Below are 68,048 nucleotides of genomic sequence, written 5' to 3'. Positions count from 1 at the left end.
GTGTCAAAAGTGACAGTAGATTGGTATTTTGGCCCGAGGATTGCTGTGCAAAAATTTCACAGTGAAAAAAGCAAAAAATGGAAGCAAAAACATCACGAAAGAGTGAATAAATAAATAAATAAAGAATCCATCCCTTCAATATCTTTTTTTTTCACACATCATGCCTCAAACACGAATGAGAAGGCGCAGGGTTGCCTGAGCACCTTGCGTGGACCTATAAACGTCTTCTCACGCTGACAAGATCGCTAGAGAGTGCCTTTTGGCATTATAGCATTTGTTTCGATCGGACTCGCGGCGTCGGATATTTCACTTGAATCGTGATGCTGGCCAAATACTTTTTATCCAAATTCTTGGAGCGTGAAAATGTATTATGTTTCGTCGATCTAGAGAAAAAAGAGGACACCGAACGAAAACACTGCCTATAGCAACCTTGGCCTTGGTGCGGTGGCAATTGTCCAGATTGTCAACAAACGATTTTCATCAACGCCTAGAACTTGGTTGATTATTTTCGAGGCGTGACTTTGCGCGTTCCCGAATCCCAAATCGAAGGTCCATCAATCCAAAATGTTATCGCAGTATGTTGAAGAACTGGAGCAGGTAAATGGCTTTCCAGCGGGACGCTGCTTTGGTGGTATCCTGTTGCTTACTCCCATTCCGTGCCACCCATAGGATCCGTTCGAGGTGGAAGAATTCATCGAGCGACTATGCTGGCGAACGAACAACGAAATTGGTTCCGATCAGTTCGATCCCGATCTGCTGTACGAGACGTTCGTTGAAACCATAAAGGACATGAAGATTCTGCAGGAACGGCAGCAACGAAAGTGTGACAAACTGGAAGAGGCACTGAAGGAGGAGCAAGCGATCTTTGTGAAGGCGATTGACAAGTTCGTCGCGAAGCACCAGGTATCGGTGGACTACTTCCATCAGCTGGACGAAAAGATCAACTCGGTCGCCGGCAAGGTGATCCATCTAGGCGAGCAGCTTGAGAACGTCAACATTCCGCGGAGTCGCGCGGTCGAGGCACAGCTACTGCTAAACCACATGACGGAGTTCCTGACGCCGGGCCCGATCGTGAACGACATTTACAGCGATAAGACGAAACTGTACGAGGCGGCCGATATCATACAGAAGTTGTTTCAAATCTCGCAGGATCTACCGGCGCAGAGGTTTGCGAACGCGAAGAAAAAGATCGAAGCCAAGTATGACGACATCGAGATGCGGCTTATCGAGGAGTTTGCGACGGCCCAGAAGATGGAGAACATTGAGCGGATGAAGGAGCTGTCGGATATACTGTCGCAGTTCAAGGGCTACACGCAGGTGATCGATGTGTACATTGAGCAAAGCCAGGCCACCACGTACGGTGGGCGCGACGTGTTCGAGGGCATCGTGCCGCTCTGCCACAAGCACTACAAAATCATCCAGCAGGTGTTTAGCGCTCCGGACAAAGTGATTAGCAAGTTCATTCTCAACATCTACCAGCTGAAGATCAACCAGTTCGTGCAGACGAAACTGGACGACCGAAAAGACGAGCATAAATATCTGAAAACGCTATCGGAGCTGTATTCCCGTACGCTCAAGCTTAGCGCGGAGTTGCAGGAGTTTTTCAAGGGGTCCGACGATGATCTGCTGCAAAAATTGACGGCCAACATCTTTGATCGCCATCTGGCCACCTACATCGAAGTGGAATGCCGTACGCTCGATGGTCGGTGTCAGGCGGAGCTGAAAAGATTTTACGAAAACAAAAACCACCAAAAGAAGCAGATCGAACGATTCCAGGAACTGCGACGTGATATGCAGGCCCTGATAGGGGCCCGCGCTAACATAAACATTGCCCAGATCGAAGACTACGGGGGTGAAACGTTTCTCTCGGAGGAGCTGGCGATCAATTTGCTGCAACAGTCGACACTAGCGTTCGAACGCTGCTGCCTGCTGTCGAAGGAACCAGAACTTCCCCGTCACATTCTTAAATTGGCGGACATTTTGCTGCGCAATCTGCTCCACGAGCATTGTGATTATGCGCTCGATCTCGGTCTGCAGGCCATACCGATCGCGGAATGCAAAAGCGTGCCCCAGATATACTTCATGGATGTGGCCCAAAAGTGCAACGCCATCGTGCACCTGCTGGAGAAGACGTACAGTGCGAGCGTGACCCCGAACGTGGTCGGTACACCACAATACGGTGACTGCATTCAGAAAAAGCGCTCCTATCTCGAAACGGTGGAGAATAAGATCGAAACGGGACTGGAGCGCACGCTTAATGCCATCTTCGGGTGGGTCAAGAATTACCTGCAGAGCGAGCAGCGAAAGTCTGACTTTAAACCGGACACGGATGTAGACACCGTGGCATCGAACGCATGCCTCTCGGTAGTCCAGTATCTTAACCCACTGATAGGGCTGTTCCAGAAGACGGTGGATGGTGAAAATCTTGTGGCCGTCCTGACGGAGTTTGGCATCCGCTACCATCGTGTAGTGTTTGAGCATCTCCAACAATTTCAGTACAACACGGCGGGCGCTATGTGTGCGATATGCGACGTTAACGAGTACCGGAAGAGTGCACGAGTTCTGCAGAGTCCGCTCGTGACTCAGCTTTTTGATGTTCTGCATGCGCTCTGCAACTTGCTGCTTGTGAAGCACGAAAATTTGCAGGAAGTCTGCGGTGGCGACACACTCAACTATCTGGACAAATCGGTCGTCATGAACTTTATACAGCTGCGAAGCGATTACAAAACGATCAAAATATCAAACTCACTCAAAGGAATATCCGACCAGAGGATGGTTTAGAAAGGGGAGGAACATCTGCTGTCCGTGTTAGTCGGGAATGAACATAGATAACATAATAAACCTACTCTACTGATCAATAATGTATGCGTAACTTTATTCAGCCGGGAAGAGCTATGTCGGTATTATAGTAAAGTTCTGCCTCTGTTGCTTATGCAACGATCGTCTGGGTCACCCAGTCCACGTACTGGTCGACTTTCGTGTAGACACCCGGCCACCCCGCTTGCCCACAGGGGGTCGGTCCGAACGAAACCAGTCCAATCAGGTACCAGTACTGAATCGCACCGGACGTTTGAATGGCCGTCAATGGGCCACCGGAATCACCCTGGCAGGAATCTTTTCCCTGCTCGCCACCGGCGCACAGCTGCGTCGATCGCAACGTGACTCGCTCCCTCTGATACACTTGATTGCACGCATCCAGCGTCACACCATCGACGGCAACTTTTTGCTTGACCGTGCTAAACCGAGCCGTGGCCGTACGTCCCCATCCCGCCACCTGCATCCGGAATCCAACGTAATTTTTCGTTCGCAGGTCGCTGGCTACCGGAAGACAGATCGGTTTGACGAAGTCGGAAAACGCCACCACGGTCTGCAGCCGCAATAAGGCAATATCGTTGAACTGTTCCACGGAGGTCGGCACGTACTCCGGATGGGGGATTTTCGCTACAATCGCAATGTCCTGGGGTGGAGGCGAACAGTCGACATCGTCACCCAAACCTTCGCAATCCTGAACGGTGGCAGTGTCCCACTCCCCCAACCGCACCTCGGCCCTGCGGTGAACGAGGGCGATATAATTGAAGAAATAAACATACAAGCCGAAAGAGTTAGATGAGAGTATGCTTACAGATTCCAGGTAACCGGTATATCTTTGCCGTTGACGCAGTGAGAAGCAGTCAGCACGTAGCGATCGTTGATCAACACCCCGCCACAGTGAAAACCGGCAACGTTGTTTGCTGTTGTACAAAGAGAAGGCGCGGACCATTAAGCCCAAAAGACCATAAAAACCGTGTATCCGGTGTCAAACGCATAAATCTGTGAGAGAGCGTAACCGACGCGTGTGTGGGTGCGTAGTTACAAATTTCACACATCATCGCCATTTGCCAAACAGTTCGGTTCTCCAGTCATACGTACGTTTTTCATACTTGAGCAGTGCGAGCCACGGAAACTCGTCGATTTTTGTGTTAACCCCACCGTAGATACGGTCGCTGGTCTGGATGCCGCACTGGCCCGGGGCCGGAAGTAGCTCCGCACCAACACGGATCGGAGCCTGCACCCCGTCCGAACAGCAGACGAGCGGATGATTTTTGGCCGCCGACCAACCGCACTGCGTTCGCTGCAGATAGACCCGATCGGCATCGAGCAGTGGTTTTTTCTGGATCAGTGTGTACAGAGTGTTGCAATCGCGCAGCAATATACACTGGCCTATCCCACTGTCCGGCATGTTGCATTGTTCTGCGAAAAGAGTAACAGAATTGTTTGACTGAGCCACTTCGCCGTAAAACACACTCCACGCACTCCGCCGAATGCGTAGCCCTCGCCTATCGACCGAGGTCAGCTGCGTGCCCGGCCAACCGATCGTTGATAACCGGGGTGGGATCACTTACGGGCTGAGACCGTGTTTAGTATCACCAGCAATAGGCACGACAAAAACAAGTTCCTAGGTCCCACGCTCATCGCTGTTACGTCTTGTCTGTTCGAAGCTCTTCGAGTAACTAGCGCCGCGAAATCGTGACGATCAGAATAGAGAAGATCACCGATTCGCGCTCGTGGTGGTCGGAAAGGCGAAAGGGGCGAACCAAGTGTTGTTAGCCCACCTATTCGCACTTCAATCGCCTCAAACGCGCGGCCAAGTAGCTGAGCTTTCGGGAAGGGTACATGAGCGATCGGGAATCCCGCCAGCGCGGTGATCTTTTATTGTCCGCTCGGTCGCTCGCCGGATTAATTACTGTGCCGCGATCTGGAACTTTGTCTTTTTTCTGACCCACCCAAATCGCCTTTGCTTAGCGGCGCCGAGCAGGACAGAGCAACTTGATTGCATATGCGGTCCCCCGCGACGCCTCTGCCCCACACTTGCAGTTTGCCGAGTTTGTTTGTTTGCTCGCTTCATACCGGTTTTCTTTCGTAACTGGTTTCTGCACTATCTCGGTTCGTCCCCATGCGAAGGTTAAGGTTCGGTCCCGAAAATGTACGATCTTCACGCACAGATGTTCGATATCGCGACCACACAAGAAATATTTCACTGCTACGTAGCGATGAAATGTTTCTTGTTTCATGTTCAAATGCAACGTACGCAGATCACGTGATCACGCGATCAGCCAATTGAAATATTCTTCCCAACCACATGCATTTCAAATCGGAATCTTCAAATCGTCATATTTTCCAATCATCAAGAAGGTTTGGTTTTTCAAGAAGAGAACACTATCATCAACGGGCAGACAAAGGCGCTACAATTGGTGACTGATGATGAAAATGATTCCAAATCAAAGTACAGCTTCAAATGCTTCCACCATCATCTATTGGTCCGTCTAAGCAGTGCCAAACTGTGAACATAGGCGAACGAACGAAACAAAAGAAAATGAAGTGTGGAGTGGTCGCTGTGGCAAGTGTACCGACTGAATTAGTTCCCCTTCGTTTGGAACGAAAACGAATGTGTGTAGGAAAAGGCAAGTGGAGCCAGGCGCGGGGTTGACCTTAGAATTGTCTCAAATCGTGTTAGAAATGGTGAGGTTACATGGCAAAAAATAGCCACAGCCTCAGGAAGAAAGAAAAAGACAGAGAGAGAGAGAGCGAGAGAAGGAAAAACAGACACAAAGTACAAGCAGTCACACGATTCAGTCATGGATTGTGTTTTTAATTTCACTAGAGTGTTCGATCCCACCAGTGCATGTGTGTTGCCCTCCCCGAGCTAAGGCTAATGAGACGCATCGGAATCTACGCGGCCTACAACACAACGTTGGCCAATATCCACTCGATGTACGACGAAATGCGCGTGTAGACACCGGGAAAGTTTGACACCCCGCAAGAACGCGGTCCGAACGAGACCAGCCCCAGGAGGACGAAGCGATCGCGCGTGGACACGGCTTCGTTCATCAGTGGCCCGCCGGAATCGCCCTGACAGGCGTCTCGGTTCTCCTGTCCCTGCACGCACATCTGGTTGCCGGATACGATGATCGGATTACGCGAGTTGACGCTGTAGCGGGCGTATGCCCCGGCACACCTCGTAGTATCTACGATCGGCAATCGGAGCCACTGTAGGGTCGGGCTCGGTACGTTACTGCCTGCGGAAGACAAAAAAGTAACCGCTCAATTCGCTGTACCATTCGGTTGCCCTGGTTGCGGAAGTCACACGGCGCTTACGATTGTTGGTGGATCCCCAGCCGGCTATGATGCCCATCTGGCCGGTCAGATTCAGCGCGTACGGTGCGTACTGGTCCATGGGCAGACACAGCGGGCTGATGATGTTGTATGTTTCGGTCGTCTCCCGTAGTTTGATCAGCGCGATATCGTTGGCGTATTTCGGGGTATCGTAGTTACCGTGCGGCAGGATCCGCTCGATGGCAAAGTCCTGGTAACGAGCGCTGCACCGTGGATCCGTCACTGCATTGCACTCCAGATCGCCCAACCGAACGCTGACGCTGAGGTAGAAGAAATAGATGAATCAATTACAACCCTATGACGCATCCAAGCTGGCGGAAAGCCTACATTTCGAGCTCGTCGATCAGATTCGTCACGCAGTGGGCCACCGTAATGACGTGCCGATTGGTGATCAGTGATCCTGCGCAGCGATATGTCACACGTCCGGAGGCTACGAAAACGGAAGAGTTCGTGACGTTACAGTTAATATAAAGTTTCCGTTGACGGTATAAGAATGTACTTACTTCGATTGCGGTACGCTAACCGTGCCATCCACGGAAACTGACCCGGAACTTCGGTTTCACCACCGATGATCCTCGTGTTAACTGAAAGCCCACAGAGTGGTGTATTGACCATCGGTGCATCGGGCAATACCGTGGGCAACACCGTGGCCACCGAGTCCGTGGTCGTAGCCGGTAGATTTGTGGTAGGAATGGCCGGCACCGTAGTGGTGATACCCGCCGCCAACCGCACGCTGCCCGACCCAACGGCTACCGGTCGTCCTGTGGTAGTCCGCATGATGGGCGCTATGTAAACCTTCGTCGGGCGTTCGGCATCATGGCCCGGGTAGATCTCCGGTGGACAGTTTTTCATCGTTTTCGGATCTTCAAAGTGAGCGATTGTGTTCTGTACGCCCGACACACCGGTCTGTTTGCCACGGTGGGTTGCAGACTGGCCCCGTTTCCGGGACATCGGTACATACTTTGGCCGCTCGGTCGGATGGTCCTTCGACCAGCGCTCGTGCTTTCGGTTCGTGTAGCCTTCATCCCAGCCGATCGCCTGCGAAGAGTCGTACGAGTAGTTGCCGTCCCCGTCGTCGTTATCCTCGCTTTCCCCGCCGTAATCTACATCATGTAGCCAGCTGTCATCGAGCGGACAGCAAACGTTGGGTTCGTTGTCGGTGCCGTACCCGCAGGCGAGTTGCTTCAGCTTCGAGTTGAAGTTCCCGTAGCTCGACTTGGGGCTCCGTAGCATTTCCAGTATTTTGGTACAGTAGCGCAGTTTCTGGCAGCGGCAGTTGATGCCACTGCGCCGCGAAACGGCCGGTTCCGGTCGGTGGTGGTCGACGCGTTGATCGAAGCGAAACACCTGCGGTCCCGAATGGTCGTAGTAGTCATACTGGTTGCCCCAGGGGTTGGCGATCGCTGTAAGGTGCGGGGAAAAATCATAACCGGATCACGGTTGGTAGACTTTGGTTATCAACACTGCACAGCTGCTTAATGAAGAGCTTTTCGTATCTCCCATTGACTGTACAGATGGCTCTTTCCGTTTCACCCTCCACCCAGTGCCAACAGGCCGACATAGGCCAACGGTTGTGGTTCGGTTATGCGGTGCAGCGGATGTTGTGTTCGCCAAACGGTCAAGGCTGTCAGACGTTACGTGCCTGAAGGGCACGCGTTTGAGCCTAGAGACCGCTGTTATGCATGATTTCGGCCGAATGCACCGCTTGGTATAATGATGTAAACAGTCATTTTCCCATTGCCAAACGGAAGGACCACGGACGGGGTTAAAATCGGAAGCATCTCAAACCGAGCGTTGAACGCTAATTTATTCTCAGTTTTTGCTAATTTCACCAAGATTTGTTCGGTGCCCGATGGGCCCAACGAACTTGACATCGCGGAGCAATGAATTGCCAGAACTCGTGACGTGAAGGTCAATGCTGTCGCTTTGCTGATCGCTGACTAGCGATAGTCCAATGAAGAAATGGTCAAATTTACACTCTACAAGGCTGATCGCTGATCGAGAGAAAAACGGCTTCACACTGGAACGAGTTTGTCACCCTTCCAACAAAAAAACAGACCAACAGAACGAGTTCGAAACTGATCTACGCTAATCGTCGCTGGAATACGGTAGGCCAAAAATGGCACAAGACAGCAGAAATCAAATTTAGCCGGGCAGGGTTACCAAAAAGGAACCGTTCGAAGAGAAAAAGTCCATTACTTTGAATCTAGCGAATGGATTTCCGGTCGTCATGTCCCTACGGGGGCCGACTATTGGTTTAAGAATATTCACGAAATTTAACCTTAAAATTATTCAACAACTGCGCACACGCTGGCTCTAGCGCAGTGTTTGTATCGTTTTTATGCAATAATCTTTAACCTCATGATATACTAACTTGACCTTGACCTTAATCTTCAAACACATTTTGATACACTGCCTTCACGGTAGAAATTAAGTTGAATCAGTCGCGCATGAAAAAATACTACCTCGAATCAGCGTTATTACCAACAAAGAGATTGTATTCGAATTAATTAATTCATTTGTTTTTTGCTTTGCACACAGTTCCTATAATTGCGGAAATGACTAACATTTCTGTGGTCACTCTCTTCGGGAAGCTCTTGACCCCAGAGCTCAGAGTCGAACGAATGATTCACTACCCGATTAATTTTTTGATTAACTTTGAAACTTCGCAGCATTCGCATTCTTTACGGTACGCAACATTCGAAACTTCGCATTCTTTACGGTACGTCCAAATAGATTCCACCGGCTTTCCGCTCCGATAATCCGCCTTTAGGCATTGACCCGGAATAAAAAGGTTCGTCACTTATTAGAAGCTTCGGTGCAAGTCTTTCGTTGTCACATTCCCATTGATAATGCTTTCATAATAACAAACAATCACTGGCAGTGGGATTGGGTTTTTGGGGTCGGTGATGGTGCAGACGGTTGCACACTCGGCCGGCCGTGGCAACATTACGGCACGCAGCATTGGCCACACGCGCACTGAAGCGGGCCCGGCCGCCCGCCCCGTAGTGCAACCCATCGTCGTGAGCATCACGGATTTCACTTTCGTTTTCGATTCCACGACGCCGATGCCGGCCCGTTCCGGCGCCGATCCGATGCGCACGTGGTCGGCGCCGGATTATTTGGACCACTCGCAGCCAGCCAACACTCACCTTCGGTTAGAATCGATGTTACGGCGAACACGAAAACGGTCAAACCAGACAGACATATCCGGCACATGATCGAGCGCGCGCTATCAAAGGCGCCTGCTCTCACTGGAATTAAAACTGGAGCACTTGAAGGTTAACCCCGGTGGGCCTTCGCTGATCGATGAAAATTGCTGTACCGCACTTTCAAACCTCGCCAGTTCTGGCAGGGATTGACCTTGACTTGCTTCCCACTGCCGCAGTTCGGCTACCGGAGGTGCTTCGGGTAGCCTCCCTTGTTGACACTGCACTTTCTGCCCTTGAGGGTTGTTTTCTTTTATTACCACATGTGCACCGGTCGATTTCGCGAACGTGGAAAATGTTTCACCGATCATGTACCGCCACAATTGTGAACGCCACAAACTACATCGTTGGCAACACCTGAAGTTCACGGTCACATGTCGCTCGCTGTTCACTCTAGCTCTCGGTTTTTGATCTGCTAACGATGAGATTGGCGTCTCGCGCTGTTTCACCTATCTGTCGGTCCTGCACAACTAATGGTTTCTGCTAACGACATTCACTCCAGTGTTTCGTTGTTCGATCGCGATCCCCCCAGACACCGGATACGAGATCGCTGATTCTTAACGGTTGCAGAACATGGACCAGCGTGGGTTTGAAATTGAATCACGCGCCACCCGACCGATCGCGCGCTTTATATAGTGGAACTCAACGATCGCCGATCGCCACTGGTGAGTGACCCCGAAGCGTTTCGGCTGTCTGGCTCGGGTGGGAACGGTGGCGATTTTGTGGTTCGCCCCACGCGAAGAAAGAGACTCACCGGTCCACTCAGCAACATGCCGCACGGCGGTGCTAGAACCTTGAAGGAAAACCCATTCCGCAGTCGGGCCACACGACGGTGTGATTTGTGCGTAAAATTGTCCGCCGCGAACGAATCAAACAGAAAATGAGTTTATTCAACTGTGCCGTGGTCGTGTGAGTCAGCTGCAGGAAGAAACGGTCGTTTGTCAATGGACGGATCTCAACCGCGGTTCCGGGGGAATCCCCGACCGCTAGAAGCCGGTCGATCTCGCGGGTGTAACCTACTTCCTGGCATCCTCGGACCGATCGCATCGGGCAGGATTGCTTTATGAAGCGGCGACACCCAACGAAGTTTTCCCTGAGTCATCTGCGAAAGAATGCAGAACCGGTCGGTTTGGGGTTGATCGCGCATCGTTAACATAAATTACTATGCTACGATGAGTTACGTGCTTTGTTTGTATGGCGCGGCGAACAGATTAAACGCACGAGATCGTTCACATTAAGTAGGCAAAAAACCCGACGAAATGATGCACTAACAGTGCTACGAGTTGTGCGCTAAACGAGAACGTGTCCTTGGACCGGCGGCACAACCTTAATGGAAATGTGCTGCATACGGCACACCGACTCAGCAACGGTTTGTGGCGCCAAAACAACCAAGTGGGGCGGAAAAAGCACTATACCGCAGCGTGCAGCTACATTCTCGAACGCATGTTGGCTGCAGGAAGCAGCGTGGCTTTGCAACAGACAATCTGCGAGACAGTAGCCGACCCAGAGGTTCGCCGTTCCGAATCGAGTTGGCGTACGCTTTTGTGTACGTATTGCAGACGCGTAAGGTCAACGGACAATTGTACTCTTAGGCTATTTTACCCAATCATTAGTTCGACCTTCTTAAATTGGTCCTGAATTCACAGGTGAATTGAAATTTGCTGAATTACTTCTTACTGTTGGGCAGTGTCTAAACGATGAAGCCTACATAAAATGTGCCTTGAACAAATAATATGCCAACGATTTTTGCCTTGAAATTTCCCATTACGAAATGATGTTTGGCGTCGAATCAGCCAAACGATGATAGTTCGCGTGATGGTCGCGCCCCATTAGCATGGTGATGAGTGTCGATCGGCATAAACCAGCGGGCAGAACTGGATGGCATTCGCTAAACCAATCTTCTTAACAAATTAACGTGCTTTATGAATGTATTATTCAATTGTTTGCCGTTATGATCCATCAGGTCGAGTCGAACGCCACCGCATGCACGCTGCATTCTCATTCTCATCATTGTCCGACCTCCTCGCGAGGCCAAAGGCACAGACGAAGGCAGCAGATAAAGTGACCGCGAAGACGACCCCGTTTGGTGCCCACCCCGTTTGGATACAGTTTATTCGTCTCGCCTTCTTTTTGCGCGCGATGTGTGGAGCGAGCAAAGCAAAGCCTTCACCGCGGTGCGCCGCTCGCCATGATCGATGATTGCCTAAATTAGACTCTCCTCTCTGCTGGATGTTTTTCACGGTCAAGGTAGGCGATCTTTTGATCGGATTTCGGTTGCCAGCGTTCTACCGTCGATGGATCATCAAGATCCGATGATGATCGCGCTCAAGATGGAGTTTGATTATCTCGATCCGCTGTAGGGTAGGGTAGGGTTGCTACTGTTGGTATATCGTTACGTCGGTGTCGGTGGGTTTCGAGGACCTTCTGTGCTACCGTACAAACCATGGCCAAGCGGACGTAATGGGCAGACGGTGCACTTGATGAGAGCTCTTCATTGTGCCACTCTCTCGCGGTCTTACTTTCTCTGTCTACTTCGCTTTTGATCTTTGCAAAAGCACTGCAATGATGCCTATTACCTTGTGGCCTCTTACTTGACTTTCTCTGGGCGTTGTGAAGTCAATTAGTTCTTGGCCGCGGATTCTTACGTTTCGTGGTGTTTTGTCTATCATTAACCTTATTGAGTTCATTACACAGTGCACCGCCACCGCCAGAGTTCCTTACCTGGCAACGCTTTTTCGAGTACATTCATTTAAAGGTTTTCTATTTTAAGCACTAATCACAATCACAAAGAAGTATTGCGTATTTAGAACAACGGAAAGGAAGTGCAAACGATGCGTTTCAGATTTATTGTTTGATTAGCGTAATTTATTCATATCATTGTATATATTACTCACATTCTCAACAAATGGACCACTGCCGCGTGAGACGCGCCGATGTACTTTTGATAAACGCTTGTTTGTAGTTTTTGTTTGGAAACAACATTAGGCCTACGGTTACCGGGGTTGAACACCTCAATGCAAGACACCTCACAATGTGTGATGCGTCAGCTGCCTCCACAGAAGGTTCCCTACCCCAGATGCAGTAGCATTCGCATATGGCATTGATTGGATTTTCTGGCCATCGCCACTAGCCTATAAATACCTGTATAAATACAAGATTCCTTCCTCCTTACTACTACGAGTCTTCTTGCTTTGATTTGCAACATACATGTAGTGACATGGTTTAATGATTTAAATAGTGGAAAACGTGATTCTTACGCGAGATATAGAGGAAATTCTATACAACACTCGTTTGGTACCGCTTCACCGCTAAAATGGCTGATTAATAACGAGCAAATGTCAATAAATATCTGTTCTCCGATGCCTTGTGATCCTAGGCCCAATTGGCATCCTTAACTCTACCGTCGGATACACCCGGGAATGATTGGAATGTGGTGTTTCTGTAACGATCCGTTCGATTCAGGCTTTCATCTAATCTTCGTCAGCTACAAGCAGCGGCACGGGAACGGTCGCCTCGAGGACAATTGTGGTTGTTTCCGTCAAATCATTTTCCATCAATTCCCTGGGCGTCGCTTCATCGGTCACTCCGTTGCTGGATCCGTCCAGCAGCTCGGCTCGTATTCGTGCAGCGATCGGGCCATCGATCTGCTCGAGGCGATCCATCAATTTGATTTTAAATTCTTCCGGCCACTTGATGGACCATTCGTTGAACAATTTTACCTGTGAGGTAAAGTACCGTTAGCTAAGCATTCGCATACTTTGCGCCGTTCGTGAACTTACCCTACACTGGAACAAACTCATCGGTTTGTCCTGCCCGGGGTTCAACTGTACCATTGCTCCGATGATGCCGTTTACGTGCGATGCTCCACTATGTTGACGCGACAAGTAGGACACCATGAAAGGAACGAAGTCTTCACGCTGGAAGTCGCTCCACTCTTCAAACCACTGCAAGAGATAGCGCAGTTCGCCATCCACCGTAAGATTGTATGCTCCGTTAGATGCCATCTCGAACGGATGCTGCACCACAAATGCACCGTCGATGACGTGCGTGGTTATGCTCTGGGTGAGCCGCCGATTTAAGCGCAGCGGATGCGAAGCAGATTTGCTCAATGAGCAACGAAACCTTAGCTTCTATGGCGCACCAGCAACCGCAAGACCGCAGAAACAGCGGCAGCGACAGAACACAACGGCACTTTGGCCGCTCTCACGAGGACCGGACCCTGAACTGGTGGGTCTCTAGTCTTAGCGGGCCCGTGGGTTATGTGCAACTGGAACTGTGCTATGCTGCGTCGGTGGTTGAGCTTTTTGATTCCAGTTTTTCTCTCGCCACCTCTCGTCTATTGTATCCGCTTTCCTCGGCGGTCTATTTTCACCTTTTTTTTATCTCGATTCCTGATCTGTGCACACTCGACTCCGTGCTCTCCACAGTCAACCGGACCACTCTCTGTACCTCGGCCCACCTTTTGTTATTTCTTGCTATTTGTTTCGCTTCTTTCGCTGGCACTGTGATCGTTCGGGACCAGCAATAATTGTGGAGAACGGAACGGACAGGTCACGAAACAGTGGCCGCGGCGCACAACGAAAGGCCTTTGCACGGCTTTGCTCTTGCAGCACTTCTGTTGCCCTAACAGTCATACGCAACCGCAAGATTAACACTTTTGTTTGGAGTGATAGTGTCTCAAAGCGCCACCTTGTCTCTTCGACACTCTACGATATTTTCCGGCTAGCTGCGGATAACAACAAAGGTATCTAATGCCATTCCAAGTTCAGGTTTCGGCTTCGGTTCTCAATCCCTCCCATTATGCCAGTTTGCTCTCTCGTTTCCGTTCGCGTTGTAGCTGCTCTCTCTGTTTTACTGTCTGTTTATCTTTCGCCTCACTCTATCGCACGCCGTCTCACGTTCTCAGGCGTTTAGCAGAATGAAACGCGCTAGCTCAAGGGACGTGAAATATTTCATGTCACCTGCTCGCCGATCCAGCTGATGAACAGCTGATGAAACATTACCCTTTTATTCGTTAGTTCCATTAAAAGACGTTTTTTATCTTGTTAAGATTCTTACAAAAAAGAATAAACCGAAACCGAGCCGGAGCGGTTCTGAGGTCCATTTTAAATATAACAAGTAAAGGAACATTGATTGTAAGATTGTCGGATAAACGATGCATGAAAAACTAGAACATAATTTGGTTTTAAATTTTTCGCTTTACTTTTTTCTTCATTTCTTGCGCCGTCACTTGGTTTAGCTTGCGTTATAACATGTACTTGCGCACCGTAAGTTGTAGATCGCCGATGCACCCTTCTGCCCTATTAAGTCACTGGAAAAATTGATCGTAATTCGTGCTGTGTAAAGAACTTTGTAGATATTTCTTGCATGTTTGTATGGAACACAGTAAGTTTTTTTTGCAGTAGATCACGGTTTTTCTTCCTATACATCTAAGATACTGCTGCGGGCATCAATCGTCTCCCTCTAATGGCTGTGTGGGAAAACCAAATTGATCGACGTTTTGGTATTAAGTTGATATTGTTCTGTTTAAGTTCGCCGCTAATGCCTCATACATCTATTTTTCATCCGCCGAGAGTTCGTTGTGGGGATCGGAAATAGAGTAAGTACTAACCACAACGCACATTGTATTGGAATGAAAATAATAAACAATCTACGGATAAATGCTACATTGGCTGCTCGTGAAATCACTGATTCTCGATACGTGTAAAGTAAAACTGCTGATAATGCATAGCCAAGAAAGCGTGCATTACTAACATAACTGGAATGTTGCCGAATCACGCCAGCGCACGGTCAGTGACAGTGACCAGTTGCGCCGAGTTAAAACTTTATTTCCCTACAGAGCACGCTGAGGTAGGAGAAAATTAATCTTTAAAGTTGCAAAGATTTGTTTTTGCCGCAGGTTACACACCGTCATCCTCTTCGCTAACGAGATTTAGTATGACCTGCATATAGGTGCGTCGATCTTCGAGGAGACACTTGGCGGCATGGTGTCTTTTTAGGCGCTGGATGAGTACTGAGTTTTTCGCGTCAACTTCGTACGTTACTCTAGTTACGTCTTTCGCCGGTAAAAAACGATCACTTTCGTTTGTAGCAAAATAGCAGGAGGGCTTGTTATGTAATAGTTTGACGTGGTCGTGTAGCGTTTCGCTATGGAATGTATAGCAGTTTTTGTTCTTGTTTTTCTTGCTCGATTCGAACGTCCTGGTTTCCTCGATTCGAATGTTTTAGAAGGCTAAACCAGCATCGCGGTACGTCTGGAAGATCTTCTCGATCGAGTTGACGTAAGCAGCGGAACGAAGATCTAGCCCCAGGTTGTACTTCATAGCTGTCTTCATGATGGCACGAGCTGAACGCTCCATCGTATAATCGAGGCCGGAATGCACGATGTCCTTTTCCGAGGCGCCTGAGATACGCTTCTGGAAGGCTTCCGATGGCGTCACCGGTATCTTGCCGCCGACATTACCGAAACGTCTTTCGAGTGAAGCTTGAACAGATTCTGCGAAAACAAAGTTTAAAATATACAAATTAGAACGATTCCGGAACACGATCGCAACCGATTAAACACCAGACGGAATGATACGGTTGTCAGTGTAATTTAATGATTTTCAAATGATGATAGGTGCAACTTAGATGAGTGTAGAACAAAAAAACGTTCATGACCCGTTGTAACAGCCCCTGTTTTGCAGATCATGCAGTCAATTTTTGTACACGTGATTTCGTGAGCTCATATTTTTCACATTCTGCCATTAACCAGCCGCCTTCTTCGAGGAACGATTCCTTCTTCTATTGCTTAAAGGTAATTATGATATAATGTTTAGTACAACTCCTTGTATAATGAAATATTAAATCCACACGTGGCGCTGTTTAACATAAAACAACTAAATGTGGAATACGGAGACAGCCAAACTGCTTAAATGATTCAACAAGTCATGTAAAGAAAAAATATTAGGTTTTTTCAACAACAAATGATTCATAACGTCGTTATGTTACGAGCAATACGAGCATATGTACTCAAACAATGGCTTTCGGTTTCAGTGTCACATGCTGTAAGACGACATCCAAAGACTTGTGCTAAGCGAAACACGTTCAAAAACTCGTTGCATAAATTGCAACCAATGGCTATGTTGCGATGTTTCAAGATAGAAAATAGAGAAGTTAAGCCCATAAGTGAAGTATCTATTGTAGTAGAAATTATTACAAAAAAGAAGAAACAGATTCAGTAGCGCGCAAGTACACGTCCGAGAAAGCAAGAAAGAACGGGAAAGAGGAAAAATAACGAATAAATGTAAATTTATGAATCGAACCAATTAGCACAAGAAGTTGGAGCACCGAAACAGAAATAAAAACGAAACTTGCGGTGACGAGAGTCAGTGGGTTTGCAAAACAGTTGAAGTAGAAGCCGGGAAAACTGGGATACTTTACTGTCATCGCTGCTTAAGTGCTTATCGAGCGATTCCTGCACGGATGCTGTAAATTGATGCGAGTTGACACACGAGAAGGCGAAAAATGAGAAAAAGAGAAAAGAATAGAATAGAAAATATGGTAAACCACGAACGTTTGTGTAAAAATTGTACGTTTGAATGCATTTAATTTGCAACGAGGCACATTTGCTACATCTGAAACTAACGCTGGTTCGAGAGTCACGCGGGTATTAGACGCATAGAATTTTTGTTTGCGTTCAATATTTGCATACAGGGATACAGAAGTATTTATTAATTATTTCAAATGCCCGTTCTTAAATTAATTGGAAAAACAAACAACGTTGCGGCTGGCAAACGCTTCTCGTCTTAACGTATGTTCATGGCACTTTGGGAACGACGTAGGGAAAACAAAAATGTGAAGGGGATAAACACACAGGAAACGCGAGGAGCGCTTGGATCTTGGCGCTGGCGGCCACAGTTTTAGAAAGCCAACCCAGCGTCAGCGTACGTCTGGAAGATCTTTTCGATCGAGTTGATGTAGGCGGCCGAGCGTAGGTCCATTCCGAGATTGTAGCGCATGGCGGTGACCATGATGGCGCGAGCCGAGCGTTCCATCGTGTAGTCGAGACCGGAGTGAACGATGTCCTTTTCCGAGGCACCGGAGATACGCTTCTTGAACGCATCGGAAGCTTCGATCGGAATTTTGCCCCCGACCGTGCCGAAGCGGCTCTCAAGAGATCGCTGGACGGACTCTGGAGTGTGTGTTTGGGTGGGTTGCGTTTTTTGCGTGTATCAGATCAGATACAGGAGCAAGGATCATTGTCGATCGTAAACGGAAGAGAAAAAGAGATAAAAAACGAAACGAAAAAAACCATCGTTATCTAATCTGCAACGGTGGTTTTATTATTTGGTTCATACAAAACCATAAGTTTACTAAAAACAGTAAATTAGTCCAAATCAAAATACGCGCACACACTCTTTCTATGATAAGTTTGATAGTTAAAATCAAAATCAAAAACAAGAACTCCATGCATCATACACAATTCTATCGCGTGAAACGACAACGCTTGCAAGCATCGTTGAGAAGAGAATGGAACCTCTTCAACTGTCGGTGAGTACACACTCTCGAGATTATGGGTTAATCTGTTATTCGCTCCTCAAGGGAAGACAACGGCAGGCAAAATGTACACTATCACGTTAGAGGATCACATAAGTACGAAACGGTCTAGCAAGAAAGCAAAACAGACGCTCAGTGGAAGTCATCGTCAGAAGGCAGAGAAGGAAGTATGGACGGGATGGACCAAAGTGCAGTGGTGTAGGCTTATGTTAAAGTACTGGCGACAACTGATTCGATAAATTTTGGACCAATTTGGAGAAACAAGAAAAAAACACATAAACAAACATTCCGAAATTTTGCCATCGAGGTCAGATTACGAAAATTTCATTTGCATCACAGTGATTCAACCGGAATGAGCACAAAGAGAGACCACCATTGCATTGGATACTTTACTCTCGTCGTCAAAGACGAATCGCTCCAACGATTGCTGGATGGAAGCTGGCCGAAGGATCAAGCAATAAAGTATAGAAAGAAAGAAAAAAGAAAAGAAAAATCATAGTACAGAAAAAGAAATCTAAAGACAGAAAAGATCACGGTGGGAACCACGGACGGAGACGTAGTGCGCACTAAAGGAATCACAATTTTGGAATGGATTGCATGTTGATTGCCACCCTTTACCGTTGAAGCAGTGGCAAAATACGTGGCTTTAAGTGGGTCTACTTTGTGCGTCTACATCTGCTGTGCCCAACATGTTGGTTGGCCGTTGGGGCGCGCGCGCCCGTGCAGATCGTTACGAGGCAATTTACGAGTTACGAGATAGTCCATCGGATTTTTTCCAACTTCCGGATGGTGGTGGTGATAATAGTGCAGAAATGTTATGTTATGATTCGCGGTCGTTCCGAAGCCAATCGAATTAGGGTAAGCGAGCAACGAGATGGATAATTTGTTTGCTAAAAGCATTATTGGCAAGACCGATTTTTGTGTTTGTTCGGTGCAAAGATGAGGCAGCCAGCTGGCTTTCGCCACCGTCAAGTGAGCGCCGCTAAAGGTAGTGCAGTAATTTGTTGTAAAGAAAGAAGCTAAGCACCGGCTTGTGTTCACCGCAAAAGCACAAAACTGTGGGACTTACCAAGAAGATGGTAGTTCGATTCCCGCTCGTACTTGAACGTCAAACGACCGTACGAGACGTGGTTAAGGTTCTTGAGCCATTCGAAGAACGAAACCGTCACACCACCGGCGTTGATGTACAGATCCGGAATCACCAGAATGTTACGATCGATCAGAATCCTATCAGCGGCCGGCGTAGTTGGTCCGTTGGCAGCTTCGGCAATGATCTGTCGGTTTTGATTGGTTGTTAATTATACACAATGAAACGAAACGAATCGCAAACTCGCGTCTTTGGTGATTCTCTACCCACCTTGGCGTTGATGCGGGCAGCATTGTCGGCGTTGATAACTTTCTCGATGGCGGCCGGGATGAAGATGTCGCACGGTTCGAACATCAAGTTCTCGCCTTCGTACGGCTTGGCACCCGGGAAGCCAACGATCGTGCCCTTCTCGTTCTTGTAGTCCTCCAGCGCCTAGAAGAAAGTTGATATGTTAATCACCACCAAGCCCGAATAAGAGTCAACCACGGAGGTTGCCAACGCTCACCTTCGGATCAATGCCCTGCGGATTGTAGATCGAACCGTCGTGTTCAATCACTCCAATGCAGGTGGCTCCGGCACGGGTAAGGTAACGGCACGAGTGCAGACCGACATTACCGAAGCCCTGCACGATGAACGATTTGCCGCCCCAGCCAGGTGTCGTTCCGATCTGAGCCATGAAGTTGGCCTCCTTGATGAAGTTGTCCAATCCGTGGAAGACACCGCGACCGGTGGCAGACACACGGCCATGAATACCGCCCTGGTTGATTGGCTTGCCAGTGACGCATGCATGCGCATTGATATCGAGGTGACCGATCGTCTTGGCGTAGGTGTCAGCGATCCAGGACATTTCGCGCTCACCGGTACCCATGTCCGGGGCCGGCACGTCAATACCCGGGCCAATGAAGCCCTTCTTCGACAGCTCCAGCGCGAAGCGGCGCGTAATTTTCTCCAGCTCATGCTCAGAATACTGACGCGGGTCGATCTTGACACCAGCCTTAGCGCCTCCGAACGGAACATCGACACACGCGCACTTGAACGTCATGAGAGCGGACAGTGCTTTCACCTCATCGCGCGACACATCCAGCGAGAAACGGATACCTACAGGAAAACGACAAGAAAGATGGCACGATGAGCTGATAAGTCCGAGAAGCACGCGCACCGTCCCGTCTGTCAATAAACCGTCGATTCCAAGGTCAACACGTTATGACACCCTTGATAAGATATTCAAAAAATAACCCTACATTCGGCTGCTTTCGATGGCATTTAAACTTTTCCCGGCCGAGCTAACCCGGTCAGTTATCTCGCTATTCCCTGCTGTCGATTTGGTCAACACTTGCCGGGTTGCCGAGCTCAAGGTTTCCGCATCTGACAATCATTGACGCGTTGGAGCGCCCCGAAAACGTTGTCGAATTTGGAGGTCTAGAGGTGGGTCGTAAAACGACTTCCTATCAAAACCTAATGCAAGCCGCTCGACTGTGGATCGATTCGATGGCTTAGCAACAACAACCACCTCAAACCCGTCTCATGCACGACTAGTTTTTTTGTGGAACCGATGTGTGGAAGAAGACCTGTTCGCAACCTCCGCTCCTTAGCGACGTTCTAAATCCGACTCATAGAGGATTAGTCACTGCCACGCGCGAGAGAACGCGCTCTACGAGAAATTAATGCACGCCTGCGGTAATGTGAACACGATCGTGTTCTGTGGTGCTTCAGTTTGTTTTGATCGCGAGCGGAAAGCAACCGCACAGTCTATGCTATCTATGCTGCTGTCTAGATCAGAAAAGGGTCATGCTCGAGCTAGCGTCACGATGCGTCGCAATTAACCGGTGTGGACTGGGGCTATGCGTGCTAAATATAACCAAACGCATAACGCTGTCTCGCATACGTTAAAAGTTCGCAAAATAAAATACACAGAAACACCGTCGTCTTCGTGTTAAAAAACACACGCAAAGTGAAGATGGTCCTCGAAACGGAACTGCTGGTGCTACACTTTGTAGATTCGGGAGACCTTTAAAAGACGTTACATAACAATTCAAACGACGGACGATCCATGTTTACCACAGTTCCACACGGAAGGCTACCTGAATCCCAACACCGCCTGCAACGAATCCGCATATCTTCTTCGCAACTATTCAAACTATTTGCCAAGTCAATCGGTGTGTTGTGTCTAATAGCTTTGGTTGATTGTGCTTTAAAACGGTGCATTTCCCGCAGCAGCTTACGTTACAATGTGTCGACGGATCATCTCTAATCGATTTCGTTAACGCGTGTCTCCTGCATTGGGTTCGCAGTCTGTTGCCAGCCAAGAGCTTCGATACAGAACTTGTTTACTTGAACGCTGGGCTGTTCACATGCAGGATCCGCTTATTTATTCACCAATTTCCATCCTCCAAGATCGTATTACGATCGACCAAGTGGTGCCTGTGGTGTGCATTACTAATTAGTGTGCTAATTTAGGTATGGTAAATGTACCAAGTAAGCTTTTCTCGCCAGTTTTGCTAAGGAAGGCTTCTCTTCCAACGCTATTTTTCTAAAATATCATTTTCTTCCACCTGGTACCAGACATAGAGATTTTAAGAGGTAGGTACATTAATTTTTAACATTGAAGGCGCGATCAATCTCCTTACTGATTCGGAACAACCGTAACCAACATTCAGTTCCGAATGGATCTACCTGCTCGAACCGGTAGCCGGTGCACGTGACTTACAGCGTTAAATGTGTCACAGTTTTTCATGTTTTGAAACCCATTAGCAGAACCCGATGCGGAAGACTTGGATGTACCGTTTATTTTTTAAGCCAACTTTGGAGTGGCACGTGAGCAATACGCACAATTATACGGTCCGGTGCGGTTTGGCAACGTTACCTCTTTACGTAATCATGCCACGACGCGATTAGACAAAAACCTCGTGACACGGGGGCAACGGGTAAAACAATACACATCGTGACCCAAGAATCAAGGAATCAAGAACCTACAAGCAACCGACACCAATACCAGCATTACAGAAAAAAGAAACAACCGCAGTGCAACTGCCGTTGTGTACCGTATTTTTAGCTGCTCCATCGATTAGTACAACACCGTTTGCCTCGGTGACGCAACGGTTGAGCCTGTGACACACCCCCGGAGGTCAGCGATTATGGACTGAAATGGTCGCATCGGGTCGATCGGAACGCGCTGAGTGGCGCGGGACAAATTCAGAGTCAATCTTAATTTCAAACAATGAACATCGCAATCGCTTCTGCCCGGCCCGGAGTGTGTTGCCATGGATCGTCGTTTGAAACATTGTAGCGATCCTTTCCATTTTTCTGCCAGATTGAATGCTGCCTTAGAGGGCCGCATGCTGCTATTTGGCCGGTGGCCGACCGAATTGCCGGAGGATTTAGCCGGCGTAACGGGTGCGCTTGTAACGCTTGAACCCCTTGACTACCGTTATCGCCGCTTACGAAGCAACAAAACCAGTTACGGGCATCGGTTCCTGCGTTCGTGCCCGCCACGAACATTATCAGCCGGGCGACACACAACGATGACCTTGCTTTACTTTGCAATTTTCCTCAGCCCGCGGCCACCACACCCGTTGGAACCACTCCGTTTGGTTTGCAATGCGTACGTAAAGATGTGCTTATCGTGATAATCGTTTCAAAAGTGTTGCTGAAGCATAGAGAAGGAGGGTCCTTATGGTTCCTTGCTACACGGCACGAAACAGAAAGAGAGAGTGCGGTCGACGATCGCATGTTCCCTGTGCCAGTGCTTTGACAACAGCACCTTTACGCCACTTCAGTGAAAGTGCCATTGATTACACTGAAGTGGCGTGTTGCAATAGGAGGCCAGCGGAGTTCTGATCTTGCCTGCACATTGTACGGGCACGATACGGAACCCACAGCTTGATGATCAAAGGGTTTCACAATGGAAATACAAAACACCCGGTTTCTTGCGGCGGTGCCAAAAAAGGGTCAGAACACGTGCCAGCCTAACAACATTCAGACGCGATATGCTGCTCGATGGTATGCGGCATTCCAATCACAGCGATGCGCGTGCCATGCTGGCGCATTGATATGCGCGTTTTGTTCTTCTTATCGCTCCCATTATGCTTTATGCTGCAATGGTCCTCAGCTGCTAGGCGCGTGAAAAACATCTGGAGTGTTGTGCGATACAAGTGGTACAGCAGTTCTCGAAGCGACATTCAACATTCTCATCCATTAGAACCCGCACCAACAGTCACAATAAAAATCTTGGGCCTACCATCATATCTATGTCTTGGATCACTCGGTTCATTAAAAGCGACAGATGTTAGAATTGTGAGTAGGTCGAGTTAATTAGATTGTACACAATTGAAAATCGACTTATACCGGTTCGATTACAACTACTGGTCGGTCATCGAGGACAAATGCCACTCGATGGCTACCATTCATCACAAGGGAGGTGGGTCCGATAACACGCCACACAACTCCCTGAGATAACTTTTGCTTTTGCGATCTATTATTGTTCACAATTATCTCTACCCGGTTCTGCTGGTGGTGGTACTTGACAACCGTGTTTCGTGGTGGAAGACGTTTGCTTCTTCAAATTGTCTCCGTTTTATCATTCCACATCCTCACGTGATCAGCCGTTATGACAATCCAGCAAAAAGCCCCTTACACAGAGAGGTTGGGTGGGTTTATGTTTCGCTCGTAATTGTTAAACTTTTCTCTTGAAAATGTGACCAAATTATTTACATGCGTTCAAACTTGGTATCGATTTCACATAACACACCATGTCCTCTGTAGGTGTTAACCCATTAATCATTCTCGCAATGCGTTCCCACACATCTGGTGGACGAATGACGAACACACACAGTCCGATTCGCGCGTGTGGTGGAAATTTTTCAAAACAGCTCAGAATACACAAAAACAGAAACCAACACGAAAATGGCCACGAACGGTCTCGAAAGAATGGTGTGCCCACGGCCCGCACGGCAAAACGTACTCGTTACATAATCAACGGTCACATTTTTCACGATTCCGCCCGCCGTCTAGCACTTACCGCCCTTCGTCGGAGTGCGGTGCGTGCAGTGCTGGGCACGGTAGCCGGTAATCATTTCGTAGTCGCCGGAATCGCGTCGCAGCGGGAACGCAATCTCGATGATGTGATCGCACGGCTGCATAAGCATTAGGATACCCTTAACCTTCTTCTTTTTCTCCTCGAGCGAGCTGCGGCCCTTCATGTCCTCGACCAGCTTGTCCTCGCAGATCTGGCAGGCACGGTGGAAGAAGTACTCGACCATGTCGAAGAAGCGCGGGTTGGACGAGGAAGCCACATCCTTCAGGCGCTCCGGAATCTGGTGCTCGGCGTACCCGCGCTTCGGCTGGTACTGTTGTAGCGCAGGCTGCTGGATGGTGGCCACCGCCTTCACCAGGGTGGACACTTCCTGCTTGAGGACAGCGCTCTTGGCGATCGTCTTCAGGTGGTACATGGTTTCGCCTGTGTTACGTGCGGCAAACAGAACGGCCAGCAGCCAAAAAAAACAACAATAAAACAAAATGCATCTGTGGTTACAAAAATATTAATGAAAAGCAAATAACGCCGAGCTCCGAGCGGGCGAAACGGTCATCTATTGTCGTCAGCTGTGTGGGTCAGCTTTTCTCATATTTTACGGTTTCCCACACGGTGGCTAAAACTGGTTTTTGGACCCGAATCCACCGAATGGACACTTCTGGCAAAGATGCCACGGAAACGGAGGGCACAAAGGAATCGGATCCACAAATTGTGCTGACTAAACTGAAAGCCTCAGTAAGGATTATTACGGTGAAAACCACCGTTGCACTGGCTAAACTAATGAGGGTTGGCCAATCTCGTATGCTCACAGTATTAAAATCGGTGCACTGTTGGTTGTGGCACAATCACACAAATCCGCCCTAATCCTTAGCGGGGTCTAATCACCCGGACACACTATTCACTTGAAGCGAAGCACGCACTCCCTCACGGGCCACTGGCTAATGACGGAATACGACCACGACGACGGCAGAGAGCACTAAGGGCCAGAACCAGGGGACCAAACACTTGAGCTGGGGCCACACGAAGCGTAAAAGTGAGCGTAAGAGAAATTATTAATGGCAAATCTTCGTGTGGAAGGTTTAAAATATAAAACTTTCGTGTTTTTGGTCCGAGAAAATAGAAAACAAAGAGGTAAGTTGATTTCTGAATAATTTTTAATTTTTTAACAAATTTATAGTTAAGCTTAAAAAACATCACAAATAAGAACTTACGTTATCCTCTGTTTGTAAAAGCGTTTTATAACAATGTTTTCGTTCGGTTTTACGCTTGTTTTTACGTCTCCGCGGAGTATACACTTTTTGACATAAGCGTAAACGATTTGACATTAAAAGTTTCTATAGCGCTCGCTTTTACGCTTCGTGTGGCCCCAGTTTTCAGGTTTCGCACGGAACGAGCGACCGCGCACACTCGCGCAACGTGTCTAGTCGCTCCCAATTTCTCCGGAACGATGTTCAAGGCGCCAATTCTCTCTCTTTCCAAGAACTAATCGGTTGTTTCGCGTTCCGCATTCCCTTGAATAAAAATGCGAAAAATAGACATTTATACTCACCGGATTGCTGTCAAAAACAACGGAAACGTACAACTGATCAGCAACACTGAAACCGACTGAGGTGAGGTGACCAGTTCTGCGAAATTTATGCGCCGCAGCGACTGGAAACGATGTTTGCTTAGCGCTCGTACGCTAATCCCATAACTGTATCAGTGTGTGTTTCATACATTTCGTTCCTCTCCTCTGCATAAAAATGCCGGTTTTCGGCATTGACGTCACGGTATGACCATGGAAATAACGTTCGGCGCAACGTGTACCGGGAAGCAAAACAAACACCCAGCACGCACCAAACGGATTGACCGACCGATTGGCAACGTTTGAAAGGACGGTTAATTTTTATGCACTCGATATTCGATAAAGCATTTATGCTTCAAATGGCATTCATTCAGTGGTAGGAAGTGGTCAGTGGTGCTGGAACTTTAATGGTAAGTTATTTTAATTATCCTTTTACATTTTATCGATACACCCTGTAATTAGCATGGGTGTGTGTTCGGCGTGACTCGCGCAGTTGTGTTCGTGTAGCATGAGAAGCCGAAGTTTGACAGCTGAAACGTACACACAAGATTTTCAGCTGACCGTAGGAAGAAATGGCGTATTCGCTGGTCATAGTTTGCTAAGCTCGCGGCAATGCAATAGAAATACTGCTGTGCCACCACCGTTCTGGCTCGCCCGCGAGCCATGTTGTGATGGTCGTCTGTAGTGTTAAGTGGTAAAAATTAAAACGAAGCAGGAGCCACACCATCGTCGGCGGCTAAAGGCACTCGAGAACGCGACGTTGCGTAACGGTTTCTTTGCGAAGGAAGAGTGAGAAGTTTTCTGTGGCCAACGAGCGCTATCGGCGGGAATAAGAGCACCCCAGTCGATCGGAAGGTGAAAAAATAATCTCCTCCGAAGCAAGCTGAAGGACGGAAGGTTTTCGGGCGAACGTTGAACACGCAGGTGTGCGTAGATTTTGTCCGCCAGTGCCGTGCATGGTTGTGTGTGCATGTTTACGTGTGCAGTGTGTGCTCTGCATGCAGTTTTATGTTGCTTATGCTGCGCTGTCCAGGGGTAAAAGTGTAATGAAAAATTACACGCACTGCCACCGTGTAGCGGAAGGCAAACATGCGTTTCAGTGCGTTTTCGCCTCTGCTGCTGTGCGCTGTTCGATGCATCTTCCAATCGTCTGTCCGTAGTAGCGAGTATTTGAGCAAAAGTGTAAATTTCGTGTCTATTTATGTCAACACTCAGCCTCCTCTACCCCTGTCTCCGGGAACGGGAACACTGAGTGTGCATTTGTAACAGCGTAAAGTGTCCGTTTTTGTCTGTAGTCGCGGCGCCGAATGAAACGCGCACATGCGAGCGAGGTAGCACGATAGACAGATAATTAGAGCCAGCGGACGAAGGCCGCGGCGAAAGAGAAAGCAACGTCGTCTTGTGCTATCGTTGGCGAGAAATTGCAACTGCGAAAAAAAACAGCAAAATGTCATCGATTGTGGACATTATCAACCACTACCAGACGAGCATCAATAAGTCGCTGCACGATAAACCGCGGGTAAGTGTCGGGGTTTAATGCGCCGACGACACAGCGCAGAGGAACGAAACCGTGCAAACAGCCAGCATGGTGAATGGACTGGCGAAGGCTACTTTTCAAAATTTCACTTGCAAACATGAAGGAATAACCTTTTCTGCTCCGGCTCTGCTGCGGCGCATACTGAAAGGGCGGAATATCAACCTTAATTGTGCGAATGTGCCACATCGACGGAGGAACTTATGCTACTTGGGAGGATGTATGTATCGCCACGTGGTGTGTACTCGAGAACTAATTGCGGCGAACCTTTCGGATTCGCTCTCCGAGCTCTGAGCCGTTATAGTATATTGTTTATACACTAAACATTCTGCCTTCCTTTTCACTAACTTTGTGTGAACTAAAAACGCCACAAAATTATGCTTAACTGTTTATTTTCTCTCTTATGCGTGTGTGTTCTCTAACTAACCATGCTAGCCTGTCTGTCCGTTTCACTGTACCAGTACCGGCTATGCTATCAATCGCGCTATAAATAAATTGTAGTTGAGAGAATTGTTCTAAAAATACGTTTGCTGTGTTAATTTGTAGGAATACGTTGAAATGTTCTTTCGCGAAACCAATGCATGCAGCAGAAGAAAGCGCATTTTGTTGAATTGCAAGTGTTTTTGATTTTTCGTTTCGCCTTTGAGTAATATTTGTCTACGTCACAAGGAACGAGCGATCTATGGCCATTAGCTTAACTAATGCATTGTGGACCATCCGGCAACAAGAACTTGTCGAATTTGTTGCTGCCACCAATATCAGCTCGACCTGTTCGTAGACAAATAAAAAAAATTACAACAGCATTTTCGGTGTGTAAGATTCCATATTAAACCACTCTTTCATTCCGCAGATTGTCCACTGCATCGGAAAGCTGTACAAGCTTCCGATTTCTGTGCGGCATCTTCAGGACACTGGCATCGGACGTACGGTCAACAGTCTCCGGAAGTACGACGGTGAGGTTGGCATAGCGGCGAAAGCATTGGTGACTAAGTGGAAGGCGATGGTAGCAGCGGAGGAGTCCGATGACGGAGCTTCCCATAACACGGCCGAGGTCGAGGGTAACGATAGAAATGGCAATCGGCAGCATCGTAGTGACAGGAGTGATGAAGATGACGGCCCCAGGGAGGAGAACCACGACGGTCCGATGGCTGCCGAGAACGATCATGACGACACGGCTCCTCCATCGGATAACGGAGGCGACGCAGGTACGTAAATTGACAGTGGCGTACACAAACATTTTTGAAACCGATGATAATTGCCACTCATCCGATTAACATGCCGCAACTTTGTGGTAAAGGTAGTTTGAATTTGTTGCTAGGAACACTTTGGCTACGAATCGATATTGACATGTTTATGATTAGAGATAAGCTGATAATCGGTCTTTTTACCCCTCTAAAGATACATACGAAGAGTCTCAACTTCGCGTAGATGAAGAATATGGAGACGATGCGAACAGTGGCAGTAGCAGTGAAGATGAGTCTGACGACCAAGAACGGCAACAGCATAATGCACAGCATCATCAAAACGCCATAGCTGAGAGCAAACCTGATGCGAATCAGTGGAACGATCATCACAATAGCGCCTCGTCCACCAAGGAACATCATTCGGCCAGTTCTCGCTCGCAAAACCACCACAGCTCAAGGTCTTCGACAAGTTCCGACAAGCATCGTAGCCACAAATCAGACAGCAGACACCATCGACACCATGGAGATGATCCAAAATCTCATAAATCTTCACTGTCACGCAGTGAACATGGTAGCTCCACGAAGTCGTCACACAGCGGTGACGACATTAGGAAAAAGGATCGCAATCCTTCAAAACATCACAACACCATCGATAACAGTGGTACAACCGAAGCGGGTACTAGTAGTAATAGCAGCAGTAGCAAACGAAAAGATTCTAGTCAAACAGGTGGCATCGACCACCAAGCGCGTTCGAGGGACGAACGAAGTGAAAGCTCCAAAAGAAGTGCATCCGATAGAGAGCACACCGAGGACACGGCAACGTCCACGGCGAAGCGATCGCGGAAAGACCGTAACGATAGCGGGTCGGCTAGTGTTGAGTCACAACAGTTTTCCACTCCGCATTCGAAAGCGTCATCGAAAGTGTCTTCCTCATCGTCGTCTTCAAAGCATCACGATCGACACAGTAGGACGTCTTCTGGGGAAAAGGGCCGCGAGCACGGCGGCAAATCGAAACGCAAAGAACGTAAACTTGACAAGCACGATGAGCCCGAATCAGCCGAGGAGGATGTGGTCGAGGGAATCGATGGTTCGGCCGGGGCAAGCTTTGCCGATGCACTCTCCATGATCGGTATGCCATCGACTTCGAAAAAGAAATCGTCCTCCGGTGGTGGTGCGAGCAGGGAAAAAGAAAAGGAAAAAATAACTGTCTCGAAGTCATCGCCCGCCTCCGGAAGTTATTCGTCAAAATCCAAACCATCATCCAGCTCGAGTACGAAAGCGACGGTGCCGACCGCACACGAAATGCTCTCGGAGAAGGTGAAGCTTCAGCCCCTTCCCGAAGCTTCTGAAATCGTAGATGCTTTGCCCATGATCTCACCCAACTATCGGCCGATGCCACTGAACCAAACTGTGATGGAGTGCGTGTTTCTCGGTGGACAGGGTGGACGTGGCCAGAAACGCCCTATGACCGAAGAGGAAGCGCTCGGACAGAGCATGCAATCGAAGAACATCCGCACAAAGGTGTACTCCGGTATGAAATCGACAACGGCGAAGGGCGTCATTCCGTCGCTGTACGATCTGTGTATTCGACTGCTGCAGGATCACATCGATGAAATTGGGGCCACGGGTGGTATACCGTTCTACATACTGAAGCCAGTGTTGGAGCGAGCCAATCCGAGCCAGCTGTTGAACCTGGAACACTATAACCCGCAGTTTGTTGATGACAGTGACACTCTGTGGGAGCTGCACTGCAAGCGAACATTCCGGGGGAAGCAGCGGAACGAGGAGTCACTGGAAACGTGGCGAGAAATGTTCCTCGTAAGTAACTCAGTAACGAAAGTGTTTCTTCCTCGAATCAGCCTTTCATTATGTTACCTTATTGCAGCGATGCTCCGAAGAGCGGGACGCCAAGCTCAAGAGTTTGACGCAGAACATAAAGCTCGCCCAGGAACAGGCCGCGGCGCCCATTCGCAAGACGCAGCTCGCCTATGTAGACTCAGCCGTGAAACCACCGAGGGCAGTGATCAACAAACAGGTGAAGTATGGAACGGCACGAGCCCCAGTCGTCTCACCGGCTGCTCGAGTTGCGGCACTGAAAAGTGGCAATGTGGCTCAGGTTGGTGATGCCCGGCTCCGGATCCTCCCAGGTGCCCGAGACAACGCGCAGTCTCAAGGTATTTAGCACAAGGTTTACGGCGCTTTCTGGAGCATCAGCGTTTTAAACGGGACACTTTCCTATTTCAGTTTTTCAACCTACGAAACCTCGCAAAGCACCCATGATGGCAAAGGTGCTCTCGTCGATGAAGGGCTTCAAGACGAGCTTCCGACGCTAAATCGTACGACGCTCACACACGTACCCTTGCGAAAAGCGGTCACAAACAGCAAACAATGCATCATTAGTAAGGAAAAATGTCCTTTCTCTAGTTCACAAATGGTGGGGCCTCCGAATGGCTGATGGCTATTCGATGTGTATTGGCTAAGTAACTTTTAATTTATTTTAAATTCAATTCACCTCACATACCGACTAACAGTGTGCACTCGTTGTTTGTACGATGCTGCCTAGTGTTTGATCTGTTTTTATTGTTTCTTCCATTTTATGATCCCCCTTCTCTTATGATATATTATATTCGATATGACTTAGTTTGGTCCAAACCGAAAGGTAAAACCTCATACTGATTGTATTTAATTTAAAACATTGGTCGATTGATGTATGGCATAGACAGGCGAGAAAGGTATAATAAATGACGTATGAGATTTTTAACTGCTGTCGAAGTGATATCTACACGCATTACTTACGAAAGAAAAAAGGACAATATTGACTGAATATTGTTTCCTTCTATCCGACAATGTGTACGATCAGATTACATCCGAAACGTCAGCATAACGCCATTTCGCCAACAGAAAAGGATTGACTTTATTCGGGCGACGAAAACAGGTCCAAACTTTGAACGGCTGTTTCATAGCAAATAACCGGAAAGGAAATTCCGTAGGACTAAGGATAATGGTTGATTTGTGGCGATTTTCACCCATGTTTTGGACAATAGTCAATGGTTTAGCAAAAAATAGGAGAATTTCAACGAGTGTGCAAATTTGGCACTTCAGTTGTGGAGCGTCGGTGGTGTAATGGTCAGCATAGTTGCCTTCCAAGCAGTTGATCCGGGTTCGATTCCCGGCCGACGCACTGAGACTTTTTTGAAAGTGCTTAAGATATGGTGAAACGCATACTCTGCATCATTGGTTAGGCGCTTCACCTTTCCAGGCATGGCTATGTGTTATCAAGAGTGTTACTGGTGGCTAGTTGGACAACGCTAATCTGCCGATGTCATATTCTACGCGGCTTTTGCAAACACATGTTTTTTGCGTTGATTATTTGATGTCGATTGCAACGTTCCTTGATAAGTGTGCCTCCCTCATCGACACATTCTATAGCCGTGATCGTCTAGTGGTTAGGACCCTACGTTGTGGCCGTAGTAACCCAGGTTCGAATCCTGGTCACGGCAGTGTTTCCCTATCGCCCCCCGATTGAAAGGGAAGATAAAACACTGTCACGGAAGAATGGGTTAAAATCTATTTTTTGTGTGTGGAGGGATTTTATTAATGAATGCACTTATATAAATCTGTCGCATGTGTGGTGCATCTAGCACCGGAATTAGCTCAACCCTAGTTTTCGCCAAACAGCCCATATGAGATTTGATTAACGATATGGATGTAAAGGGTCGAAAGCACAATCCTTAGTGAACGTAACATAATATTGGACCAGCGAAAAGGGAAACACAAAATAAATAATTGAAACGGAACGATTTAATTTTAAAACATTTATTAACTTAATGTATCGATATTTTGCAACTTTCCAATCATTGTTTTTCGACGTTTTTCTTCTCCCGTTTCTTACGCTACGTTTATGATACTGTTTGATTGTTCATCAAACGGCCAATGCAGAGTTAGCGAGTGGTTTGCGGCCGACGGCTTGAAGGGCGCGCTTCGAGGGATGATCAGATCGGATGATTAACTGCTCCGACCAGGTATTTATAACCCGGATTTGTTTTTGGTATTATTTGGCTATTGCCCATGTTCTGTCAACATTCCATACACATGTAGTTGGGGTGTAATGAGTCTCAAACTGATTATATAGTGCTACTAATGCTTCTCAACAATCGTTATTTAGATTTTTTTTTCCATTGGCCTTCGAATGCACCGTACGATCGTTTGCGAAATAAACCGATCCCGGCGCAGTGATACGTTGTTCTCCCATCGTTCTCATCAGACCGCCTTAGTTTACTATTATTGATTTTTTTCAGTTTTGCTAAATACTAAGCACCTAACGTCATCTGAACAGATGAATGGGTGCGTGCATCGGCGTGCAATTGATCACATAAAAATGACACCGTTGACGGTCGTATTATGACGAAGAGAAAGCATCTACAGACAGCAAAAATAAAGAGTCCACACTCAATAGGAACGCGCTCAATGCTCTGCGACATTCTCTGGGACATTGCCACGAGTTGTAGAGCAGTTAGAAACAAAACAAAAAAAGTATATCACGAATTTTCCGTCACCGTACCCTACCATCAGTAATGCTCAGTATTGCGCTCGTAATTCAAATGTCGTTCTTAATTCTTCATAACAGCCACCCGCTGCCGCCGCCGCATTAAATCCTGTCCCCACGGCCAGGGTAAATAATGAAGCTTGTTTGTATTGTCAAATATTAGCTAACAGTAGCGGTGTGCTATTTTCTTCGCGAGATGTTTCCAGCATCGCTCGCCATTCCATTTTTGCATACATCTGGATTTGTTTGATTGATATAGTGATCTTTTGTTCCGGGAGAGATTACAGACAAAAACCTACAACCGTAATAAAACATATACTGCCTAAAAAAAACAATCCGAACCATAACGTGTGAGATTCGAACGAAAACCAATAACAATTCAGGTAAATTGGGAAACGATTTAGTGGGAATTTTGTGTGATTGACGTCTTCAATCTGTAGCCCGCCGAGGGGACGATGTTGACCCTGTAGCCTACAGAGGAGAACAAACTAAGAGCAACAAAGTAGAGAAAAATCACATAACAAAATGCATCGGGATACAACCCAATGGAAACGATAAGCAAACGAAAGGAAATACTCATAGTTACGGGTATGAGTTGATGGTCTAATAGTTCCCTTCTTGGTGTATGGATTTTTTGGATGTATCTGTTGATTTTTGTTTACTAGTTTCGAACAACTCCACGCCAACAGTCAACTCCAGCTTCTTGCAAGTACCTTTACTCGCGCATGTAGGGATAGTCAATGTCCTTCAGCGGAACGAAGGTTTCCTTGATGGACTGTGGTGTTGCCCACCGGAGGACGTAGTGCGGTCCGCCGGCTTTATCGTTTGTACCAGACATACGGCCACCACCGAAAGGTTGCTGACCGACCACTGATCCGGTAGACTTATCATTGATGTAGAAATTACCCGCTGTCATCTTGAACTCTTCCAGTGCTCGCTTTTGGAACGCTCTGCGTAAAGATAATGTTATTGAAAAGAAACCATTAAAATGCCGCAATGCACTAAAATGCCTTTAAACTTACACATCTTGCGCGAAAACGGCACCTGTCAGTGCGAATCGGGTCGAGTTGCCGACAAGCTTGACCGCACTGTCGACATCTTTATCCTTGTACACGTAGATTGACAAAACCGGACCAAAGATTTCCTCCGTCATGATGCGATCCATTGGATCAGTCGATTGCACGATCGTCGGTTGAATGAAGAAACCTTTACTGTCGTCACACTGGCCACCACCGAGAATGGTGAGGTTTTTCGAGCTGCGTGCGTGGTCGACATAGGATTTGATTCTGGCAAACGCCTTGTCGTCAATGACGGCCGACGTGAAACTGCTGAAGTCGGTCACATCACCCACCTTAAGTGTATCACGAAGCTTCAGCAAACCGTCCTTCACCTTCGGCCACAACGACTCCGGAACGTACATGCGCGAGCAAGCGGAACACTTTTGGCCACAAAACTCAAACGATGAGCGTATGGTACCGTTCACAACCGATTCAACGTCAGCTGACGGGTGCACGAAGTGATAGTTCTTGCCGCCGCACTCTCCGATCAGTCGCGGGAAATTGTTGTAGATATTGATGTTCTCGCCTACTTGACGCCACAACCGATTGAACGTTCTGTGCCGAATAGGAAAATGATAGGACGTGAGCAACTTGGATTCCCACCGTGGTCTACGCATACTTACGGTACGGAACCGGTAAAGTTGATGCCGGCCAGATGCGGGGACGCTGTGATGGTATCGCCAAAGACGGGCCCGTCCGTGGGGACAAAGTTTACCACCCCTGGAGGTACACCGGCTTCGCGCATAATCTTGAAAATTACATAGTTCGAAAGCAGGGCAGTGTCGGACGGTTTCCATAGCACACCGTTGCCCATGAGGGCCGGCGTGTAGGCCAGATTTCCGCCGATGGCAGTGAAATTGAATGGACTGACTGCGGCTATGAACCCGTCGATGCCACGGAATCGAATGGAATTCTTCGTCACCTTGGCGTTCTCGCTGATCGGTTGGTACTTGGTCGCTTCCTTGAGATAGTAAGTGTTCATGCGAATAAAGTCGATCAGTTCGGCGGCAGAATCGATTTCGGCCTGGATAACGGTTTTCGCTTGACCCAGCATGGTGGCAGCATTGAGCTCCTGCCGATAGGGTCCCGCCATCAGATCGGCCGCCTTTTGCCAAATGCGGATACGCTCATCCAGCGGCGTACGGTCCCATTTGACCTGCGTTTCAGTGGCCGTTTTGATCGCTTTCGGCACCAGCTTCTTGTCCGCCCAGTAGAACTGAGCCAGTTTGTGTTTGTGATTGTGCGGCATCACCTGGTGTCGCACCTCCTTGGTGCGAAGCTCTTCCGAGCCAATGATGATCGGTACGTCCTCCATTTTGGCCGCTGTCTTCTTTAGGGCTGCCTCTAGCTCGGTGCGTTCCTTTGAGCCTTTCTTATACTCGAGCACCGGTTCATTTTCGAGCGGGAACTCGGGAAGTTTGGGGCTCGAGAGTACCGAAGAACTAAATGCTCTGAGGCCATACCTTGAATATATGAACGTCAAAAAGAAGAAGATTGAAGTTAGTGTGTACACGAGAACGCTGTTTGAAAATTAGGTGTTATTCGCGATTGGCAATGTGCCCAACAAGCGTTATGATCATTCAATTTGCCATTCGACGCACGAACACGAAAGAGCAACTGTGTTGTGAGCTACTTCTTGTGATAAAATTCTTATGTCGTAAAATGTTATGATGAGCATGATGAAAAAGAACCACATTCACATGGTAACACGTGAAATTAGGTAGTCGACGCACGGCACAGCCAATCAAAACCACTTGCTGTGAATTGATTAAAGAGAGCAAAACATGCACGAGAGAGCCAACAGAGGCACGTCAGCTTGGGGAAACCCATTCAGTCCATTATGTACACCCAAAAGCCAGCGAAAAATGAGAAAGAGGTAAAAATCGATAGCATTGTTTATTCAACATTATTCTTCAATCATCGACGAATATCGATTCGTTCGTGCATTGCTTTCACGCAAACGATATTCTTCGTTCAACGGATTGCACTTGACTTTGCTCAGTAAATTATGGGTGACAATGAAAGCTCAAAGAAATGGTCATGGTGACTAATACATCGTTGCACCTGCACCGTCATTTTTACATTTTAAGCATCACGTGATGGACCCTCGTTGCATCATCTCTTCCTTGTATTTATCGCTTTCTTTTGAGTGGCTACTTAACATTGGCGATGTTGCGTGTGCGCTACGCGGCAAGGTCGAGGTCAATCGGCCCCGTAATGACGTGTGAGTTTAAATATAGTTACCTTTTCTATATTTGAGTGGGTGTGTTGGACGTTCTGGGGATATATTTGTAGTCATAATTTTCAAGTCCATCGAGAAGAGGAGACGAAAAATGTAAAAACCACAAATGCACAACCAGAAAATGGCAGCAGTCGATGCGCTGACTCCGCCAGACACCACCAATACAATAGCAGGCGAAGTTTGTCTGTGGTCAGCTGATTTATATCGCGGCGCGAGAAAGACTAAGCGAGCGTAAACATTGAAACTTCGAAGGAAGTGAGTGGCATTGAAAAAAGTCGAGATAAAGGGTAAATGCGCAACCCTCGTACACATGCACCAGGCACCGCTACGGCCGCGGGTGGTGCTGGCCATAAACAAAGCAACAAACAGCTGTACAGCAACTGCGGCCGACAATAAGACCGCGGCGCTGCTCGTGTTGCTGTGCCCTGTTTTTGGTTGCCGCTTTATCGACAGGTTGAAAATGAGATAATTGCACTGTGCACCTCAAGGAGGGCCATCAATCACAGGGAGCATCTCATCTAAATTGACATTTCGATCGAACACTCAAATTGGCTGTTTTCCCTTTCTAGTGCAAACTACGCCCTGGAATTTGTTTGCTTGTTTGTTGTGTGATGCCGGCCCACTTAGCGAACGGTACACACTTAAAACGTGCTAACGATTCGATATTCTTTACTCATCATTATAAAAGGTACAGGCGCACTCATTGTCCAATGTTTGCCTTGCAGCATTAATGATCCGGCCACAGAAACGATGATGACGCTTTGCTGTACAATGCACTTTGTCTTCCACCACACGGATGAAGATGTATGCGCGCGCGCGCCCGCACCTGTTTACAGCCCTGTACCAGCAAAACACAGGCGGATTGTACCAAACAATAGAATGCATTTGCTTGACCGCCGGGCACTACGAGCCATTTGTGCGCCTATCTAAGAAGGTGCTCCGCATTTGTCTTTCCCTTTCAGCTACCGGTGGACGAAGGCGCGGATCTTCTCTCGGGGCCAAAAAAATACACCAGTCCCTGGCGCATAGACTCAGGCACACCCTTTATGGCTGAGATTTCGTTTCCGGCAGCGTAGGTAGGCTGGCCAGTAGAACAAAAACTAAAGATGAGCTTAGAAAGCAAAACATTTGATTACAAATGAAGAGTTTAGGCTTTTGTTGCTATCGGCGGCAGTAGGCGATGATGACGGTGACTGATGATTGGGCGGCAAAAATAGAATCTTGTTCGCAAGCGGACCTTTCCCTGCCGCCCGAGCGGACGACGACAGGTTGCCAAGTGCAATAGCAGCCGACCTGAACTCCCACGGCCGGTTACCGGGCCATCGTTGCGGGGCGGGGTCGTGCAGTTCGCAACCCGAATGCTTTGCACTGACCTTTGCATACTGGCGACCAACGTTGCCGTGGCGGAACTCTTGCACACGGTGAACATTGTTGGGCTGCTGCTCCTGGCGGCGGTTTCGGGCGGTCACTATTTTATGCTCCTCGCAGGATCCCTGTTGCGCGGCGTATCGGTTGCAGGTCTTTCCTCTAATTGGCGCTCTCTTCGCTTTGTTTTTCACGTGATTACGTGACTGCTGCACTCGCGGACGCGTGTGTGTGTGTTTGGGGGGTTGAAACAACTTTGTCAGATCTGCAGCAATCGTCGGCCTGATTTCGACAGCGAACCGATCGATAGCACACACTCTGCGGGGCACTCTGCTCTGTTTTGATGGCACTAGGACTCGCTACACAACACTGCTCTGCACCACCGGACACACGCTGCAAAGAATTTGGGATTTCATTAAACACTCTGCTCGTCTAATAAGGTGCACCAGTTAGAGCGGTGCAGACGAAAAGTTGCGCAAAATGCGAGCATAGGCCCCCGCAACAACGTACCGTCGCCGTGCGTTCGACGGACGGTTTCGCGATAGTTCTGTGGCGAAAATTACGTAAGTCGTAACCAACCACCGCCAACTAGATCTGCCACCACTTAGCACTACTCCGCTCTCCACTGCTCACGCTATACGCACCACCGAGACGGAGCACACTGGGACCGGACCGAGCAACCCGAGAGTCAGCACCGACGGAGATCGACCAAGCCAGGAATGAAAAGACGGACTGACGACGACAAGTGGCAATGTTTTCCGTCCGCAGAGAGTGCAAGTTTTGCCATCAACCCACGATTCACCGCTTATGCGGCGAAGCGAGAGATAGAGTGCGTGGAGAGATCGGTGGGCCGCCAGTAAGAGGGAGACGGAGAACAAATAAAACCGTGAGAGAGTACGAGCGAAAAATGCATCTTCTCGTGATAAACAACACGATAAATCTGCCGAAACCTACCAGCGCGCGCGTGTTGACGATTAAGGATGTTTGGCACGGCACGGAATTGTGATCTTTTCAATTGTACAACAGCAGCCGGGCCATACTCACTGGCGAACCACGACCAAACACCGCGATACAATGTCGCACGATTGTGTAGTGCATGCGGAGACAATAGACGGAAAACATGAACGCAAGAAAGAAAGGGCGCGAAGTTTTGAGCAGAAAATTACTCTCGCGCTGTCAAAACAAAATGGTGAAAAATTGGGGCTTTTATCGTGGTGAATATATCCATCCGATTAGTGGTGGGTTTGTGCACATTATTGCACACAATATTGTATATCCAGCCCGTGCAAGTCGTTTTTGAATTGCAAATCAACTGTTGATACGTACAGTTTTTGAAGATGTTTCGATGGCTTCCGGTCCACTAAAGTGGTGGTTTGCGTGTTTTTTTCTCAAGTTTAATCATAACGCACAATTACAATAAATTACAGCTGATTTATTCGATTTCGCTTTCGCATGTACTAAAACCGGTAGTTGACCGAACGCACTTTTTATCAGACGTACATGTTGGACAGCTAGCGCCGTGCTACGATTGCCCAGTGGTTCACCATCATGGAGCGCATAATGCTTTGCAAAAATAATGGTAAATACCTTCACTTTATGCATTCCATGCAGGAGAAAGCTCATTTTTGCAAACACAAACGATCTGGGTAGTACAGGAAAGAACAATTTTCAAAACGAAGACACGTCTTTCTGCGGCACTAGTGCTCTATGACGGCGAACCAGAGGGCAATCATGGCAAACCTAACGTAAAAAACGCCCAGCCGTTGGTCATGTGGAGGTTCCTAAGAATTATTTACACTCTCGTGCATCGCAAGCCCTGAATATAACTAACGTTTACTTGTCTAGGGTTTTGTTAACGGCGGTAGATGCTTAACCTCCGTGGTTTAAAAAGGATATGGAAGGCAAATACGTTGTGCATTCGGCAATGACATCTCTTTCTGACTAGAACTGGATGTCACCGTAGATTGTTGTTCGCCTCGAAGATCATCCCCACGAACGGTAGACTGCTCAAGACTCAGTTCTGCAACGGTATTTTCTAGTATCGTGTCAATTCTGTGCTTTGTATCTAACCGTTACGGGAGAAGAAGGTTCCTAGGGATCACTGAAATACTATGGCCGCTGGAGTTTACTACCTAGTCCTAGAATAAGCTACGGCGACGGTTTCCAATGTTGATCCATTCTACCGGCAGCTCGGAGCGTTCCTGCATCGGTGCCGACTTACACTCGGGGATCTTCGCCACACGCTCGCAGCGGCGGCTCACGCGCCAGTAGACGTATCCCTTCGGGCAGCGGTACATGCTCGGTTGCAACCCAGACCGGCCCTGGGAGCAGCGGAGGAACGTCGAACTGCACTTCTCATCGTCGATCGCAAAGTGTCCATCCGTCGGGCACAAGGGTTTCATCGAACCAAGTTGCATCTATAGCAGGGGTAAGAAAGCACGTTAAACGTTGGTAGAGCGGTGTGTGTCCGTGTTCAGTCACTTACTACTGGTTGTTGACGAGTGGTACGAAGTTGCGATCGCCCCATGCTCGCGGCGCAACGCTCGTCCGCTTCGGTAGGTTCTGTGCATTGCGTACGATCAGCCTGGTAGACGGTGTCATTGGGACAGCTGAAGACCACGATGCTGTAGTCGTAGCTGTTCGGTTTTTCGGTACACTGATAGAAAAGGTTGCAATTTTTCGGATGACGCTGGAACCCGGTTGGACACACGAAGCGGCCCTGATCTTCTTCCGCTGGCGGACAGGAGCTGCTGCACCCTGCCGGGCATTCTTGCGCCGGTTCCGTGGTAGATTCCATATTCTCCCCAGAAGTGGTCATTTCTTGGGCGGCGCTAGTAGTCATTTCTTGGGCGGCGCTAGTAGTCATTTCTTGGGCGGCACTAGTAGTCATTTCTTGGGCGGCACTAGTAGTCATTTCTTGGGCGGCACTAGTAGTCATTTCTGCTGCAGAGGAAGTGGTCTCCTGGGCCATGGTCGTCATCGATTGTCCTCCTGTTGTGGTCTCTCGATCTTCGCCGGCCGTGGTCGTTTCCTGCGCACTACTGGCTGTTGTGGTTTCCTGCTGTGCGCCAGTAGTGGTTTCCTGTTGGCCAGCGGATGTCGTAGATTCTTGTCCAGGCGTGGTGGTAGTTTCCTGTGCCTGGTTCGTAGTGGTCTCCTGTGCTTGAGCCGCTGTAGTCTCCTGTGCGGACATAGTCGTAGATTCTTGAGCCGCCGATGTGGTTGATCGGTCGGTTGATTCCTGGCCTGCCGCCGTGGTTGTTTCCTGTGCAGAGGCCGCGGTGGTCGTTTCTTCTGCCCCGGCTGTCGTCATCTGTTGCGTCGTCGTTTCCTCCTTACCAGCCGCCGTAGTTTCGGACGCTGCGGTCGTCTCGGAACTCGCTGCAGTTGTCGTCTCCTGCTGGCTAGTCGATGAAGTGGTGGCTTCCGTTGGTTCCGCCGTCGTTTGCGGTTCGGTTGTCGCTGGTGGGTCGGTGGTATTCGCGGCTGGTTCTTCTGTAACGGAGGTCGTTGATTCAGCGCCGGACTCGGTCATTGCGGATTTGGAGCAATCGCGAGGCGGTTGTACACTGTCCTCGTGATTACAAGTATTTACAGCAGGATCCCAAATGGTTCCCTCAGGGCAGTCGAAATGGAACACGGAGAAGTTTTCCCCCATCCCGTCCCAGTCAACACAGCGGTAAAACTTCATGCAGTCATCCGGATTGGGGAAAAACCCGGCCTCCGTGCAATTTACTGTTGTCTTTGGAGAAGACGAATTTGAGGGCGATGATGATGATGATGATGATGGTTCCATGCTGGCGGTGGTGGACTCAGCGGGTTCGGTTGAGGATTGCATGCTTTGAGTGGTAGATGGTGTTGTTGATGATGTTGAGGCGGTGGTGGCGGTGGAAGTGGTAGTGGAAGGTGTTGTTGATGATGTTGAGGCGGTGGTGGTGGTGGTGGAGGTAGAGGAGGACGTAGTGGAGGAAGAGGTTGTGCTAGAAGTGCTTTGAGATGATGAGGGGGGTCGTGTTGTTGTTTTAGTGGTTGATGTTGTGGTTGAAGAAGATGGTGTTTGGGTAGTGGTGGAAGATGATTGTGATTGGTTAGAAGTGTTCTGTGTATTACCTGTTTGTCCGCCACACATTTCGACAACATTTTCATGATTACACGTTTGCAGTTGCTGATCCCATGCGGTACCTTCTCCGCAAGTAAAATCGTACTTGGTAAAGCCACCCTTGCCATTGTCTACGCATCGGTAGAACATGCGGCAATTCTTGGGATCCCCCATAAAACCTTCCTCAGTACACTCTCCAGAACTGGAGCTCATAGTCGTCGTTTCTTGGTTCGTCATAGTTTGGGTGGATGTGTCACTACCGGCTGTGGTCGATTCTTGTCCCTGAGTCGTGGTCATTTCAGAGGCCGTCTCGCCGGAAGTTGATTGTGATGATGTTGTGGTTGTTTCTCCGGCATTAGTGGTCGTTTCTTGCCCCGGCCCAGTGGTCATTTCCTGAGAGGTTGTGCTTGATTCTTGGCTCGCAGCAGTCGTGGTTGTGCTGGTTTCTGGAGCAGAGGTCGTTTGTTGGTCAGGAGCAGCGGTGGTGGGTTCTTGTGCAGGAGCTGTTGTCATGTCTTGCCGGGAAGTAGTCGATTCCTGCGCAGAAGTTGTAGTTTCGACTGCGGCACTACTTGCTGTAGTTTCAGTTTGACCAGTTTGTTGTGTCGGTGTTCCGGTAGTGCCCTCCGTTGCGCCAGTTGTTGTATCGGTACCGCTCGGCTCTGGTTCGGGCTCTGGTGGCCTATCAGCGCCACAGTTGGGTATCTCATACTCGTAGTTACAAGCCTGTTTGCTATCATCCCAACCGGTTCCTTCTGAGCAAGTGAACTCATACTTGGTGTAACCTCCTTTGCCATTATCGACGCAACGGTAGAACATCTTGCAGTTAGTTGGGTGTGGCTTGAATCCTTCCGATTCACATTCTCCCGATGACGGCGTGGTGGATGTTTCGGTTGCCCCTTCAGGTGTACTTGATGGCTCTCCAGTCTCGGTGGCTGATGGAGTAGCTCCGGCGGTTGTCGTTGAAGAGCTTTGCGATTCAGTGGTTTGTTCTTGAGCGTTCGACGTTGTCTGTTCTTGAGCATTAGCTGTCGTTTGTTCCTTTCCAGCTTCGGTGGCCGAGGTGGTGGTTTCTTGTTGTGGAACTGTACTTCCGCTGGTGCTCATAGTTTCCTGACTCGGTGCGTCTGTTGCACCCGTGGTTAAGGAATCCGGTTCCGGGCTACTCATTGCTTGCTCCGTGGTGCTCGGCATGGATTGCGTAGAATTCTGAGCCGGAGGAAGGTAAGTGTTTCCAGGGCCAGAAGAACTTCCCGGATACGGTGATGAAGAAGATTCTCCACTTGTGCCACATTTTGAGTTTTGTACGGACGTAGGATGGTTGCAAGAAAGAATATCGTTATCCCAAACGGTGCCTGGACCACAGGTAAACTCGTAACGATCGTACCCTCCATTGCCATTGTCAACGCATCGGTAAAACTTCTTGCAGTTTGTTGGGTGTTCCATAAATCCTTCCTGTTCGCACACACCATTGCTACCTGCAGGTACGGCGGGATTTTGGGTAGTGCTTGTTGTTTGCTGACAAGGTGGAACCGTGGATGTGGATTGCTGCGCAGAGCTTGTTGTTGATTCCGGTGCTCCAGTAGGTCCATCCGTACTATTTGATCCGCCAGGCCCGTTCGGCCCACTTGAACCGTTCGGTCCATTGGGTCCTCCCGATTCATTTGATCCCGCTGGTCCATTAGGGCCGCCCGGTCCATTGGGTCCTCCTGGCCCATCTGGACCACCATTTGGTCCATCTGGGCCATTACTTCCATTTGGACCACTGTCAGGACCGTTTGGTCCATTAGGACTCCCTGACGATCCTGACGGTCCATTAGAAGATCCCTCGGGACTACTAGGACCGTTTCCAGTTCCGTTTGGACCGTTTTGCCCACTGCTAGAATCTCCTGTTCCGTTTGGTTCATTAGGAGATGATTCCGGCTGAGATACCATGCTTTGCCCACTGGACTTTCCACAGCGCTCATTTTGAACAGCCCAGTCATGGTTGCAGCTAGCAATGTTATCGTCCCAAACTGTACCATCACCACAGCGGAACTCATATCGGGTAAACTCTCCGTTTCCGTTAGAGACACAGCGATAGAATTTCTGACAATCATTCGGATCGCCCATAAATCCGTCCTCCGTACATGCTGGTGCCGAACCAGAGGACGGTGGCCGACTGGTAGTACCGCTTGCACCTTGGGTCGATGCCGACGTAGTACTGGTGTGTACCTCATTAACCGCCGGGTCCGTGTTTTCGGCTGTGCTGGGTGTTGCTGTGGTAGTAGAAGTACTCGGTCCAGAAGAGGGCCGTTGCGTGCTACTAGAAGGTTGTGCTGAAGGAGAAAGAGTTGTAGATTCAGTACTCTGCATTACGATTGTGGTGAGCATTGTGGTTTGTGTCGAAGGTGTTTGTGTAGTGACGGGCATCTGGGTCGTTGCATCTGTTGGCGATGCAGAAGAAGGTGCTTGTGTGGCTTCGGTGACTGACAGCTCATGTGTAGTGGTTTCTTGTGAAGAAGTTGCCTGTGTGGTACTTTGTGGCGGTGTTGTTGTAGATTGTGTGCTTGTGGATTGTGTTGTAGAATGTGTTGTTGAGAAGTGTGTTGATGAAGATTCGGCTGATGTTGGGTTGGGTTGTGGAGAAGTAGTTTCTCCACTAGTTATGGAACCTTCCGAAGTAGAAATTTGTGTACTTGATTCACCTGCTCCGGCCGAGTGTGTAGTGTCTGTTGATGTAGGTGACTGTGTAGTGGAACTTTCTGCAATCTCTTCTACGGTAAACGTAGAAGGTGAAGTAGAAGCAGATGTGGATGCCGATGTGCTAGATCCCTCGGTAGAGGATTCTTGTGAAAGTGTAGTTGTGTCTATTGTTTGCGATGCTGTTGTGGGAATTTCTGATTGAGTTACTTGTGTAGTTTGTGCGGTAGTATCTGTGCTAGACAGTGATTGTGTTGGATGTGATTCCGGATTGCTTGTACTCGATGTTGCTTGTGGACGCGACGGTTCGGTTGTGACACTCTCAGGGGTTGATGTTTGTGTTGTTAGTGTTTCCGTGGAAGAAATTTCTGCGGTGGTTTCGTGTGTTGTGCTTGGTGTACTTGGCGTATTCGTGGTAGGTTCACTAGTGCTACTCGGTTGTAGAGTGGTAGGTGTTTGTGTTGTAGAAGGTGCACCCGTAGACGATTGAGTACTCGGCGAAAAAGATGTTTGCGCTTCGCTAGTGGGGATTTCGGAGGTAGCGGTGGTTGTGCTAGCAGTCGTAACAGGACCTTCAGGCGAGGTCGTAATCGCAGTTGTTGTTACAGCAGGCTCAGTAGCAGAATGCGTCGTCGAAGAAGACGTTGGTGCAGCTGTTACTGAAGAAGTGGTTGGTTGGGCCGCAGCAGTTGTGGGAACATCAGTTACAACATTATTTTGATTGTTTTCATTAGTGTTGGTGTTAGAGCCTTGGTTTTGTGTAGTCTGGCTTTTTGAGTCATCGAACTACTTCCTTGCGTCATGTTTTTGTCTACCGAACCATTGGACTGGCTGAATGACTCCTGGTTGACCACATAGTCGCTCGCCTTCATTTGCGAACATCGTTCGACCGCACTAGCGTGGTTGCAAGAACTGATCCGGTCGTCCCAAGCCGTTCCATCACCGCACCGGAACGGGAGCTTATCGTAGCTGCCGTCCCGGCGGGAGATACAACGGTAGAACACCTGACAATCGTTCTGATCCCCAACGAAGCCATCTTCTTCACACGGTACTCCATCATCTACGATCGGTTTGCTTCCGGACTGGGCGTCACTGGGCTGTTCCGTAGCGTCGGATACATTACCTTCCGGATTGACACTGTTTTCACCATCACCCTGGTTGGACCCTGCCTCGTTGCCAGCCATCGGATCCTGTTCGTTCTGCTGCATGGCCGGTTCCGGTTCTGGTGCGGCTGCAGGTTCCGGTTCCGGTGCCGGTGCGTAGCCCCCGCCATCGATTTCGTTGCCGCTCTCACGGCACTCTTCACGGTCCGCATCGCGTGGATGCACGCAGACGTTATCGGTCATCGAAAACACGGTCCCCGGTCCACACCGGAATTTGTATGGCGTTAGATGGTCACCTTCCTGCACGCAGCGATAGAACACTGCACAGTCGTTCGGGTCGACAGCGAATCCTTCTTCCTGGCATTGAAACTTGGCAGCTGAAACGATAATTTGTGTTGTGGGTTTTAATGTATTTTTTCATTTATTTTAGAAAACAATTTCGTTATCATGTGTATCGACAAAGCCAGAATATTGGAAGTAGTTCACTTCAAAAGCGACCTACTAAGCGGCTACTTCTGACGGAACCAAGATGCCTTGAACCGTTCGGCACCGCTCTGTCAGTCGGCTGGACTTTGATGCAATCGACAGTAAATCATTTCGTCGGCAGGCGCCGATCGGTCTGCCGGACTGAAGCATTCGGCACGGGTTTAGCGTGAGAAAGACGACCCAGCGTAAATTACATCACCACTGCGAGCGAGCTTGGACCAACTGCTGGTCCCGTGAGGAGCTGCCCGTGACGCCTTCAGGCTTGGAGTGTGTGTGCAGTTTGCCCCAGATATCTGCCACGATCGATAACGCTAAATTAATGTACTTGAAGCCGAGTGTCCAGGAGAGTTGTTTAATTGGATTGAAAGAATCTTTTGCAAACATCGCTCCGACACTTCAAAGCGTTTAAGGGAAGAAAAACTTTTACACGAGCGACACGCTTCGAAACACGAGCTTGCAGCTTGCTTGATGGTACGAACGAGATAAGCGAGGCCAGCAAAGACAGAGAGAGAGAGAGAGAGAAAACGAATAAGAAAACAAACAGCTGACCGACGAGGGTGTCGATGAAGAGCGTAATTGATTTCTACGTTCCCATCGACGGTCCGGTGTGTGTTCCTTGACGGCAAGGTTTCGTATTCTCGGAGCTCGCCGGCCGTCGACAGGACCAGGACGGGTGGCTAGATTTATTTTCCGTGCCATTTTTCCTTTTTTTCCCCTCGCTTTGGCACTGGTCTACCCCACCACGACCCCACGGTGTCTGGCTGGGCGGTCGGCTCACAGGTTCTATGTTTATCGAGCAAGTCAATGCAAACACCTATCTCAGGTGCTGTCAGGCGCGAACAAGATTATCCCTTTATAACAGTCAATAAATCAGCCGTTGAAAGCGCCGATCGCCCTTCGCTCTCGGGAAGGCCGCCCCCCGTGCAACGATCACGGAGCTCGAGCTCCAGCTGTTGGCGCTGTGCGTCGCCAGGCATATCTTTCCCTCGTTTCCCGAGCATCTCTTATTTATGCGTTCGCAACACGATAAACCTAATTGGATGTCATCTTCGGCTTTTCCATCATTGCACTCGCCCCGATCCTAGGGGCTCGGGGTCCTAAGTCGGGGAAAAAGTTCAAGGTCTGCGCACTCCACGGACGCGGCACCCCGACACACGATCCGCGCCGTTGCCGTGCCCAGTTCGTCGGTGTACCGTCTTCAAACGGGGGCTTAAGATTAGCTGCATCCGAGCTGCACACGGCACACGGCAACTCCTGGAACCGGGATGACTGACGACTTGTGTGCCCGTGCGTGTGTGCGCGCGTGAAGGGAGACGGATTAATGGTGAGGAAGAGTGTAAAAAAAGGTACCACGTACCGGCACCAATTTCCTGCCGAGAGCTGCGAAGGAATACGATACCTCCTGGCCGGGTGTCCCGCTCGTCGTCGTCGTCGGCAGTGACAGGGGAGCAGATTAGCGATTGATTAAAACGTTTCAATCTGCATAAATTTACACCTTATTGTGTGGGCGCGGTGGGCGCGCAACCGGTAGCCAAGTAGCAGCGCCGAGAGGTGTAAATCGAGGCTCATTTAGCGCGATAAGCGCGCGACAAGAGGTATTTAGATAATGAAGGGAGGGCGCCTCTGCTTGGGTGGAGCTCGGCCTGGGCTGCTGGGCCAGTTCGCCAGTTTTGAAGGCACTTTGATTGAGAGATTAGAATAATTGAACAGCTTTGGTGTGTTTTTGTTTATTTTCGCTCGTTGGCGCTCGTTGGTGTCCCCGGTCGTCGGAACGGGGGCCTGTACGTTACGGCCTTTACGGCGTACCTTCGGGCCGCGCTGTTTGTGCGCGAAAGACGAAACAAATACCGTCAAGGATCGTGCCAAAGTGGGGCACAGAATATGAAACGAGCCACCGAATGGTCTAATTTGGCCCGAGCTCGAGAAGGGACGGGCCCTGAAGGGAATAGGCGGCGTTCGAATCCCCATTCGAAGGTGCGAACGCATGAAATTGAATTTTCCACATGGTTGTGCGCCGTTGGACGGCCCACACAATAGGAGTACGGACGTGAATGGAAGTTTTCCACCTTTTTTTTTTGGAGCTCCTCTTTTCGGGCAGCGCATCGATTAGAAATGTTCTGCGAAATGTGAAAATCGTGAACGGACGAACGTGTTTTCGAAGAGAAAACTCCCTCGCTCTCTCTGTCTCTCTCTCTCTCTCTCGCTCTCTCTCACTTTCTCTCTCTCGTACGCAGTTGTTAATCCTGGGCAGCCATAACAGCGCCATCGCTTGGGTGCAGATTGTATTATAGGAAATTACTTTCTTAAGTTGTTCGCGTTATCATATCGCTTAGGTCTACCGCACTCGAGCACCCGGGACCGGTGAGGGCCTGTTCTCGGAAAAAGGGGATGGGCCCCAACGGCAAAGTTTTAATTTGTACTCGCTGCCGGAAGTGCCACTCGACGACGACGGAAATCACCGAGGAAAAGTGGCACCGAAATCGACTTTCGGGAGTTTCGCGGGAGTTTTTTTGGTTTTGTTTTCGTCTTCCATTTTTTGGTCCGGTTAGAGGGCTGGCGGTCTCGGAAAGAGGGCCACGCGCACACCAGGCTTAGAAAGCCTTTCGGCCAGCGGCAGCAGTGCGTGTGCGGCCGATTGGGTGCGTTTGGGTCGGGTTTCTTCGGAGTGTGCAGTGCACGGTCACAGTGGAAAAGCGCACGGAAAGTGTGTTTCCCGAAATCGGTGCGTATAATTTGATTTGAGAATCCTTTCTTTGCCGGTTGCCGGAGTTTGTGTTCAAAAATGGTGGACGAACGCGCGTTGCTAAGATACCGGTGTGCGTAGCACGTCGGAGCGTTACCTGGATGTACGCAGTCGGACGAGGTTAAAAGTTCTTCGGTAAACTCTGACACTATGCTCTGTCAAGGCGGTTACTTACCACAGCTAATTCGGTAGTGGTCCATCGGAAATGGAAATTCTGACACGGAATCGTTCGAATTCCAAAGGAAATTCTGACACGGAATCGTTCAAAATGTTGTTGAAAACCTACGCCGACCCAATTAGAACACAACAACATATATTCAACATATCGCGCGATGAAAGAATTGGTGGTTCAAGCATTATTGTTGTAGCTTGCAAGATCTGACACAAGTGGTAAACATTCCGGATGAAATACTGTCGGGACGAGAAATGTTCCCAAAAAGTTCATGAAAAGCTAGAACTAGAACTAGAACTAGACTAGTTCTAAATTCTAGTTCCAACTCAGAAAATTGAAAAAGGCTCGATACTCACCAGATACTGTCACTTTGTATGATTTTTTCCTTTCGTGCAAAACGTTTCGGGCCGATTAGAGTTGATTGAGATGAAAATTGGAAAAGGCTTCCAAACTCAATTCGGAAGACCAATCCTAATTGGCCCGCACAAGGCATAAGCCCTCAGAATGGCCTCGTCATAAGGTGGTTAAGATAAACTTTTAATAACAATCCAAACTCTACGTAAATTTGGGTGTAACGCAGCCATTGTTATTTGGTTTACTGAGAACGAATCGGGTGTTCTAAGTTATAATTAACGGGTTCATCAAGAACCAAAAACAAACGAACGTCAAGGAATGTAGCAATCAAACTGCAGTGTACCGAGTTCATCTACCAAATGTTGCGGGTGGAGACTGCTGGCGAGCCTTCCAGTTTCCAGTTCCGGCCCATAAGTTGTGCGGATGTAAAACGAGCGCCGTCGTTTCGCGTCGTTAATTTACGCGCATAAAAAGTAATACAAAACAACGCGCCAAAAGGAGAACAAGAATCCCAAACTCAAACTCCCAGGCAAAACTGCACCGAGTAAATAAAGACGTGTCAACCGTCGGTACGGGCAGCACCACCCATCTGTCAGCGCCACGGAGAGCTGCAGGGCCCACGAAAGACAATTTCTCACCAGCATTAAATCATAATTCTCGTCTTAAGCAGTATGCCTATTGCTGTGCGCCGTGCTTCGCGGCCGTGTTTCCTGCGTGCCGGCTCATTTTCAGCTTCCGTTCCCCGTTGGTTATTTTCCAATTCCGGCGCCCCAGGCGTCGGCTCGCTGCGCACGGAGCTTTTCCGAGCCGTGTAATCCCCGGCCCCGGCCCCGGACCGAGGCCGAGGATTCAGCGTTGGCAGTGCAGTCGGTGAGCCCTCGCCTGCACTGTGTCTAATTTGGCACTGGCACCAGCAGCGGGAGCCGAATTCGAGCTCGCCGGGCGATGGAAGAAAAACATTCGCCTCCGCCCGGTCTGGGCGGGTTCGCGAAGCGTAACCAACCCGGGGCCCGGGCAACCGTCGCGCTGGTTAATATTATCGTTTCACTTAATGTCGAAGCTCGGTCGGACCGGCTCGGATTGCAGCGACCAGCAGCAGTCAGGCTGCTTCACCGCACCGCGCTTGCGCTGCCTTCACAGCTGCTGCTGTGCCGCTAATCCGAATCCGGCTTCCGCGGCGGGCGGCACACTGCTCAGAAGATAATAATTATTAATTTCTTTCCAGCCAGCCAGCCAGCCAGCCGGCCTGGGAGCGCTCCCCCGGAACGGGTCGACAGGCGCGCGTAGGCGACCGGAGTGGTAGGAGCGTGGGCTCGGGATTTTAGGGACGGATTTTGTAACGAGTTTGCGAAACGTGTAACTTATCACTTGGCCCGGGGCGAGATGCGAGAATGATAGTCCGCAGAGACCTACCCGTACCTAGCAGCAGTAGTAGTGCCCGGGAGGTACCCTAAAGACACCGGCGCACCATTTAAGCGCACATATCCCCGGCCCCGGTCCCCGGCGGGAACGGCGGCCGAACCGCCGTTAGCGGTGCATCCGAGGGAATAAATTATTAAATCAGATTATTTATAATTGTATGATATTATTTATTAGCTCCGGCGTCGTGTGACTTGTTCAGATTTATTCGCCGGCGGGGGCCCTCGTCCCCTCCGCCACCGCTCGGAACGGCTCCAGAACCGTCCGGATCCCGGAACGGATGTTTGCGTTCTCAGGGTGTGAAAACCGGTGGAAAGTTTGCAGGCGATCCGATGGTGGTAGCGGCGATGGCCAGCCAACATTTCCCACTTGGCGAGGTCGTTCGAAAGATCCTGATCCCGGTGCCGGGGCCGGTGCGGTCCGGCGGTTGGAACAGGTTTACATAGGCGCAGTGCCTCCGGTGGCGATTATGAGTGGATTTTGACGAAGCGCCAACCAAGCCCACGGGTCCGTGGCCCGTGCGAGATGCGAGCGATTTACGTGCGAATGTGCGCAGGCGGGAGCGTCACGCTGTCGCCCCACCCGACCCGATCGCTCCCACCGGTGGCCGTGGAAATGCAAATGTAGCCATTTCACAGTGAAGTGAAAATGCACATCAAATTGGTCCTTGCTCCGCTTCGGGTCGGCGCGTGGGCGGCTCCGGCGCAGCGGGCTGGTGATTTATTGCTGTTTGTTGCTGGTGAAATGGTATTTTGATCTGAAAATGTGCATCATAAATCAGGGCTTTGATTGAATGCGAAGGAGCGGCGGAGCACCGGCACCGGCACCGGCATCGGCTCGTGGCCGAATCCGACCGCAAATGGGCCCGGTGGAAATGATGATTGTTTATTTTTCCCCAAACGCGCTAACGGCTCGATACGTTTGGGATCCGGGGCCCGGCCCCCAGGACCTGGGTACCTGCGGGCTGTGGTGTCCGACTTCGATTTGTAGTTCACATTAGAAGCAACCCAGAGAGAGATAGAGAGAGAAAGAGAGCGAGAGACAAAAATAAACGGGGTGCGGGCTTATATTTTACAGCAGCCCGTGTTACACTCACCAGTCAAGCGAACCGTTTGCCGGTGATGAATCGTTTATTACTTTTACACAATATTTTTTTCCAAAGTTGGAGTTGCAAAGGAAAAGTTTATAGAAAAAGTTCAACAGCTTTAATGCGGAAAGAAGTCAAATCAGTTCAAAGGCGCCTGATTTTAACTCATGTTATACACCTCAACAAATTCGCTACAAACTATAGACAGACCAGTTTGTGGGCCTAAAATCTGCGATAAACTTCGAAATAAGTGTTGCACGGTGCAAAACCCTATGGAAGAAATCAAAGCCCAAGAATTTTGTGTGCAATGAGATGTACTAAATGTTGTGTGATGTTAATATGATCTCATCTTATTCCCATGATTACGACTAGCTAACCCTGACCAGAAATGCGGGCTGGTACTGCAGGATGTTTACTATGAGTCTACGTATGTAACCACTACGTCATTCCCAATAAAAAAATCGAAAATTTTTACGAGAGGCTTCACCCTTTAAATGTAAAATGTATCTAAAACGAAGGAAATCAACAGAACTTCGAATGAAAAGAAAGTCTCGAAGCTATTCCAGAAAAAAACACTGCTAACATCGCCATTACTCGTGTGGCCGGAGCGCTGTCGAATTAACGGACGACGAAGAAAAGCCAAGCGGCTCACAATAACAGAGCCGAAAGTTATGCTCCCCCGACGTATTGGGCAAGTTTCGCCCGAAACGGCGAACCCACCAACCCTCGAGATAAAATACTTTCGATTGAGCCATAAAAAAGGGGTGGCAATGAAAAAGTTTTTCCCGAACCGAACGGCGCTGGGAAGCGGCCCCTAAGAAAAAAGAAAAACGACGAATAACGCTTCCAGGAGTAGCCAGCCAGCCGGCGCGGTCGGTCGCGGAATAGAAAAGCAATAAATATTATAGGTTATAATTCATCTTTGTTGTCATATTTCCGTACAGTGTTGTCATCGTTTGGCACTTTAGCCCCGCACGCCGCGCGATTATCGCCGTGTGCCGACTTATCGGGCAGTCTAAAATTCGGTGAAAGCCTTTCGTCCGCCGTGAAACTTTTTCAAGGAAACGCACCACCGGCGGAAGTTTGCTCCACGCCGAGAACGACCCGCTGCAGGACCATTTTGGCCGGGTCGGGTCGCACAGCATTAATTGCTTCCACGCGCGACAGCTGTTGACGACTTTCCACACTCGCCCCGGTGGTTGCCACGTGTGTGGAAGAAAGTTAGAACCAAGTTGCGGACGCAGCCTTTAACTTAATCTCACACTAGTAAGCTTGTTCGCCACCCTCTGTTGGGGGGTTGTTTTTGCCTGCTTGGTGCGCATAAGTGTTGCGATGTTGCTCTCGTCTAATGCTTCGAGAAACCCTTTTTATCTACTCCGAACGGATTGGGTTCACCGGAACGCGGTGTGGAGCCAAGTATTCCTGGGCGGGCTAGAACTTCGCGTTAATAGCTTAATCAAGTACCAAGCGCCTCACTGACGGAGAACCATAGGACAGCCACTCACCTAGGCAGAGAAAGCGGGCGAGATAAGGTTGACACCTGCAGCTATGAACCGAGGTAATTATCGTAAATGTTCATTCCGGGCCCCGTGGATCGCTCTGGTCAAGAAGCTCCCGGCGAAGGAGCCGACTCGTAAAAGTCGAACTGTGTGGCAAATGAATTTTATCGTGTGGCCCCACCGAAAAGGACACCGAACCGACCTTCACACACTTCACCGATCATAAAGACAAGCGTTCGCAGTGTTCGGTTTCGGTACCGGCCACGGCCTTAGCACACCGGAAAAGGTCGCCGGAAATGGCCGCCCACGGACTAATGCCGTTGAGTGGTACCTTCCGAAAACGGGGAGATGATGCCGATCTCCGGATCCGGAGTCCGGAGTTTGGACTACCTCGCGGGTCACGGTTAGTCACGGGGCACGGGCTGGGATTAATGTAATCGTAATAACAGTTACAATGATAATAAACCTCCACCGCACCCGTGCGCGGTGGCGGGCGCGGAACTGATACTGTTGCTGGCGCGGCCCGGGATGCAAACGGTCTCTTTCCGACCGGGCGTCGCACGTCGTTTAAAAAGCTGGCCCCCAACGGTCTGTCAACCTCGACACCAGCCCGCGCCGACTTAAGCGGTTGCTAAAGGTCGCGGATGGGCTGCGGACCTGCGTAGCGGTCCTGTGGTGCGTCGAAGGAGGTGGCGCGACCCAACCAGTGGCACTGCCAGTGCCGGTAATGATAATGATCATCGCCTCGAAATTATACCCACAATTGGCGTGGCGTGGAGTGGAGACTATTATTATAACCGCAGCCCAAGCCCACGAAGACCCAGCCCTAGCTGATGGTGCGCCAAGGATCTAGCCGCCCTCTCGTTATCACCGGCCTGCGTGCGTGGCTCCTCTTCGCCCTTGAGACGGAGGTGTGTGATTTTTCACTTCATTCACTGGCGTCTTTTTAATTTTCACTCAGTTAAAACCGGGCACTGGCGATCGGCAGTGACGTTTGATGGGCTGCGCGCGCGCGCACCCCCAGGACCGGCCTGCCGCCGCGTCCCGGGAATGTAATTGTCGGGCCGGGGTACGGGAAAACCACACCGCGTGGCGCGAAAGTGATTATTTGCCGTCGGAAGGTGAAAAACGATGATTGACGGGGAAAAACAACGCTCGAGATTGAGAAATGGAAATTGAATCTAAAGGCACCACAGATATGGGATCAATTGGTGGCTAATTGCGAAATTGATATCCCGTCCCGGGCGATGAACGAGTGGACGCATCTGGACGAGGAGCGATAGGTCCAACGATGGGATAAATAGGGAGCTCGCGTGATGTAATGCGGCACTCGGCGTTATGTTCCTCACGTTAATTGATGAAAGGCTTCACAGGAGACCCTGATCGCCGTGGGACGGAAGAGGCTGTTGCACTTTTGAGGGAGAATCCATTACTGACGGGTTTTTTAAATTAAATTCCATAACAGTTGAAGATCTTAGCGGATGGCGTAGCCCTCTGATGGCTGACGATCTGTAGAAATGGAAACTCTACTCAAAATCTGTTTAGGTTGGCCCTATTTTGTTGTTCCCCTCACTGCACTGTTCTGATAGTTCGTCGGCAGTCATTTAATTTCCTTGAAACAAGAAAGTGAGGTAACGACATTCGACAACTGCATTCGACGATAGAGTTCCATGCAGCTCCGTGTAGTATTCTCTTTCATCTCACACCGGTAGCCTGTGGCGAGCGCGACTTGTCCGGATACCTAGAACCCGATTACAAATTTCCTTATTGGAACTTCCAGCCGATCGACCCCCGGGCGGGATAACGGGCGGTCGGCGTCCACGTGGTCCTGTGGAGTCTCCGTGGAGTGTGTGTGCGTTTGAGTGTTTATCTTAGATCGGTCGTCCATTGTGACTAATTGTATTGCCGTCGTCGATACTTAATCGTCCGGCTGCGGTCTCGGCCCATCCTGGAAGGCCAGAATTCCTTGACCCCGGACGACACGGTTCTCGGGATCGGCCGGAGCTAACCATAAGCGCCGACCGCGCCGGAGTTGGCTGGGCGGCCGCCACGGCTCCGATCGTTCATTAATGAACTGGTTTGACAGAAGTCATTTCTCGCCGCACCGGGAGGATGCTACCCAGACGGATGCCTGGCCAGCGGCGATGCTGGGGTCTGCCGGGAGTGCAACGACCCGGCTGCCGGTGGCCGGACATCAGCGTTGCGTTGGGAACGCGCTGCTAGTGTGTGTCCTAGTGTATCGTTATGAGCAATTGCATTTGCATAAAACCGCAATAAATATCGGTTTTAATTGCCCTTCGAAGACACGACACGGTGTGTTGCTGCAGTGCCGGCGTTCTGCGTTTGCCATCGGTCTGGCGAGGCTCCGCCCGACCATCCCAACCCTCCCGCCTCAAAACCGTGTCTCGCTAGGCGCTTTGGGGGTAGCTAGAAAATTCTGCCGGGTCAGATCGATAGCGCCGCGACCGCGCCACCGGCGGCGGTTCCCGCAGTGACAACAAGTGATGGGCGTTGCTGCCAATGTACCGTTGTGCTGTGTGCGAAATCCGATCGCAATTCCTACCGGGCCGTGTCCTGTCGTGCACCGGGCGCATGGAGAGGGCCGGGCCCTAACACAGCGGTAGGCAAATATTATTCCGAGGATAAACACGGTCATCAATCACGCTCTAACCGTTCGGTAGTAGCCGGGGCGGTTCTTAGTAACCATTATTCCTCACTGCCAAGCCCGCCGTCGAGGTCGTCCCAGTTCTGCGCTGCGTGCGGTTTATTTATTTGCGCCCTCCGATGTGAGGCTTAGCTGACACATATTTTTTTGTTTTGGGCACCCAACCAGCCGACCATCATCCAGGATCACAAAAACGATTCAATTCCACAGTCTGGTCCGGTTCGGCGGACCAATACTGGGGCTACTCTGGTAGCGTGACTTTCGCCCCAAAAGTGTCATCAATCGTTCCAGATTGGGTGTGGGGTTAATGGATGGACGATCGTGGGCTCCGCGATGCTGGGACAGGAAGCAGATTTGAACCCAAAATGGATTCTGCAACGGGGATGCAATTTTCAATCGCTCAAATCCGGTACTCGTGGGCCCGGGGGGAATTCTTGTATTTTTATTTTTGTGTGGAACGATGGAAAAATGCTTTTACGCCGAACCGACCGGCGGGTGAGTAGCACCATGGTCGCTGCAAGGACAGTTAGAAAAGTTTTCGAAGGATGTCGGCAGCAGGTGCGGCATTGGGGATCGGAAAGTCTACCCCGTGCTGGCGCATAGTGTTGCAGTCTCGGTCGTAGAGGCGCATAGATAAATACAAAACAACAAAAACGAACTTCAGAACCGATTCCAGCATGCTTAGGTATTCGAAAGGGCTTCCGGAGTTGTCTCCAAAACTTGGGTAAGAATAAGAGGACTTCCGTGTGAATGTTGTGAATAGAAACATAAACTTTTAAACAAAGCACCGTTTCTTGGTCCCGAACCATTTCCGAAACTCCAGTGGTCAATGTGAGCCTTTCCGTTGCACGTGGAGCCGATATCGATGGCTTCTGACATTTTGCCAAATCGGTTGGCTAGATGCAGAAACCCGAAATACAGTGCATTGGGGAGAAGGCGGTTGCGGTCAGCGAAGGATGGTGAGGGTCGTCGAAAGTCTTCCCAGCTTTCGTTGGGCCGGAGGCATATTTGCGATAGCCATCGTCAGCTGCAGCCACCATACGGTGGTGCGTTTGACAGAGAATTGACTTGGACTCCGGATGAATTGATTACATTTTTTGGTATGCAGGCATTTTGACAGTTTAATTATGCTCGTTGTCTACTCAACGCAGTTCCAAGACTGTTGATGACCAGCACCCAGCTGTGGTTCTGGTACGATATAAAGTGATACGACAGAACCAATACATTCAGGTGCATCTATTTTTGATGCGTTAAGTGAAGTGCGTTAAGGCAATAAACTCACGAGTGGCACTGGAATTACCGTAAAATGGGTCCAACAAGCAAAGACTTGATAAGCATTTTGCTATCTTGTTGGTCTATTAGAAAGCTTCAAGTATTAACAAGTTAACGTGTTTGCATTATGTTGTATTGACCATTCATCGACAGCTCTTTCTTAATGCACGCCCATTGCAACAAAGGATAATCTGGTACCGCATTCTTATCGTAGATGGGTTTAAACAAATGTATTTGAGAAAATTGAAGCATAAATTACGGAAGGTAGATTGAGATAAATTTCTTTACTGCAAACCAGCAGGGTGTGGTCTATAATGAGCTATTAGAACCCAGCGAAACGGACAATATCAACCACTTCCACTTCAACAGATTGGTCAACTTTTATAGTACGCTGAGCATCAAAACAAAAACAGATGTTCGCTGTTCCTTTTCAGAAACATATTTCAACGTCCAATGGCTTGAAACGACTTGACCTTTCGAACAGAAGCAAGAATTAATGAATTCCAGTATGATCCCTGCGCAACAGGCCGGAACATGACTGTCATCTGAAACGGATCAACTCTAGTAGTCTTGCCATTCCTCCTTTGTAAAGGTCATTAACAATCGATCCCGACATTCTTTAAACATTTTTTGCCACGCAACTTGAAGAATGCGCAACAAAAACACCATCGATGGACATCTTAACTGGCGACAGAATCGAGCTGTAGCCATTTGTTTTCTGCCAACCATCCCGCTCGTCCATCGCATCCTGGCGGCCCGAAAAAGGGCAGCCGCGGGTTTCAGTCTCGCGGCCATTGGCCGTTCCACAGCCTGCCAGTGGACCGATCGTCGCGTTCAGCGAAAGGTTTCAGTCGATGTTTGTTGTGTTTCTCCTTCGACTCCGTTCGATGCAATTTGCTTGTCACATTTTCAACGGTTGTCCGCGTCAAACCGAGGCCCCTTCTGCTTCGTCCCCACTTCGCAGGCGTTACTCGGTGAGCATTCACATGCCCCCCCCCCAAGACGCCTGCACATCTTTCACGCATCACGCGCCGCGGTCTGCGAAAGAGTGATAAATAGCGCATGCGGTTGATGACGTTGCCGGGTCGGGTTGCTGAACTGTCTTTGCGATTATTTATGCTGGCGAAAATCATCCGTGGACGGGACCGCCAGCGGCAGCCGTGCGCATGGAGCGGTTGCGGTTGCGGCCCGTTGTGGCCTTGCTCAAGGTCGCCTACGTTCTCCGGTCGTGACACTCCGGGCCCCGAGGTGATGAGCCGAATGGTAATTGACATAACGGAGGCTCGCGCATTCCGCGCATACGGTGCCCGAACACGGTGCCCGAGCACTTTTCCTCGCATCGCGTGGAACGCGTGCCTCCGGTGAGAGGTTTTTGAAAACGACCGTTACAAACTGAGCCATTCTCACCTCACCACCACCGAGCAGTTTGTGGCGTGACGAAAAGTAATATCAAAACTATTAATTAAGAAACGTTTACACGGATTCGGTTAAGAGATTACGATTGTTTCAATCGTTTTGCTGACTTCAGTCGGGTTCTGATGCTCGTGCTTTGGTCTACGCAAGAAAGGTGCCCTAGTGGGTTTGATTTTGTTTTAGGTCCGATTGTCTTCACTTACCTTCCGTCGAGACGGCCAGGGCCACCATAAGCAGACCGACGGACCGGACGATCCGCTTGGTCGCCATCTTGCCGCCGGTAGGGTCGGCGTGCACCGCGTTCGCTTCAATAGGCCCAGCCCGTGCGCAGGCTGCGTGGTGCCCTTAAGCTGGCTGGTGTCTGAAACGATGGAATGCAAAGCGATGGAAATTAGTCAGTAATGTGCCCGCGAAAGGTTGCGCTACTCCGAGAGGACCGAGAACGGCGTGTGCGTGGGCGCCCATTGAGCTGGGCACATTTCGTGCCGCCGGCTCTAATCGGTGCCGCGTTTCGCGCGTTAATGCGTTTGATTATCTGCATTACACGGTAATAAAATTAGCAGCTTATCCACTCATCATCATCATCATCATGCTGGTCATACGGCCAGCGAACGTTTTGCTGCGTGTTATTGCCACGCGGGGGCGTTCGTAAATAAAGCGTCGATTAAACGTGGCCGAGTTGAATTTGCATTGAATGTGATTACAGGGCCACCGCCGGAAGCCGAAGCGGCGGGCGAGTATTTGACGCGGGCAAGATTTCCCCCGGCGGGCCCTGGCGTGCGGAAAAGCTAATTAAATGTCGTTTGACTAACCCCATTCCTGCACCGCACCGCACCGCATTCCGCTCTAGCAGCAAGAGGGAAAACTCTCTCCCACTCAGCGTTTTTTTTTTATGCCTTCTTTCGGTGCGCGGTGCCGGAAATTGAACGCGGTTGGAAGCGCGCGAGTCCACGGGCTAACCACTCGATCGGCCGTCGGTCTGAACGAAGAAACGAAGCGCGACAACAAGAACGAACAAACAGGAAGCAGAGCTGGGGGGAAAAAACAGGAAGCTGCACTTAATTGCAGTGTTTGGGCTGCCGAGGAGTGCCGAGTGTGCTAGACGGTTCTCGCGGACCGCGCGCAAAAGGATGCGCGCGTCGTCAACGTCAGGGATGGACGCCACACTGGGCAGATGAGAAAAATGGCAGCGGCGGAAAATTAATAGCAGCATGATCTCGCACGCCCGGCCGAGCCGAGGTGGTAAAGAGTAGATTAAAAAAAGCATAAATTAGAAGCAATTATTTTTTATGATTACAGCGCAAAATTACCATCTTTCTCGTTAATAATGTATCATCAGTCTTGCGGAGTCGTCGCCGGCCACTAAGCACCGCGTTGAGTGGCCCCCCGGTTTTTTTCGAAGCCATTTTTTGTGTTATCCTTGCTGGCGCGATCTCTTGGACGTGCAAATACGGGGCGTGCAGAAAACGGAGCGGACCATGGCACTGCTAGCCATGGATTACATTGGTGGATACAGCCCAAAAAAAAAAAACAAAAGCCGGTCGATCCAAAAGGATTTTCTTGCTTCGCCCTCGGTGGACTCCTCGGTCCCGCCGAAGCAGCGAAGAGTTAGTTAATTAATAATATTCGTATAACTTGTGCGCTCAGTTGGTCTCAGTTTGCTTCGGTCGGGCGGATGGTTTTATATTTCGTAACCTACATCCGGTTCCGTGCGGGTTTTGGTGGACCACCAATTAAAAACAATTCCGAGTTCCCGGCGACTGGGGTAGTTCAGGAAACCACGAAAACAAACAGCGAGAGAAACCGACAAATGGCATTCCACTTCTGTTTCGCCCGCGAGAACGCCATCGCCAGTTTTGACAGATGATAATTTTCTTGTGAGCTGTCAAATTAATCTTTACTCCTAGTTATCTTCCTTTGGCACATTTTTCTTGCGCCGCTCATCAAGAAAGGGTCTCGTATGGCATGGGAACGGGTTGAAGAAATAAAATTACGCCCCGTAAAGAACGGTTGTCTCATGGACTTAATTTATCTCCACCGTCAGCACTATCGGATCTCGCTGGCGCTCGGGAAAATGATAGAGACGTCAAGCTGGCTGGCTGACTGGCTGGGCAGGGAACGCCGGTTTGCCAAGTGGCTGGGTTGGGCTGGCACTGGGTGTGAAGGGCCCAGTTAGGGCTGCACCAGGGCAGAAAATCGTAAATTGCACAACGTTCGTCGGAAACGTTCTTAAGCCACTGGTCCGCTGGAACTGAAGGATGTGCCGACGGTACACGTTACATCACTTTATCGACTACGGTGTTTATCGACACGGCTTTGATTTGTCGTTTGCAGATCGTAATGGGTAATCCTTCATAATCCCCAGCAGCAATGTTCCCGGGGGCCATCAAGGTGTATGCTTATGGTTTGCGCGGTTAAATATTCTTATTCCGTTCGCTTGTTGCAATTCACGACAACTTTAAATTGTGACATTTACTGACCTGTGTTTGGAGGATTGTTGTGAGAGAATAACTCGGAGCAATTGCACAGGAACAAAATTACATAACTTGCAAGGTCATTACCGAAGGGTACTGCGATTATCTTCGTTCCAGTTGCAGTGAAATGGTAATTATTTCCCCAGGGCTGCTTGATCGAGCGACGGGGGACAGAAAGAGTTTGTAACATGCCATGTTTGCGCCATGATAATGTTTGTCATGCCGTCGCGATTGCTTCATTTGTCGGCGGCAGCAGCATAAATAACTGTGCAGATACGTATAAACTTGTTTGCTCTGGGCTCGCTAATCGCCTGCCACTGCGGCTACTGGTGGCCGCGCGTGCAATCACAGAAGCCGAGCCGAGAGTCGCCGGTGCTCGGACTTGCAGATGGAACTGCATGGACGCTCGGCTCAGCGTCCACCAGTCCGACTGTTGTCCTGGGACGGCCGGGACTAAAAATTGCCCACCTTGCCCACCGAGGGAACCTTCTTCAATGCCGGGCCCACCGATTGCACGCTCGGACTGCACGCGTATCGTACATTCTTGTCCGTTCCCGGGACTCCCGGGAAGCCACCGGACGCAAACGTCTTGCGACTGGCGGACGGCAGGTCGTTCAACTCTCGGCCACCTTCGCGATTCACTATTGAAATTAAAAGTAACAAGCAGGATCCCCAGGCCGCCCTCCCTCCCCGCCAGGGGTCGGTAGCAAGTTGTGGCCGAGCCCCATCGTCGAGTTGTCTAGAGTTGTCGACTGACAAACCTGTTATTGCATACCCGATTGGAGCCACGCGCTCTCTGGGCACTCGGGTGGTCAGTTACATAAGCAGCAGCAGCAGCGGGAGAGTTTGGACTTGCGCGTCGACCCAACATGACGTGGAAATCGTGGCTTAAATCATGCAACATTCTCTTCCCACCGGTTTCTTCGCCACTGGTTTCTGGGCCCCGCTGGCATCTTCGGGGCGATCTTGAACTTGGCGATGACTGACTCCGAAGGAGTCGTGCTCCCGACTCCGACGGCCACCTACTCCCGCCGGTGTAGGTGAGTGACACCGGGCTCCTCAGCGCAGACAACGCAACGAACTGTTTCCCGTTGAGTGAGCGTAGCCGCTGCAGCTCCGGCTCACCCTGCCTGCCTGTAACCGCACGTGCAGCGCGGTGCCGCGTACTTGCAACCGGATTTTGATTAATTTATTCATGATGCTGTCCGCGGCTCGGTCGGTTGGCTTCCAGATTGGCTCGTTTTGACGTTTGTCTGACAGGATCTGCCCGGGCAGCCACCGGACTGGCCCCGGGTCCGTTTTGGAAAACAAACAATCTGCGGTTGGGTGCTGCTGCGCGATGGTGGTGGTCCGTCGTGCGTCGACTACGCGGGACGATGATACACTCCGCGATACGGGTGTAGCCATCGTCGGTACGTCGCCCAGTCTGCAGAATCCCAGACCAGCGGTTGTCAGGATGGATTTCAATCATTAAAATTGGACGCCGGAGTCGAACGGTTGCTTAGAATTGTTCGGCTGGTGCAAAAACAATGCCTGTAGTCCTTTCATCCTGTTGTTTTTTTGCAAGTATTTTTTTCTCAATAAAACTAATATTCATTAAGAAAAGGACCTAGAATTCAATATTTTTACTGAAACAAAACTAATTCACCAAAACACGAACGGGCAAGTTAATAAAAACATGAAAAGTTTCAGTGAAACTTCTCGTAGAAAATAAAAACATTCTACAAATTGGTGTATTCAAATTGTTTAACAAAATTCCCGGAAACAAAACAGTTCCTCCGACCAACTCTCACGTCTCTCGTTAGCAACAACGCTTATCGCTGCGATGTGTTTGACACAATGGAGTCATCTTGCCCCCGGCAGCTTCTGGTCTTCTAGGGTTGAACCATCATCCTTCAGTTTCTGCCACACGGCCAAGTAGCTGTGGGCGGTGCTGTGGCTCCCGCGAGCATAATTCATCCCAGGATTGAAAGGGGCTTTAAATCCCACGTGAGCCCTTATCGCCGAAATCGGTTTTAAATGAACAGCGGCATTAAATAAAGCACGCTGATGAGATTTCGCAATAAACAACGTGTAGCCAAAGCGTTTTACTAGCTCCACCAGCGGCCGGGATGCCGATGCCGATGCTGTGTGTTTGCCGTCTATTTTCCTGCTTTCTCCTACGGAAAACCACACACACTCCCGGGTCGATTGTTCCATGTTGTGTTAGGTTTTATCCCGGGTTTTCCCCTGGACGTAATGTGGGGGCAGCGCTTTTTCATCGAGTCAACCATTCGGAAGGAATTCCGTGAAGGTGAAGAAAAGCAACAATAGCAGTGGAGCAGCTTCGCTGGTTTCCAGTCCACCCCACCCCAGCGTCGGCCGGGTTAGACGATGATGATAAAAAAGAATAAACCACAGCCACATCGCTACAGCTAATTTATTTTTATTGCCTGTGCCTTGCCGAGGCCCGGTTCGGTTTAAAGTTCGGCATTGCAGGGCAGGGCGAGGTCCTTCGGCTGGGTGGGTTATGGTCCTGGCAACCGTGGGACCGGCAGTTAGGACGGCACGGAGCCGTTACGGCACGTGCGTGTGTGAAACGATTGAGTTGATTTTCCCGGGAAGGCCAAATTTAAGAGTGGTCCTTTTCGTTCGTGGTAGAGGAGCTTAATTTAATACTTCACGAAAAATTGACTGAATAACTCCACCGTGCTGGAACCGGCAAGAAGAAAGCCTTAACTCAAAGGAATTTAAGGGTACCATAAATACCGGGCCGGGTGCTAATACGCTTGAGCTATTGCCGAAGGCAGGGTGCCTTTAAGGCACCCGCAGCAGAATAGGTGACAGTTTATCAGTGGCACTTTGAGGCCTGCACGGAACGAGCTTGGCACGGTTTGGGCTCGGGCGTGTCCGAGAATGTGGGGCTTGTGGGGGTCTGTCGTTAGCAGCGTAACGATAAGTGAAGTGCATCAAACAGCACCAGAACAATAATGAGCCCGGTATGGACGATTCAATCTGACAGTGACAGATACCACCAGACGCTAGATGAGATTGGAATCGATTTTTCTTGGCTCCCACCGGGGGGAGAACGCTTCGGTCACGCTCCGGACGCTGCCGAGATTGACGCCGAGTACGGCTGTGCGCGATGAATTTAATTTCACTGATCATAAATTTTATTTCATTCATCTCAGAGCATCAGCACATCGCCTCAGCTTCGGTGCACGGTGGTCCTAGACTGTCCGGTCCGGCAGCGGCTGGTGGTCAAGATTTTATTTCTCTCGCTCCATCAGAATATGGGCGCCATATTTATGCGCCATTTTGTGCCCTTCGGTGGGCATTTTGTGCCTTCTATCATGTGCGTCATGTAAGTGCATTTAAAAGATGAGTATCTTGGTCGGCGGTGGAAGACTTTTGATCAATAGTCTGCCCGAATCTCTTCCACTGTCTCAGTCAGTCCGGCGGATCGGCTCCGTTTTGGGTCCGGTATTCCGTCGTCCAGTGTGATTTCAGGATAGGGTTCTAGTTCGGTGGCGAAGTTAACTCACTAGCGCGAGGAGCGCCTAGATGCAGCACTAACAGCACGGAACATCACAGCACGACCCAAACTGCGAAAATGCTTTTAATGAGCATCTCACATTAGAACGAATCCTCGCCGGCTATGGAACAACCGTGATCCTTGATTTTACGATGGCCAATCTTTGGAATGGACTCTTTACGACCCGGCCGTGCTAACAATCGTAATGTATTCCCGGCTCCGCTAAATGATGGAGGCGGCCGAAGCATAGATCGAAGGGTTGAGTCGTCGGGGCCCCTTCGGAGCATATGCTCGGAACTACGACATCACACGTATTCTATTGAGCGTGAATGATGAGTTGTCGGTTAAAAGGGAATGATTGATAATGATGGTTGAACCGGTTAGAGCGGCTGATTTGACCCCCGTCGAATGACCCCGGTGTCCTTCGGCCGGTCGAGGGAGATGAAGCCCGCGAAGAGGATTGTTTTATTGGCAGCTGGCCAGCGTGGCCGCGGACGTACCTTTGCTTAATTACACGGCATCTGATTTCACGGCGCTTCTTCTTTGATCAGGCGCGATGCTGATCCTTCCGATGCGGATTTAATTGAATTTAAGCCGCGGTACTGTTCGCCAAATGTAACATTTGCTAGTGTTTAATTGCACTTAATTGCATTTAAGATTATATTTTTTAGTGCTTAATTAAAATTCACCTCCATCACTTTGCGGGTGGCAGTTTAAAAAAAAATCTTTTTTCTTTTATTACTGCAGAATCTGGAATATACTTTACGACCGGGATTTGTGTTGTTTTTTGGCAACGACATGCAATTTGGAACTTAAGAATTAAAATAAACTATACGACGGTGATACAAAATAAAAGAAGAATCATTTAAATGTTTGTCGAATTCGTTTATACAGGGTGGTCAAATAAGCGTTCTCTTTTTCATTTGGTTATAAAACAAAAACGTCTTAATATTTTTCGATGCTTGAACATTTATTTGAAAGGTTGATCATCAAATTTATGTGTGAAAAACAATTTCGCTCAAATGTCCCCCTTGGCTGGCTTCGCAGTAGCCCAATTGGTCGACCCAATTTTTGGGCACTTTTTCGACTGTCTGTGGTCCTATCTTGGCGATGGCAATTTAAATTTCAGTCTTGATGTTGTCAATAGTTGCTGGTTTGTTGTCTTTCACCGATCCCCAACAGATAACAGTCCAATCGTGTAAAATCGCAACACTTTGGAGGTCAATTCACAACACCATTTGTACTGATTATTCGCTGTCCAAAGACGCGTGCAACCAATCGATCGTGGCTGTCGCTGTATGGCAGATAGCCCCGTTCTGTTTTAACAAAATGTCATCCAAGTTCTCAGCTTCAATTTCGCCGAAGAACCAATCAGCCAACATGGCTCTGTAGCGTACGCCTTCGACGGTTACGGCGGCTCCTTCTTCATTCATTCATACGGCGGCCGATGATGCCGCCGTACCGAAATCCGCACCGAAAAGTCACTTGTTTTTCATGCATTGGCTTCTCTTGCACGACGTATGGGTTTTCCGAACCCGAAGAACGACAATTCTGCTTAATAACATAGCCACCGAGGTGTATATGAGCTTCAACGAAGTGAGCTTTTCAAATATCGTACCGTTTGAGATAAGACCTACCACTTTGGAAGTAAGTTTTTAATATTTCCCAGCATTGTTCAAGCATTTAGCGACCCATTTCGTAAATTTTTAAGTGTTTACTAAATGTCTACTACTTCCAGAATCAAGTTTGACGTTTTAAACGTCAAATAATGGGTAGTTCAAAAAGAGAACGCATATTTGACCACCCTGTATTTTTAGCGTACCACTTCTTCCGCCCCGGCTTGAAGCGGTTTAAAGGCCCTCAGGCCAGACAGGATCAACTTCGCCGTCGCCAAAAGTTACCGTTAATGTTCAATTTATGGCAGGACACAGGAATCGCGTGCCACTCTCGGCGATGATGCCTCCGGTGGGGGGCTCTGAGTGCACGCGGGCTCATGAATAATCGCACGCGTCAACCGTATTGATCACCTGGCCGCCTCTGCGGTTGGTCCGGACGGTGGCCCGAGATACTGGGCACGAGTGCAGTGCGTTAAAATATCCATCGTAGGGCGGCGTACTGAATAACGGAATGTGGAAAGTTATGAACCTTCCCCGTCGCCCTCGGTTATCTTAAAACAACTGTATTTTACTTTCTTTTACGAATAATATATTGTCAAGTGTCATCACTTAAATCTCACGCACAGCCGCAAAAGATAAACAGCAAACGAAAAGGGATACTCTTGAAACTCGGGTCGTTGGAAACAAGTTTTGTGTTCGATCCGCCATCCGCGTGAAAACTCGGTTGAACAAATAATGCGACTGAATGATGTTGAAAGGGTACCGGGGGTTTCGTTAATGCAACCATTAAATTGGTGAAGTTTGCGATCCGTTTCAATGCTGCGCCCGGTTCAACGCTTCCCCCCCCACCAAATAGCAGGCTCGAAAACAGGCCGCATCCGCCCAGGAATTGCATCCGGTGATCGATTCGCGACACCGACCCACAACGGCCACCGAACGAACCGGTAGTGGCCCCGGTCGGTGCATTAGTGGTGCTGGTGGCTGGTGCAGGAATGCTAGCTGCACCACCTTCACTGTCACTGGGCGGGTTGTCCTGGTGGGCGCGCATCGTCCCTCGTCGTAGCGTAGTGCGGTCGACCACCGTGCCGTGCCGTGCCGTGGCGTGCGCGGGTCGGAACGATTCATCAGCCCGGGCCAAGTATCGTAATCAAAGTGCAGCTCCGTAAACGGGGCCTAATCACATTATAACACATCAATGCCATTACGCATTACCACATACTTCATAATGGATGTCCTGTGCCGGTGCCTCGTCGGAGACAGGAAGTGCATAAAAGCGGGACCCGTCAAACGGGAAAGCTTTCAGCGCGCTCCTAGTGTGGGCTCTGTGGGTCTCGCGAGGTCGCAGACCACAGTGATTATTCTTCCAGCGCCGCGCGCTAAGCTCTCGTCCTGCTCGGCCCACCATCGGTGGCCGGGCGGACCAGGCCGGGATCAGTTTCGACACCACACCACCGTGGGTTGATGCCAATAATTACGATCGTTCCGCGCTGCCACCATAATCTCCGATTCCCCTCGTCCCAGGCCCGGCCAGCTCGGCCCGGTTGGAATCTGGAGTGACTGCACCATCATTTGGTCACACCTCCGGATGAAGCGGTGCATCGACTCCGGGGCACCCCACGTAAATTCCGCCCGCCACACCGGGCTTTGGCAAAAGTGCATCGATAATGTGAAAATGATTCGCATTGCCCTCGGTCGCCTCCTGATTTTGCTGCCGTCTCGCTTCTCTCCCGCAGGTTGGACAGCAGGTTTAACGATGCTCGCGCTCGTCCCGCTGCCCAACGATACTGACATCGCCGCGGTATCATTATCATCATCATTTACACTTTTCACTCGCGAATCCTGGCACTACACGCAACACGGAGCGCTTTCTACTGCGCTGCGTTTAAGAACCCGCGGCGCAGTAAGACACCGAAAGCTCGGTGTAACGGTACCTCGTTCTGA

The 68,048-nt window shown here is 49.5% G+C and overlaps 7 protein-coding genes, 2 non-coding genes and 1 pseudogene across 16 annotated transcripts; 4 read left to right on the top strand and 6 right to left on the bottom strand.

The window, feature by feature from the left end:
• The window catches only part of LOC128270221 (WW domain-binding protein 4-like), a 1,664-nt pseudogene extending 1,505 nt beyond the window's left edge, over positions 1 to 159 (bottom strand).
• A 333-nt stretch (positions 160 to 492) lies between these two features.
• LOC128272071 (exocyst complex component 5) lies at positions 493 to 2,794 on the top strand. Its single transcript, XM_053009801.1, has 2 exons — positions 493 to 597; positions 670 to 2,794. Exons 1-2 carry the CDS (start codon positions 565 to 567, stop codon positions 2,779 to 2,781), a joined length of 2,145 nt encoding a protein of 714 aa, XP_052865761.1. The 5' UTR covers positions 493 to 564; the 3' UTR covers positions 2,782 to 2,794.
• Positions 2,795 to 2,846: 52 nt separating this feature from the next.
• On the bottom strand, positions 2,847 to 8,027 carry LOC128270220 (uncharacterized). Its single transcript, XM_053007622.1, has 9 exons — positions 8,021 to 8,027; positions 6,657 to 7,556; positions 6,481 to 6,583; positions 6,136 to 6,413; positions 5,731 to 6,056; positions 4,383 to 4,632; positions 3,910 to 4,230; positions 3,623 to 3,731; positions 2,847 to 3,548 (listed from the first exon to the last, which is right to left on the bottom strand). Exons 1-9 carry the CDS (start codon positions 8,025 to 8,027, stop codon positions 2,930 to 2,932), a joined length of 2,913 nt encoding a protein of 970 aa, XP_052863582.1. The 3' UTR covers positions 2,847 to 2,929.
• A 4,352-nt stretch (positions 8,028 to 12,379) lies between these two features.
• LOC128273018 (uncharacterized protein C14orf119) lies at positions 12,380 to 14,076 on the bottom strand. Its single transcript, XM_053010921.1, has 2 exons — positions 13,142 to 14,076; positions 12,380 to 13,081 (listed from the first exon to the last, which is right to left on the bottom strand). Exons 1-2 carry the CDS (start codon positions 13,364 to 13,366, stop codon positions 12,833 to 12,835), a joined length of 474 nt encoding a protein of 157 aa, XP_052866881.1. The 5' UTR covers positions 13,367 to 14,076; the 3' UTR covers positions 12,380 to 12,832.
• Positions 14,077 to 14,524: 448 nt separating this feature from the next.
• LOC128273618 (glutamate dehydrogenase, mitochondrial) lies at positions 14,525 to 24,959 on the bottom strand. 5 transcript variants are annotated; one of them, XM_053011625.1, is made up of 7 exons: positions 24,826 to 24,959; positions 24,005 to 24,442; positions 19,493 to 20,085; positions 19,258 to 19,419; positions 18,970 to 19,174; positions 18,294 to 18,338; positions 14,525 to 15,858 (listed from the first exon to the last, which is right to left on the bottom strand). In XM_053011625.1, the coding sequence occupies exons 2-7, from the start codon at positions 24,432 to 24,434 to the stop codon at positions 15,587 to 15,589; spliced, it is 1,707 nt and encodes a 568-aa protein (XP_052867585.1). In that variant the 5' UTR covers positions 24,435 to 24,442; positions 24,826 to 24,959; the 3' UTR covers positions 14,525 to 15,586. The 5 variants fall into 5 exon arrangements, with proteins under 5 accessions (XP_052867585.1, XP_052867584.1, XP_052867587.1 ...); XM_053011624.1 differs by lacking the exon at positions 18,294 to 18,338 and adding an exon at positions 16,785 to 16,829; XM_053011626.1 differs by lacking the exon at positions 14,525 to 15,858 and adding an exon at positions 17,015 to 17,535.
• A 1,196-nt stretch (positions 24,960 to 26,155) lies between these two features.
• On the top strand, positions 26,156 to 31,051 carry LOC128275774 (transcription elongation factor B polypeptide 3). 2 transcript variants are annotated; one of them, XM_053014393.1, is made up of 5 exons: positions 26,156 to 26,506; positions 27,965 to 28,319; positions 28,513 to 30,116; positions 30,184 to 30,472; positions 30,543 to 31,051. In XM_053014393.1, the coding sequence occupies exons 2-5, from the start codon at positions 28,115 to 28,117 to the stop codon at positions 30,629 to 30,631; spliced, it is 2,187 nt and encodes a 728-aa protein (XP_052870353.1). In that variant the 5' UTR covers positions 26,156 to 26,506; positions 27,965 to 28,114; the 3' UTR covers positions 30,632 to 31,051. The 2 variants fall into 2 exon arrangements, with proteins under 2 accessions (XP_052870353.1, XP_052870352.1); XM_053014392.1 differs by lacking the exon at positions 26,156 to 26,506 and adding an exon at positions 26,555 to 27,099.
• A 356-nt stretch (positions 31,052 to 31,407) lies between these two features.
• Positions 31,408 to 31,479, top strand: Trnag-ucc (transfer RNA glycine (anticodon UCC)). Its single transcript has one exon. It is a non-coding gene; the product is annotated as a tRNA-Gly (tRNA).
• Positions 31,480 to 31,726: 247 nt separating this feature from the next.
• Trnah-gug (transfer RNA histidin (anticodon GUG)) lies at positions 31,727 to 31,798 on the top strand. Its single transcript has one exon. It is a non-coding gene; the product is annotated as a tRNA-His (tRNA).
• Positions 31,799 to 32,029: 231 nt separating this feature from the next.
• Positions 32,030 to 38,285, bottom strand: LOC128274192 (delta-1-pyrroline-5-carboxylate dehydrogenase, mitochondrial). 3 transcript variants are annotated; one of them, XM_053012300.1, is made up of 5 exons: positions 38,154 to 38,285; positions 37,518 to 37,902; positions 34,526 to 35,365; positions 33,867 to 34,457; positions 32,030 to 33,794 (listed from the first exon to the last, which is right to left on the bottom strand). In XM_053012300.1, the coding sequence occupies exons 2-5, from the start codon at positions 37,571 to 37,573 to the stop codon at positions 33,560 to 33,562; spliced, it is 1,722 nt and encodes a 573-aa protein (XP_052868260.1). In that variant the 5' UTR covers positions 37,574 to 37,902; positions 38,154 to 38,285; the 3' UTR covers positions 32,030 to 33,559. The 3 variants fall into 3 exon arrangements, with proteins under 3 accessions (XP_052868260.1, XP_052868259.1, XP_052868262.1); XM_053012299.1 differs by having other exon boundaries at positions 38,020 to 38,259; XM_053012302.1 differs by having other exon boundaries at positions 38,089 to 38,259.
• A 1,286-nt stretch (positions 38,286 to 39,571) lies between these two features.
• On the bottom strand, positions 39,572 to 58,773 carry LOC128270219 (mucin-22-like). Its single transcript, XM_053007621.1, has 5 exons — positions 58,707 to 58,773; positions 45,414 to 45,770; positions 40,409 to 43,926; positions 39,995 to 40,309; positions 39,572 to 39,926 (listed from the first exon to the last, which is right to left on the bottom strand). Exons 1-5 carry the CDS (start codon positions 58,771 to 58,773, stop codon positions 39,648 to 39,650), a joined length of 4,536 nt encoding a protein of 1,511 aa, XP_052863581.1. The 3' UTR covers positions 39,572 to 39,647.
• Between the last annotated feature and the right edge of the window lie 9,275 nt (positions 58,774 to 68,048).

This window comes from Anopheles cruzii, chromosome 3 (assembly GCF_943734635.1).
Source record: "Anopheles cruzii chromosome 3, idAnoCruzAS_RS32_06, whole genome shotgun sequence".
Lineage (NCBI taxonomy): Eukaryota > Metazoa > Arthropoda > Insecta > Diptera > Culicidae > Anopheles > Anopheles cruzii.
The sequence above is the reverse complement of the archived record's forward strand: the minus strand, read 5'-3'. Positions and strand labels throughout refer to the sequence as shown.

Coding starts and splice junctions, on each gene's coding strand:
- LOC128272071 (XM_053009801.1), top strand. CDS start 565: ATGTTATCGCAGTATGTTGAAGAACTGGAGCAG. Junction 598..669: donor ATGTTGAAGAACTGGAGCAG/GTAAATGGCTTT, acceptor TGCCACCCATAG/GATCCGTTCGAGGTGGAAGA.
- LOC128270220 (XM_053007622.1), bottom strand. Junction 4,633..5,730: donor TCGAGTGGATATTGGCCAAC/GTTGTGTTGTAG, acceptor CCGAAAGCTCAG/CTACTTGGCCGCGCGTTTGA. Junction 3,732..3,909: donor ACTGCTCAAGTATGAAAAAC/GTACGTATGACT, acceptor TTTGTACAACAG/CAAACAACGTTGCCGGTTTT.
- LOC128273018 (XM_053010921.1), bottom strand. CDS start 13,366: ATGGCATCTAACGGAGCATACAATCTTACGGTGGATGGCGAACTGCGC. Junction 13,082..13,141: donor TGAGTTTGTTCCAGTGTAGG/GTAAGTTCACGA, acceptor TTTACCTCACAG/GTAAAATTGTTCAACGAATG.
- LOC128273618 (XM_053011625.1), bottom strand. CDS start 24,434: ATGTACCACCTGAAGACGATCGCCAAGAGCGCTGTCCTCAAGCAGGAA. Junction 19,175..19,257: donor CTGCCCGCATCAACGCCAAG/GTGGGTAGAGAA, acceptor CAAAACCGACAG/ATCATTGCCGAAGCTGCCAA. Junction 15,859..18,293: donor ATTCGTCTTTGACGACGAGA/GTAAAGTATCCA, acceptor TTGTTTTCGCAG/AATCTGTTCAAGCTTCACTC.
- LOC128275774 (XM_053014392.1), top strand. CDS start 27,028: ATGTCATCGATTGTGGACATTATCAACCACTACCAGACGAGCATCAAT. Junction 30,117..30,183: donor CGTGGCGAGAAATGTTCCTC/GTAAGTAACTCA, acceptor ACCTTATTGCAG/CGATGCTCCGAAGAGCGGGA. Junction 30,473..30,542: donor AGACAACGCGCAGTCTCAAG/GTATTTAGCACA, acceptor TTCCTATTTCAG/TTTTTCAACCTACGAAACCT.
- LOC128274192 (XM_053012300.1), bottom strand. CDS start 37,573: ATGTTCACCGTGTGCAAGAGTTCCGCCACGGCAACGTTGGTCGCCAGT. Junction 34,458..34,525: donor AACTTTACCGGTTCCGTACC/GTAAGTATGCGT, acceptor TATTCGGCACAG/AACGTTCAATCGGTTGTGGC. Junction 33,795..33,866: donor GCCGTTTTCGCGCAAGATGT/GTAAGTTTAAAG, acceptor ATCTTTACGCAG/AGCGTTCCAAAAGCGAGCAC.
- LOC128270219 (XM_053007621.1), bottom strand. CDS start 58,773: ATGGCGACCAAGCGGATCGTCCGGTCCGTCGGTCTGCTTATGGTGGCC. Junction 40,310..40,408: donor AAGAAATGACTACTAGTGCC/GCCCAAGAAATG, acceptor ACTTCTGGGGAG/AATATGGAATCTACCACGGA. Junction 39,927..39,994: donor CCACTCGTCAACAACCAGTA/GTAAGTGACTGA, acceptor CCCCTGCTATAG/ATGCAACTTGGTTCGATGAA.